Source organism: Rhopilema esculentum, chromosome 13, assembly GCF_057945365.1.
Source record: "Rhopilema esculentum isolate cy_ngs chromosome 13, ASM5794536v1, whole genome shotgun sequence".
Classification (NCBI taxonomy): Eukaryota; Metazoa; Cnidaria; class Scyphozoa; order Rhizostomeae; family Rhizostomatidae; genus Rhopilema; species Rhopilema esculentum.
The window spans coordinates 11,431,337-11,492,284 of record NC_142827.1 but is presented as its reverse complement, the minus strand read 5'-3'; the positions used below and the strand labels follow the sequence as shown (position 1 = coordinate 11,492,284).

The 60,948-nt window shown below is 35.6% G+C and overlaps 3 protein-coding genes across 3 annotated transcripts; 1 reads left to right on the top strand and 2 right to left on the bottom strand.

The window, feature by feature from the left end:
- Positions 1-888: 888 nt before the first annotated feature.
- On the top strand, positions 889-25,219 carry LOC135691967 (meiotic recombination protein DMC1 homolog). Its single transcript, XM_089112085.1, has 17 exons — positions 889-1,293; positions 1,575-1,616; positions 8,336-8,386; positions 8,839-8,934; positions 11,890-11,972; positions 12,259-12,272; positions 13,113-13,151; positions 13,535-13,576; positions 14,123-14,187; positions 14,688-14,695; positions 15,376-15,467; positions 16,198-16,271; positions 16,709-16,823; positions 18,180-18,211; positions 18,618-18,646; positions 19,892-20,008; positions 22,344-25,219. Exons 1-17 carry the CDS (start codon positions 1,228-1,230, stop codon positions 22,411-22,413), a joined length of 1,035 nt encoding a protein of 344 aa, XP_088968211.1. The 5' UTR covers positions 889-1,227; the 3' UTR covers positions 22,414-25,219.
- LOC135691801 (uncharacterized) lies at positions 24,473-29,633 on the bottom strand. Its single transcript, XM_089112084.1, has 3 exons — positions 29,307-29,633; positions 24,987-25,270; positions 24,473-24,702 (listed from the first exon to the last, which is right to left on the bottom strand). The coding sequence occupies exons 1-2, from the start codon at positions 29,401-29,403 to the stop codon at positions 25,002-25,004; spliced, it is 366 nt and encodes a 121-aa protein (XP_088968210.1). The 5' UTR covers positions 29,404-29,633; the 3' UTR covers positions 24,473-24,702; positions 24,987-25,001.
- Positions 29,634-44,662: 15,029 nt separating this feature from the next.
- LOC135691770 (ribosome biogenesis regulatory protein homolog) lies at positions 44,663-57,553 on the bottom strand. Its single transcript, XM_065209734.2, has 14 exons — positions 57,350-57,553; positions 55,215-55,287; positions 53,014-53,052; positions 52,068-52,106; positions 51,352-51,402; positions 50,677-50,727; positions 50,267-50,345; positions 50,035-50,136; positions 49,462-49,517; positions 48,505-48,570; positions 48,174-48,215; positions 47,117-47,212; positions 46,026-46,060; positions 44,663-45,458 (listed from the first exon to the last, which is right to left on the bottom strand). The coding sequence occupies exons 1-14, from the start codon at positions 57,529-57,531 to the stop codon at positions 45,329-45,331; spliced, it is 1,041 nt and encodes a 346-aa protein (XP_065065806.1). The 5' UTR covers positions 57,532-57,553; the 3' UTR covers positions 44,663-45,328.
- Positions 57,554-60,948: the final 3,395 nt, after the last annotated feature.

Here is a 60,948-nt window from a genome sequence, read left to right as displayed (position 1 = left end):
AAGGGATATTACCAAACGTTTTAAAAGGGTTTTAAGTTTTCTCTACTCTTCAGTGAGTTACACAGGAAAAATGTCTTCGTTTGTTAGGTTTGTCGATACTTCTAAGATCATCTTGATATTTTGACTCGCTGCTCTGGAAACACCCAAGCACAAGACGCAAGTCTCCTGTCTATCTATTGGCCTGGTAAAGTAAATACTCCAACAATCATCAATTCGTTAGCACAAAACGGTAGATTTTAATGTAGAAGCAATGTTCATACTGAAAGGACCTTTTCATTTGATATTCCTTAGAGTTTATTTACTAAGTGAAAATCTGTATATTATATTCGTGCAAACGTAAAATGCATCTATCCTTGTATCTAATTTCAGCTGAAAATGTATTCCTTGCAGTTTGATGAAAAGCTTCTATTTTTTATTGCGTTTGATTGATACCAGTCTTGCAATTTGCTTTCATCTCTGAAATATACATGCATAAAACTGAAATTTGACTCTCTCTTGCTTAATCTCTTGTTTAAATTTCTTGTTTAAATTTCAAAGTATCTCTTTGCACTCTCCCAGCATAGAAATTGTAAATCTCAAATGAAACTCAAAGGAATCGTAACTGGAAAAATCACTCTTTTTAACAATTTTCTCAACAAAATCACCTTCATTTAATTAGTTAAGATACTGAATTATCAAGCTAATAAGCAAATATTTGGCTATTATTATGTTGTGCTATCTTCACTTGTTAGAGTAAGCTAGTATATCGGATGACATTTTTCTACTTATTAAATTCTTATATTGTAGTTAACCTTGCATACTAAAAGATATAGGCTACTGCTCTACTGTGAGTTTGATTTTGATGTATCAGTGAGAATTGAATTTCGTCATTCATATGACTTCCGGGTAGAGACTGGGCTCTAGTGACCTAATTTCCCGCCAAACTGCAGCTGACGCCAGATTTACACTATTTCAAGCTACCTGCGAACAAAGAAAGACGTTCTAAATCCAGTAAAGTTACTCTTTCTTCAACGGGTATGTTTCTTAGTATTTGTTAGCATAGACAAAGCTAAAAAAATTTTATCAATGTCTCTTTGAAACTTATAATATTCCAGGAGATAAGATGTTAAGTCAAATAAGCAAATTTTATTTCGCTTTTTCATCCCCCAAATGTCAAAGTCTATTGGTGGATTTTCTTTCAGGGAACGTTTCTAATAAGTATTCTTCAAATTCCTTCAAAAACTTGAAATGGCTAGTTTGGATCAAGTTGTAAATGCCGACGCAGAGGAAGCATTTGAAGGAGAAGATGACGAAGTAAGTTTGATCAGCTTACGTTTTTTCAAAATGGCTTTGGGCCTGATCCTTGATTTTTCACTAAAACAAATTCATGCAAGGGTACCTTTGAAATTATTTTATTAAATCATGCCTAAAATTGATTTAGTTTTATATTATTCATGGCAGATCAATGAATAGGATTCGCAGGGAGTTTTCATCTGAAGCATTTATGTGTCTTTGCAAAAAGTTTACTTTAACTGTTTTTTATGTGCCTGTAAATGCGAAATTAACTCACAAAGCTTTCTACTTTCAAATTCAAGGATTTCTTTCAAGACATTGATGTACTTCAGAGCCATGGCATTGTAAGTAATTTACATACACTTTGACTTTCATTTCTGCTCATAATTATCCGCAATTATCCGAAAGTGGTCATGTAACATCGAAAATTCGGTGAAAAAATCCCGTTGCACTAATTGAAACATACAAAAAAAGGAAAACTATGAAAGAAATATCATGGGGTTATTTCAGGTTTCAACTAGGAGAAAGTTAGCGTGCAGTGATGACCAATTTAAGCAATGATAAAGGAAGTTTTTTAAGTGACGAAAGACACATTTTTTCCTTTCGAAACTGCAAACTATTTGAATGATCAGTATCGGAATAACCTTAATCCCAATTTCATTGGGTCCTTAAGCCAACCAGTTAATAACAACTGGCAGAATGGACTATAGCCCTAAATTCATTATTTTCTTTTTTAACAAATGAGCGCAACATGTCAAGAAACCTGGATAAATGACAGTGACAAAAATAAATGACTGAATTAAAAAACTAAATGACTGAATTCTCGAGAATATTTATCCTTATGATAATTACCTTTTGCCAACAGCAGTGAACAGCAACACAAAAAGACAGTCTGTAAATGTTTTCTATCGTGTAAGGCCAAAAGTGTACGACTACTTTAGGTGTAGGCCACATAATTAACAAACCAAACAGCAGTTTTTAATCTTATACGTTACTGATGTTTTTATAACCATTACAGTATAAGGTAGCTTTCAAGCTATGGATATTCATGTAAGAGTAAGGTTGCATTAGTAAACACTGCTTCAAAGAGTGAATTTCCCAGCGATTTGGGAGCATCAAGATTCGAAAAATTTCCCTTTTCTTCGGTCGCAACCATGGTGCCGCCTCTGGTAGTAACAACATCCTGTGCTTCTTCCGAGATGCCGCTCTAAATGGTTGTAAGGTCTGTTATTACATGCCACACAGTTAGATTGAAAAATTGATTTCGGAGGTTTGTGTCAGCAATTGAAGAATTTCAGATATATTATTTTTTGATTGGGTGAATTCGTAGTCCACCCCCCCCCCCCCAAGAAAGTCTACCCTGCGATGCCCTTGGAAAACGATTTTACTTGTATAATCAATTGATACCCAAGCCCAAAAAGACTCTTTTTAAACAAGATGAGGTCATTTTATACAAATATTTTATTCCTGAAAGCCTGGAAGTGAAACGATATTTGATGTCGAGCTCATTTTTGGCCCCAAAATTATCTTTTTACACTGATTTGTGCAGTGATAAAAATTCCTTAAAATAAACCCTGGGTTGCAGCTGGTAACCTTAATAACATCCTTATTGCATTAGTATATAAAAAATTTATGTTTTTGTATCTCTGCCAATTTGCACCATTTTTCCGTTATAGACCTCGCTCATTCTATTCGTAGGAGTCCATTGAGCAGCAAAACTACAACCCTTTCCCTGTCTTGTATAAAACCCAAAGTTCCCTTCGGTGGTTTTTCTGGCAATTACAAATCTTCGGAACATTTTCATTAGAGCATGATTCTTCTTGACTCGCAAAACATCCGAAAGAGATCAGTCTCGGCAGCCAAAAATCACAATTTTTGTGGTTTATATTTTGTCGAAAAATTTATCGATTGGTCGGTAAACGTACCCACTTTTTTCGCCTTACCACTGAACCTTTCTGGAAACCATTTCTAACTCATTTTTATGCAGTTTCTGTAGCTTATACAGGTCTATTCATTTACTTTTGCGTATTATATGTTTGCACACTACTGGACTTGGTGTTTCACTATGCATATCATAATCATAGGCAAACCAGCCGTTCGTACGTCAGTGGCCTTCAAGGTTCTTGCTTCTCCCAGCCATCCCTTGTGGAACTGACGTCTGAGCCCCATGCTATTTAAACCTTGATTATCTGCCTTTGTTGGCAACAAAACAAAAACTCTGACATAGCATTATATTGTCGAATTGTCAATTCTTCAGATTAAGCAGTTCAGGTTTCGTCATGCTTAGTAAAGAAAAAAGCGGACTAGAAATATACTAAGAAACAAAGCAGAAAATGTAAAGTGACCAAATCTTATATTAGCAAGGTCTTATACTAGCAAAAACTCTGGAAAAGCGCTATAAATCCCTTGACGAGTTGCTTCTATATCTCCAGAGGTTCTTAATTTGAGTCTCTCTTGAGCTTCTTGGAGATAGGACATGCTTATAAAGTAAGAAGAAACCATGCCTTTTAGGTATGATATATCTTTGCAACCTTGACCCAAAACATGTGGAATACCAATTTAAGTCTCCCTGGTTTTTATTCGCATTGGCATTCCTGCCTTTATCCATGCCAGCTAAGGTTGCAATATCGAAACTCATTTTCTACATAAAATATGTCTCATGACGGATACTTGCAAGTTCAAAAACACTGCTTACTTCGCACAGTGTGACGGGCTTGTTAAATGCCATAACTGGACCAGTCAATATATTCTGGCTGTTTTTATTTAGAGCACAAAAGTGTTTGGGACTCTTAAAAGTTGGTTGTTAACAGGGCGGACTGGCTCCAAGTTTAGGGCCCGGGCCAATTCGTCGGGAAAGGGCCCCAAAAATCAAAAATAAGTTCACGGGTATCTCCAAAGTTGTTTGTTGCATCACTTTTTTAAACTAGCTTAAAACGTTATTGGAATATTGCTATTAATTCTAATAAGTAACCACCAGGGATGTAGGCTTAGGTGTAAAAAAACTTACAAGGGGGATCAACAATTCTTAGTCCAGGTCAGCATCATTTTCACTGGAAATTTAATTCTGACGTAGGATAAGAGATGAGAGAAAATCTTGATATTGAGGGGGGAAAATTATTATTTTCTAGCTGAAGGACTCTTAAAGGGGGCCCTCAGTAATCAAAAACGGCGAATGGTATTTAGAGGGGTCACCTTTTTCGATCACTGAGGCTCTGATACCCAGGGTAAAACTTAATGAAAAATCTAATTTATTCAAGAAATATCTAAGTTATTCAAAAAAATCTTGATATGTAATTTTCCAGTCAAAACATAATAGGGGTTGATGTTTTTCCAATCATTGGTTGAGCAGCCAGGTTAATGGATTGTTTGCGCAGCAACCAAGATGGTAACATCAGTAACATAGGCAGAGCTTGCGAAACGTTAATGAAGTAGGGGAGGAGGTGAAATGTTTAGATTGTTCAGGGGTTAAATAAAGGCCACCACCATTCTGACCGAATTCAAGAACAATTTTCGAAATATGACATTATAGAGATGGCCAGAAATACATCTAGAATATTTGCCACATCAAGTTTGTCAAAAGGACGATCCTGGGCAATACATGTAAGCTTTCGTTTACAATAATTCCCCATCCCCTAATAGTTTCCTATTACCAAAGAGCCAAGATCTTGTTTTCAACTGTTAGCGACAAGCCCAGCAGTTCCGACACACATAACTTTGAACAAATTTCTAAATGCAATTATAAAAAACCCTGTCTTTAAAGTAAATAAATGTTCTCAGTAAGAGCATTTCAAAAGTAACGAGTCATTCCTTTCTATGTTTAGATATCGATTCATGTCTACATTTCTATGAGCATAACGCTTGTAATACATCTTCCAGTTGTGTCTCGTTTCTTTTCCTTGTTTAGTTTAGAATGGGAGACATTTAAAACTTATTCATTTTTATGCAGGGTCGTTGACTGCTAAACTGGATTGGGGGGTATGGATAAAAATATAGCTCTTCCTTTACCTGCCTTAAGAAATACTGCGCTTATAAGATCTTCAAGCAAAATTTTCACAAATTATTGGAGGCATTGCCCCCTGCCCCCAGTGTCTACGGGCCTGTTATTTTGCAAAGTTCGTCAGGACAAATCTCGCATGGTTTTCGCCACGTCAGCAAATTATCGTATTAAAAACTAGCACAGTCAGACCACGCCAATGGAATTATGCCAAAATTTTGCCGAAGAAATACACCAAAATTTGAAGTAAGTACCGATGTTTTATGCCTGAGATCTTTGGTGAATCATTCATGTTTTATACTGAAATAAAATATGGATGTGCTGGAGCAAAAATTTTGTCAGAGCTGAGGGTGTTGAGCCCTTCTGCTGTTTTGATCTATACTCTCAAATCTATTTGGTTTGCATTAAAATAATGTACCTTCCTAGAAAATTTAGTCACAAAAATTTTCATGTCCTTACCACCTTAACCTATGAATGAGTGAAAACATGTAAACTGAGAGCCCGAAGAGAAAATTTATCAGATTTTGGAACTTCCAGTTAAGTATCGTATTATTACATTAAGGACAGTGAGATCGTATTATTGACAGATTTTGTTATCTCAAACGCAAGGGTACAAAATAGCTTTTGAAGGTGTTACACTCATTAAGGCAATAAATTTTCTTGGAAAGTATCATTTTACAATATTTGCCAACTATTTTGATATGGTTGGAATCGCCATATTCTTGAGCATCGAATGATGTATCTGCCTAGAAGCAAAACTGTTAACGGAAAAAGATTAAACTATACATCATTATTGACAATATGTGAGTGAGCATGATGTAAGACTTTCAACAGCAAATGTACAGTGGAACCCCGCCTTACGGCCACTTCGTTAATACGGCTACCTCGTTATTACGACCACATTTGTTTGGTCCGGAAAAACGGCCATTCATAGTCTCATAAAAAACCCCTTAATGCGGCCTCCCGTTAGTACGACCAGAGCCACATTTTGTGATCCCAAACAGCAGGATTCTTTATAATTCCACACAGTTAATACGGTCATTTGTATTTAGCAAAACTGTAGTAAAATCACAATAATCTCATTCATTTTATAAAAGAACTTTTTATTATCAAAGTCGCTTGCTTTCAGGTGTGATTGCCCCACTTAAAGTGATTTGCTGGAACGCAGAACGAACCAGTCAAAAGTCACCAATTTTTTTGCAACATCATGATTTGGTGATTAAGGCCCAAGAACCCAGGACTTCCTATTCGTTTTGCTTGCTTGTGGACTAGTTATTTAACATATCTTTTTATAACTTTATCTACATTTCCAGATGTCTATTAAAAACAGTTCCTTAGGATGTTATTTTTAATTTCTACCCCTTAAACTCCAAAATGTGACCCTTCCTCGTTAATACGGCCACCCCGTTAATACGGCCAATTTTTGGTGGCCCGTTGGTGGCCGTATTAACGTTCCACTGTAATTCGAATGAGATCACCGCAGCCACATCAATGTCTAAAATCAAACGCAATTGTGCAATTTTACTTAGCGTCAGCTGAAAGAAATTCCAGAGAAAAGACAAAGATTCGGTTCTGGTCTCAATCGACCATCCGAGTAGCCAGATGTTCTGCACAGTGCAGAAGTACCGCCTTTGCCAAAATCGATCATAATTGAGATAATCCTCGCATAGTCCATTATTTTACTTTCAATTCCATGTTTAAAGGGTGCACAGTATATGGAATTTCACCTTTAAAAATGAATACTCTACCCTTGTAGGGCTGTCCTTTCTTAGACTCCTGCCCTGCCTTTTGCGTGAAAGTCAAGGTAAATCTAAATTGCGCAATTAATTGGCAAGTCCAAATTGATTTTAGCCTACTTTTGATTGATTTAGGCTAGAATGTTTGAAGTAAAATACAATATTTCTATAAATGCTGTTCACTTACAGAACATTTTCTTGAAACCTTTTATTATTCTCGGCTTGCAAATTTTCCATATCTTTCTAAACTGAAATGATTTCAATCAGGACAGTTGGTATCAATCATTTAGATTAGAACTACCAAAGTAATCACGTTAGTGCGTGTTATGAATGAAGAAAATAAAATCTTGCTTTGCATCCCTGTAGAAATTTTCATGGAGTTTTATAAAAATACCCAAAGCTGCACTTTCTTTATTTATTGTACTATTCCAAGATGAGAAGATGTTGTAACTTAAAGAGATCGTGGTCTCGTTGTAGCTCTTTGTTTTAGTTTCTAGCTATGATATGATAGAGTTTTGCGAATTGTATACAGAGACACTGAATCCTCTTTTGATGAACTTCTAGCAAAAGATAACTCCGTATCAGTTCACGAAAGAAACTTGCAGTTGCTTATCATGGAGATATATAAAACCAAAAACAGTTTAAATCCATCATTCATGGAAGATATTTTTGTCGAAAAAAAGAACATATCATACGATCTTAGAAAAAATGATGGTCTTCTGGTACCAATAGCAAATGCAACTGCTCATGGTACAGAAAACATACAATATGTTGGAAGCAGACTTTGGCAGACATTACCAAGTGAAACCAAGGAGTCTCGCACTCTAGAAATCTTTAAGGGTCGCATAAAAAATGGACTACAGACAAATGCAACTGCAAGCTTTGCAAAACGTTTATAACAAACCTTGGCTATATCTAGTTAGCATTGAATTTTTTGTATTTATAAAATATTTGAATTATTTATTTATAAAATATGATAAATATTCTTAGATTTTAGAATTTATGTTAATAGGTTGTTTTTGTGTATAGTTGGCTTTAATTAGTACTGCTGCTGTTATGGTCACCAACTTAAAATGAATTATATTATTATTATTATTATTATTATTATTATTATTATTATTATTATTGTTATTATGGACAAACCCTGAACTGCTCTCCTTCTAAAGATTCTTTGCACTCATATGATTTATTTAAGTGTTATAACTTTTGTAAAATTAGTAAACTTGTCACCAGGCTAGCCGATAGTAACTACCTGTAAAGTGAGGTTACTGTTGTAAGTAGAAGAATATAAAATAAAAAATGTTTTCATTATTATTACATCTTCATTCAACAGAATGTCGCAGATTTGAAAAAGCTCAAGTCAGCTGGAATATGCACTATAAAGGTAAATATAAATCATTTGCCATCATTTCAGCAGATCGAAAGGGAAATTTGATTTAGTGCAAGGCTTCTAATGTTTGTCTCTGCAGTTGGAGAGTCCCGGGGAGGGGGGGGGGTAATCCCATTATGGCTTAAGAGGGGGTCCAGTCAGACTCAAAGAGTACCAAAGCTAAAGTATTAAAAATTTACCCACAAATGACAGTCTATTTTGACAAAAACCCTCAACTGGTAGCATTAGAACCAAAATTATGCTCTTGCTAGCTTCCAAATATTTAACAACATCAAAGCTGATTGACTTTTGGTTGAAAAAGCTGGTTCTGAGTTTAGATTTTAGGCACAAGCTTAAAACAAGACGATAATTTTGATTTCCTGCAAGGCCCTTTTCTCGATGTATATTTCTATGTTCCTTAAACAACAATGACTTATAAAAATAATCTGATTTGAATTTTTCAATAGGGCCTGCAAATGACAACAAAAAGGAAACTATTAAACGTCAAAGGGATATCAGAGGCAAAAGTTGAAAAAATTAAAGAAGCGGTGGCCAAAGTCTCTGTAAGAATTTTCTTAGTCTTGTACTTCCTTTTCCCATAAGCAACAAATCAAGATGTTTTGTTATTGCATAGGTTAATGACAAGAAAGCCTTTTAAAGAAACCATAGACTGCAAGAAAGTTGGTATGCTATTGTATATATGGTTTAAGCTAGTTCCAGGGCGTTTGCGTCATATTTGAAAGTTTTCTAAAGGCAAAGGGGCTCTTTTCTGTGAGCTTAGTGACCTGTTAACTCGAGTCAGGACGATATTGTTGGAATAAAGTTCAATGCTTTTTTGACCTACTGATCGGGAGAGCAATTAACTGCCTTAACCACACTCCCAGCCCTCACGCCCCGACGAGGTTCTTTGGTAAAGAGAAAAATGTTGTCGTCTTTCTTTCAGAACAAAAGCTTCACAATCTAGCAAAAACTTTATACTTGGTCTTTTGCCAGATTCACACTGCAAAATTTCATCCTGGTTTGACCCTGGTCAACGTTAAGCCTACTTTCCCCTGAATGAAAAGTTGTCGCGCGAAAAGATTTTGTCGAGCAAATCTGCAGTGTGGCGCAACTAAGCCGGTTTTAATCCGGTTTAACCAATTTAACTCTATTCGGGTTACGCAAATGAGACGAGCCCGGTTTAGTTTGAACTCGACCATGTGCAATGCCATTCTAAAAAAAGGTTAACACGTCAAGCACAAGACAACGTCAAAATATGAACGATGAGTGGAAAAATTCAACGAGGAGCGGTCTGGGATGAAAGTTTTCCTCATAAGGGGTATAGGTGGATTGTCAAAAGGGGAAATTTGATGACATGTCGAAAAGAGATCGGTGTTTGAGAAAGTGACGAAATGTTTGATGGAGCAAAGCTACAAACGAAACCACAAGCAATAAAAAGATATGCAACCAGATCAGAGATGATAATAGTGTTCTAGAAGGAATCGTATGATGATATGCAGATTCTCCGCTACTTGCAAGGCTACTTGCTCTTTTAGAATAGGACTGAGCAAATCAGCAAGGCAAGGAAAGTGATAATGATGTCCCATATCGTGAAGTGTTCTTTTATGTCCCTTCAAGACGATGACCTTTCACAGCCAAGCTCCTGTCGGTAACTGTTATCCACAGTTATAGCTTTAAGCTCTCTCTTTTACACCACAAAGATTGTGAACTTGTAATATTTTGAGCAAAAACATTTCCCAGCTAAGGCCCGCAATTTTAAATTCACCTACATCGTGACACCAGTGCATGCATTCCCAAGTGCATGCAAGCTAACCTGGGTCGCCCCCCAATCTGGATTCAAGCTCTACTTGGAAACAGGAACGGTATGGCCGGGTGGTAAAGTGGCGATTGCCACCTGGGCCATCAGACATTCAAAAAACGAGCCCTTTCTGCAAAGGTTGAACAAGATAATTTTCATAAACTGAGATATTACAGTCACTGCCAAGGCCAAGGACGCTGGCTTCACTACAACGCGAAAAAAATTAAGTCTGCGCGCAGGCCACAGGATCCCACCATGACCAACATCCACTATACAGACAATCTATTTCAAATATCGCACAAAAACAAGTCTGTCTTACTTACTAGAGAAATACAAGTCTGTCATACTTTCTAGAGAAATAAACTGAAACTGCAGATGATAATAGTTTTCTGGAAGGAAGTAGAACTGCTGCTTTAAGTAGTTGTCTGGAGTCGCCATTGTTACATTTCTAGCTAATAATGACCTTTCATACGTAATCAGACGTGCCCAAGGGTCATATCATAAGGGAAGAAAGTTTCGCAGAAAGAAAGCCTCTCGACTCCAGAAAAGCACTAAATTTTTGGAATCAACTTTAGCGAAAGAAGCGAAATAGAACCTTTCGCAAGAACAAAATTTGGCGTTTTAGCAAAAACAATGATACCAACAAAACAACATCAAAATTTGTTCAAAACAATCATTCGCCATCAAGGTTCCTAATATGATCAGCAGCAAATTTTCTGGATATTTCAGACAAATAAACTTTCGCAAATTTGGTATTTCAGGAAATTTTGCATATTAAACATTCGCGATTTTAGGCCAAAAACGCTAAAAACGCAAAAGTTTCTTCCCACGAAAGTTTCTTCCTGTGAAAGCTAAAGTGCAAAGCTTTCCTTCAGGTTTTTCAAGTTTTATTGTCGAGGGTGCATGTTAAAAAGTTATATTGAAGTTTTTCTGTTTGCTGCTAATTGTTAAATGAACAACGTGTTTAAAAAGTATGGTACAGAGTGAAGAATCGGGTTTTAGTGTAAACAAGTTTGTAGTTTATTAAATTTCAAATTGTAGCCAAGATTTTCACATAGACAAATGAAAGAATGATACATGCAAGAACAGAACTAGCAGATTGAATTCTTTTTCTTGGCTCAGATTCACAATATTAGATATTAGGCTCACATGGCAATATTGCTAGAAGTGTTAAACTAGGATTATTATTTTGAACTGTTGTTAGACTTTCTTGAAGTTACAAATAGAACTATTATTTTGCTGTTATTGTGAAAAGGTTATCTGTATAGAATCCTTGAATAGAAAAGAGTACAGCACCCATCAACAATTGATTTGGACTGAGCGTATTTAAGGCTATGCTTTCATTAGTGGGTTGTGGTTTAAAAAAAGTTTATCTGCCACACCCTGAACCGGGCCCTTTTGGTTTGCTAGCCACCCTACCATTAAAACGACTTTGTTTGGACAAAAAGTACTGGTTTCGACCCGGTTACTTTAACCTAGATTAATTTTCGTAGTGTAAACTGGGCTTATGTTTGAGTGAGGAGGGAGGATGGTGGCTGTCTGAAGAGAGGAAAGAAGCTGTTTCTGCTATCTTAATATCTTTTATAGATGAGATAATAGTACCTTTTTCTCAAATTAAAGGGTACTAAACCCTAATATCATTATTTTACTGCAAAGTTATAGCGTAAATTTTGATGTGTTCTTGCAGAAAATGTAAAAACAAATTAAATCTTCCTAACAGGCTATAGGCTTTTTGACTGCATTTGAGTACAGTGAGAAAAGAAGAACCGTTTTCAGGATATCGTCCGGAAGCACAGAATTTGAGTATGTTTTCTACAGCAACATTTCAGTTATTTTTATGTAAAACCTTGATTTTATTGATTTTGGGCTAATTGACATTTATGTCTGATATTTTGTCTTGAAGAATGTGGTAAAAAAGGTTGTCTAGAATTGTTTCCAGTCCTTCAAAGATAGCTTGTAAAAGATATCGAGCAAAAGAATTGACCGAATAAATAAACTCATGTTGACTTTTTCTAATGGTTTTGTAACAATAATTAATTAGTATATCGAAGTTATAACCTTTCACTAACAATCGTCTGTTTATTTTTAGCAAACTTTTGGGAGGTAAGAACTCTTAATCTGGTTTTATTTTTATATTTTGCATTGCACTTAAAAGACACTACCCTACGACTTAGAATTTTATTATTCAATATCAAGAGAGAGGGTATATCGTAATCAAGTCTATGGTTGCGATATAAAATGAAAATATCACAAAGTATTATAGGTTTTTCAGCAGTAATATGTTTTTATTTACTTGATTGAGTTGCTAGATTTTTGCAGATTTTAAGTACATTTAAGGGTATGCATTTCATATTGTATCCAAATTTTGGAGTAGGGTTTTGGGGAGTTTATAAATTTTAGGTCATGTAATAATTTTTTCAAAACCGCACTCCCCGGATCAACAGCCCAATCTAGCTAAGTTTCTCAAAGAAATTTCAATTTTAGCTTTCCCGATTTCTTTCAGCTTGAAACTTAGAAGCTCTTTAAATGTGTGATTCTAGTCAATTACAGAGAACTTATCATTTACCTTCTTCCGGCGTTTATTTGTAAACATTTTGAAAGTCGCCAAATCAACTCATTCTCATGCCCATGGTAATAGGAGATTTGTCCAAGGGGCCCCTACCTTCCTTAGGGATAATTTCTCTACCTTGATTGTCGATAGAAGTTTATAAATAATCAAATGAGGTTGTATCTGTTAGGAAAAAACTCAATAGTAAAGTTTTTTGTTAATTTTCAGCTGAATTTATTCATAAAACTCTTGTGCCATGATGTTGTAAATACATAAATAAAGGTTTTACTAAGTACGTAATTTGTAGTATAAATTCGATTTTCATTTTCTGTCAATTATTTGCCATGAAACAGCTTCATAAAAACATCTTTTACCATCTTTTAATTTGGTTGCAGGAGGAATTGAGAGTATGTCTATCACAGAAGCTTTTGGAGGTAGAAACAGTAATTGTTATTGATTTTTGATTAAGCATTATTTTTTATCACTTAATGAAGAGGAAATATCTCACAAGTTAGATTACAAACCAAATTGAATGTTTATTTTGAAGGTCCATTGCTAGACTGGCTCTGAAATGTTCCTAAAAAGTTTTACTACGTATTTAAAGAAGAAAACACGGAAAGTATATAGAGGGTTCTGGCTAGTTTAGCTAGACAATGTTCTTTCATGAACCAGGGCTAATAGTACTCTTGGGCTGAAATTAAGGCCGTCGTTATTCCTCGTGGTTTAGACTTAAAGAAAAAAGTTAAGTATTCGGTGTTGGTAGCAACTTTCCTTCTTTAAGAGTTCGAGAAACCATAACAACTCGTTTTCTTAACAGAATTCCGAACTGGGAAAACGCAGCTGTCACATACCCTTTGTGGTAAGTCTATGCAATGTTTCACTAAATGAAATGCTGTCTTTTAAATTAAATTCCGGACAAGACAAGGAATGTGTTTCGCCTACAGCTGCTTCATAGTCTGCTATCACTGTTATTTGCAAAGTCATTCTGTACCAAAGAGAGAAGATTTTATGGCAAGAGAACAGTTCAGTCGTAAAAACGATCCTACAAAGAACTCCGCTTTATATTAAATTTGTAATTGAATTTTCTCTTTGCATCCAGCCATTCTTCCAAAGAATATTGCCTTGCTTTAATTCTACTTTATGCTTTAAATCAGGACTTTAATTTTGCCCAAACTCAGAAAATTCTATCCCGTCATAAAACTTGTGGCATTAGCCGGGAAAACTAGGGACTCAAGGCAGTTTGATACTCCTTGTAGTAAACGACGACAGGTCTGACAATGGAAGGCACATAAGTAGGCTTTGTTCAAACCGTAAATTGTTCGAGTTTTTTTCAGATTGTTTCAGCCTTTTTTATAAATTGGAGCAATACTTAAAGATGCAAGTTATTTATCTGCCTTTGTTGCAGTGACTGCACAGTTGCCAGGCCCAAACGGCTATGGTGGAGGAAAAGTAATATTCATTGACACAGAGGTAAGAATATCAACCTATTGTCTTCTGATAGAAATGGCGCACTTCTAACAAATCAAGTATCAAAGATTTTATTCTTTGAGAGGTCATATAGTTTTTTGGCTTTTTTATTAACTGAATTTTGCGAAAAAAACACTCTGAGAAATACATTAAGAAAAAGAGTCGGAAACTTTCGGTAACTGTTGGAAAACTTAAAGGGCAAACCAATTTTTTATGTCAATTCACTTGTTAACTTTTTATCTTTGAACGTATTACAGACCTTATTTCTTCAAAAAAATTAATAATTTTGAAATTGATTTTGAAACTGTTTAAAAGTTTGAGCCCTTTAATTGAAGCATGATCGAGAAACTCAGCTTGTAGCATAGTGTAAAACTATTTAAGGAAGTTTTCTTTATTACATTTCATTGTAATCATCTGTTTCACTCAGGGAACTTAATAGAAGACTGCAATTGTTTTATCAAATGGCTTTTTTGAACTATAACACAACTTACCTTTTCTTCTAGAACACCTTGTATCTTTTTCAATTAAGATTTGTCAATACTTTACAGATACACGTGAGCCAAAAAAGTTTCATGTTGAAGAGCCTAAATGTTGCAACGAACCCCTTTCATTACTGCTTGTGAGCTTATTGGCCGAACAGTGTTTTGAAGCTCGTGAGCTAAACAGTCATGAGCCAAACAGTGTTTTGAAGTGTTTTGAAGCTCGTGAGCCAAACAGTCATGAGCAAAACAGTGTTTTGAAGCTCGTGAGCTAAACAGTCATGAGCAAAACAATGTTTTGAAGCTCGTGAACCAAATAGTCATGAGCAAAACAGTGTTTTGAAGCTCATGAGCCAAACAGTCACGAGCAAAACAGTGTTTTGAATCTTGTGAGCCAAACTGTCACTAGCAAAACAATGTTTTGAAGCCCGTGAGCCAAACACTCATGAGCGTCCCGTGTTTTGAAGCTTGATAAATATTTGTCCAAAAGACACCAGATACTTTTCGTTTATCTTTCAAATCCTATTGACGTAGTTTTTATGCGCATGGACCAAACTTTGGTTTGATGCCAAACTTTCAAGCAGTATTCTGTTAATGCTTCACGATGTCAGGAATCATTAAAAAATTTCATTATTGAAACACAATACATTCCTGATTTTGCATCAGCTTTTAGGAAAAACTTTCGAAGTTTACTGTTCTTAATGTGATTTAGCCGTCCTGATCGATTGAGAGCAATCGCTGATAGATTTAATCTTGATCAAGATGCAATGCTGGAAAATGTTCTCTATGTACGGGCATATACAAGTAAGTAAAGCATCAATAGATAAACAATAAAGGTAAAAATTTATTTTTACCTTTTTCTCTTCTTATATGAGCGTGTGGACACTATTGATATGAATGAATTATAGTAGAACCTTCTTGGTTATTTGATTCATTCATTTGCTGGTCGCTGATTACAAGACCATGACATTTTATTGAAAAAAGCGAACATTTTGAATAAAGACATGTAAACTGTTAAGATTTTTGTTAGATTTTCGAATAAAAAAGGTTGATCACGTCTGCTGCAAAGACATGATTCATCTGTCATAAAAACGAGAAGCAAATTAACCATTGTTTAAGCAGCTGATATTCTTCTTAATAAACTGACACTTTTCGCCGACTATTAACAGCTTATGCATCAGGTTGCGTTTAATATCAAGCCTTATCTTCCCTGTAAACAAGAATATTTGTTTCAAAATTGTCAAGTAGCTGATACTTACAAGGCGCCAAACTATCGCATACATCGTATGAAATGTGAAGGAGCAAACGTGATCTATGAAAAATTCGATTTCTGCCCAAGAAAAACTAATTACCATATTGTTGTTGTTACATAATGCGTTACTGAATTTCTAGGGCTATGAGTATTCATTAATGTGGTTTCAACATAAGCTATCTCTAAAAATTGTCTTGTACATCTAATGTTCATCCCAGACGAGCCCTGCGCAGGTCACTGCACTGTCCTTTAAGATTACAAAAATCTTTGTATCTTCAATAGGCGAGCATCAATACGAGATCCTTGATTGTGTGGCTGCTAAGTTTCATGAAGAGCCAGGAATATTCAAGTTATTGGTGCGTTCAAGCTATTACGCTATGAATTTTTAATTTTCAAGTTTATCGACAATAACTGATTTGCTTGATAAGAAAACTTGAACTGGCAGCGATTCTAATGGAAAAATTTGGCGCTCTTAGAAAGCTGCTATTAAATACTCATTTCAAAGTTGATCTTATCACTTTGGGAGTCTGGTACAATATGAGCGGGCAATATGACATGGCAGAACTGCTAAGGATAGAGAATATAACAATATCTGAATACAAGAATATCAGAGCGTTAGAATGCCAAAATATAAGAATATAAATTTCAAAATTTCAGAATATAAAAATTCACCAGAATATAAGAACACCAGAAAATGAAAATTTCAGAAAATAAGAATATCATACAAATTGCAAGTTATCATTATATTGGATAAGATAATGAAAGTTAACTTGGATTTTTTTTGGCTGTCTAGATTATTGATTCAATTATGGCTCTGTTTAGAGTGGATTTTTGTGGACGAGGAGAGCTAGCTGATCGACAGCAAAAGTTAGCCCAGATGCTTTCAAGGCTGCAGAAGATTTCAGAAGGCAAGTTGTTCTATACCGAGGACCCAAACTTTACACTTCATTTGCTGGATGATTATACCTACATTGATTAAGGATGCATGATTAAGAGTGCCAGGTTGGCACTAGCTACGTAGTAGTTAATTGGTCAAAAGAAAATTAAGTTGCAAGCGTGCCATTCTCTGCATTACCAGAATCTGAATGATGAAGTGCATTTTGAGTAGCGGTAACCAGGAACAAGGCAGGACAATCAAGAAAAATAAATTAAAACCAGAGGACTGATGAACAAAATTTGGCTGGTAATTCATCTGGCATATGCAAAGGTTTTTCGATTGGATTAGTTCAGTGCTTAGATGACAAGCTTTTAGAGCTCAAAGTATTTATTTATTTATTCTTTATTTCTACACAAACTGATGCTGTACTGTTCTGCAATTTAGTTTAAGTCAATCAATCATGGATACTTCAAATATTTGGCAGCAAATTCTAATGAAAAAGCTGAGTTTTTATAAAGCTGAAATTTTAATTTAGTCTTTTATTAAAATCTTCACCACTGCTGCTGTACTTCAGACTGTAAACTATCCTTGTACCCTAATTTTGACCTAAATTAAAACATTCATAATCGATTTCCCGACCCGTGAGATCTATTTATATACCTACCTCTGAATATGTGATTGTCTATATTTTTGCTGTTATTCAGTTTTTAGCATATTATTTATCTTCGTTTCTCGTGTATTGCTTTGGTTTGAATTCAAGCAAAAGTTTGCATCTATGTAAGCACAGAGCAATAACAATAGGAACAGAGAAATAACATTGTTTCACTAAATTCAAATGACGCAATTATCCTGCAGCTGCTCTGAAAGTATTCTGAAATGCCGAAAGCTGTGGAATTTACGGCACATGGCGCTGTTAAGAAATGCCTGTTAAGGGAAAGCGTTTTGCATCAGAATTCATTAAGCATTATGCTTAAGGTATTCGCAGTATTTGTAGATTCCCTTGCATCACCTAACTAGCCTGAGTTAAATTCACATAAAAATTTGGGACAGGTCTAGCTTTAAACTTTGACATTTTGACATAACAGTGATTTTGACATATCTGCAAGCAAATGATCCTTTTTTTCTGAAACCAACTCAAATTCATTTTTCTTCACTTTTAAAAAAAGCTCTTGATGATTTACATTCTCTTGGGCTTTGGCACCAAGCAATGGTTTTCAAGAATCAGTTGGCGAAACAGTTTGCAGTCATGTCGAACGAATGTTTATTTAATCATTTTAGTAAAGCATGATCTCAAAGGCCTCTGTATCATCGTATCAACAAGTAACGACATTTGCTAAGGTATCTTCAATCCAGCATAAAAATTATGACCGTTTTTAATTTCTTTTAGAGTACAACGTTGCTGTGTTTATAACTAACCAGGTCAGTACCGGCTTCATCTTTGTTGTTACGACACAGTACACAGTTAGCTATAATAGAATGCTCTTTTGAGGTTTTGAGGTTTTGCGATTTTATATGACCTATTTTTACTTAAAGCAATGAAAATAACTAAGAAAATCGCAGTTTCAGAGGCTAAGGCACTGTCCGGCATGGTTCTCCTGCATGGCATTCTTGCATGGTCTTGAACAGCTAGGCTCCAATCACAGAGGTCATTAAAAACTCCATATTCCACTTTGGTCTTAAATAATACAAATGGTTCTGCATTTAAAATTTGTTAGATACAATTGACCCTGGCTTAGAAAGCGTGGAAAATTTAAAACATCAATAGATGTTTATAAAAACTAATTTGTCTAGCAAATATCTAACAAACTTGTTTATTTTATTTCAGATGACTGCTGACCCTGGAGGTATTATGCAGTTTACCTGTTGATTTCTTTTTCGGCACGTTGCACGACGCTCTTGATACTGTTCAACATGGTTTTCAAACAAAGGCAATATTTGACATTGACTTTGCTTATCTAATACCACAGAGTTGTTATAGGCAAAATCCTCTTCAAAAGTATTCTCAAGTCACAAGATCTAAAAAAGAATCCCTATGCAATAGGCTATTTGATACAAAGAGAGGTTCAAGAGAACAGAATCAGGCAATTTTGAAAAACTGAAAATACATTTTTCTTTTAGAATCGACAAAAACACAATCCACCCCAACACTTATTTGAGTCTTGCAATGATTGGGTGAATTTCGCTGAAACAAATATTCATTTCAACAAGTTGGTAACAATTTTTCGCGCATCATGCCAAAATGACTTGCAGCAGTTTAAAAAGTCATCTATTCAATTATATATGAATGAAGAAAAGGCCACTGTAGCAGGCTGCTCGACGGGCTCCAAGGAGTTCTAGTGGCGAAAAGTCGATAAAAATGTAGCAAATATGAAACACCGCAATACGCCGAGAATAAACAACAATAAATACACGTAAATCAGTAAAGACTAAAAACAAGATTAGTATCACAAGAAAAAACAAAATTAGTATCACAAGAAACTGTTTTTCGTTTATATTCAATTAAAGTCTGTGCAGTAAAAACATAACCAAATTTGAAAATTGTTAAATCTCGTATCAAATTATTGCTTAAAGTTTTGAGATAGATAAAAGATTTAAAACTTTCTCAAAGTCATACATCCTTCCTAATGTCACATGCATGTGCATGCCACAAAAATACTCTTAATCACGTTGTTACTAAAATTTTAATAATTTTGTTTTTATCCGATTTATCATAATTGTAAAGTAATCAACTTTTTTTTCTTTGCAGCTACAATGAGGTACGAGTTTTTTTGTATAAAATATTCACACTGCAGGAAACAGAAATTGTTATAAAAAGTAAATTGGTTTGTCTTTGGTCAATGTGCGAGGATAAGTGATAAAACTATTCATCAGCATGTAAAATTATCATTAAATGCAGAATGTGAAATTGTTTGGAGAAAGTTTGGTGCTTTTTCTGGGCCATTCACTGAATTTTATTACAATTATATGGTAAACGGTGCATAATTTTTTTCAAGTAAGTGAATAAAAATTTGATTAAATAAAAAAGCCAACAAATATAAGAACTTATCTTTAAAAAAGCCAGAAATTTGTATTAAATAATTATTCGATATTTCCCATTAGTTTTCAAGCTGACCCTAAAAAACCGGTTGGGGGCCATATATTGGCCCATGCATCAACAACAAGAATTAGCTTGAGAAAAGGAAGAGGGGAGTTGAGAATTGCCAAGATCTTTGATAGGTATGCAAATTTCACTATGAGTTTCTATGCTTGTTTTCTATTATGCAGTGCTTCTTTTTAAATTTAACGATAATATAGTTAGCAGATAAATTGAGTACACGAATGAAATAAATTATTTTGGTAATTAAAAACACACAAAACATAGGTGTTTTTAACTATCAAACTTATTTTTTTTTTATTCTGGTCCTCAACTTGTTTTTTTCTTCTTAATTTAAGTCAATTGAGCCACGTATCCTTTCTATGCAAAGTGCATTTTTGTTAAGGAACTAGCAAAACTGTTTTCCTCTAAACTGATGCTTTTCATACCTTATGTAGTATGTGCTGTAGACCAGTCTTAATACAATGTTCAAAAACTGAGCATCTTGCTAAGTTGATCAGCTTTTTCTTACTAGATTTGCAATTAACATTTTTTGTATGAAATGGGCTTTCCCTTCTATAGCATTAACATGGCTTTGTAAAAAATGGCAAAAGTGCTGATTTCCCTTACCAACTCAACAATCAGCTCTTATCTTTTGCATATCTAACTATGCTGCAATTAACAAGAGCGTGATTTAAAGCACTTCTGATTATCTAAATGAAAATTTCAAAATGAGTATCAAAGTTTTGATATAAAGTTTATCTGATTTGCTTATCTATTTTGAGCCTTAAACCGTTGTGAATACTCCATGGAAGTGCACAATTGAAAATTAAAAATGAATAGATTAATTTTGTCACGAATTACTACTGGTCATGCATTTCTTTAGGTCAACCTCTCTGTCTGCCAAAAGGAGTTTGAAAATAACCAGATATCACAATAATGAACTTGATAAAAGCAACGTGATGTTTGAAACTTGAGTTAGACGTTTCAGAAAGTAAAGCATTTATTTTTTTCTTTGATATATTTATCGAGGTCAATTTTAGCATAATGTATATTTGATGACACTGAACATATTTGAAACTGAACGAGGAAAGAGTATCTTAACAAATTACTAAGATGTCGTTTTTGAAGGATATTTAGTTAGAGTCGCCCTACAGAGTCAAATTGACCAATAATGTGAGACTATGCTTCAAAAAATTACGTTAGTCTATAAAAAAATGAAACTTTTCTTATACGTTTACTCAAAATCTATTAATTGCGGCCGGTGAAAATCTGCTGCCACACACGAAGTCTGGAGGCATTGCTATGTAATCACAGTGTCAGCGGGACGTCTTCCATAGAATCCTGCCGACTCTGCTCTGTGGCAAAATATAACTAAAGTAATAAAAAACTCAAGTTTTCTTGATAAGAGAATTATGAATTTCCCACATAAATAAGGAATAAAACAGCCTATCTTTGGTTAAATCCACGAACATCTAGCAATTGCAGCATCTAGCAAGATCTTAATCTTTGCAGTTTAATATGTCCCCAACAAAATAAGTGATGGATTTTGCACTGATAAGTAGTGCTTTCGTTGCATGCATTCTTTCTTGAGTACTATGGTAATACATTGCTGCCGAATTTAGCGGATTGCAGATGCCTTTATACAGCAGGACATCGCTAGATCTGTTTTCGAGACATTGTTTTGTAATGTTCACAAAATGTCTGACACGCAACGGTTTAAAAGAGGATTCACTTATACGGAAAGAAGACTTAATGTGTCCGGGAAATCGCACAATCATATATGAAATAATGACCGTGCTGACAATAGAGCTCAAGTAAAACTGAAATTCCAGTAGTAACTCAGAGTTTCATCTTTAAAACACGCTCTTTACGAAAAAGTCATTAAAACATGCAAGTTATTGGCAGGAAAGGAACAGCACTAAGGCAAACATATACATTTCTATTTGGCAAATAAAATGTTCAATGAAAATGTTTGAGGAAATTTTTCCCAAACAAACAAAAGTTCTAATTACTTAGATGAAGGATGGGATACAGTGATGCACGAAAAACTATTTGTATGTGACTTAGTCCAATCGTATCAAAAATAAATAATGGTTACCTATGAACGGCATTTTGTAACTCAGATATTGATAAAAAGCTGGTTTAGTCAAATATCAAAGCCTCCTTCAAGGCAAAATGGACCGACACAAATTTTCAGATGTAAACGCAAAAAATAGTAGAGTCTGGAGTGGCGATACACAACAACAAATAGAAAATACAAAGCTTAGTTTTTAGAAAATTTTGGAATTATTAAATGACAGTAGATGTAATTTCCAAAATACTGAATGACAAAGATATTTGCATACCATCAGGGTGTATTCAAGAGCAGTTTAGAGAGAGAATGTGTAGATTTCTAAGTGATATGATATAGGCGAAATACGTGTACAGCCTCTATTCTAACATTACAAAAAGACTATGTATATTTTGTATTTTCAGTCCTGATTTACCCGAAAACGAGGCGACATTTGCTGTAACTAACGGTGGAATAAGTGATGCCAAAGAGTGATATAAGAACTGCACATGTCATTGGCCGACGCTCCAAATCGAAAAAACACAGAAGCAAAGGGTATTTTAAGGCAAGAAAACGATGGATTGTTTTTCACGGCATTTAAGCGAAGACTTTTAAGATGAAATTAGAAATGTTATGTTGAGGGAAGCTACAGTTCTAGCTGTCTGCAAGTGGTCTCTGATAATGCTTTCTTTGTGCTTGCAGCAATTCTGATAATGCTTGCAGCATTTCTCAACAGTTCGCTCTGTTATAAAATATTGCATAATAGAAATTTGTCAAAATGCTATGAAATGCTTGTAAATTTCCCGAAATCTTACAGGTTACCTAATTGTAGATAGAAGCTGTGTGTGAAGTTAGTTCTAGTTTTGAAGCTAGTGTCAATCTATGTTGCGCATATCTTATTTATCTTTGACATTGTGCATAATTTAGGCGTTGCTTTTATCTAAATAATCGATTATTCTTTTGATAAATTTGACACTGCAACAATTTGCACCTGTAGCCGAACTAGGCCTAGAATTGATTCCGTTCTTAGTCTGACTCCTGAAATTTTTATTCAATACACCAATTCGACTTACGGCCTCATTTTGAAAAATTCTTTTGTACAAAATTTTTGACCTCAGATTCGGATTGACAGCAATGATTTTAGTCTACTTGTAAGTTTTCATTATGATATTGCTCACGATATTGATTTTATGACGACATAAAGATAAAAACTATATAAGAGATTTGACCGTAATTGGCGACTAGGGGGGTAAAGTTTCCCCCCGAAACGATTTTTGCGGTCAAATCCCTTACAAGTTTTCAAATTTCATTTCTCGGTAAAATCTAAAATACAAGCTCAAACAATATGAAAAATGGTATCCCGCCTAAAATTATGACGATAAAACCAAATCTGAACTTAAAAAAGTCGTATAATTAAGTTTGGAGAAATTTCCAAAACGAGGTCGTAAGTCGAATTGGTGTATTTATATGAATTTATATCTTGTATTCTGAATAAACATTTTTGAAATTGTGAAGAGATAAGTTTTTCAATCTTTCTAGTTTTTCAAAGCAAAATTTTCTCTTTCTCAAACAGACCTATTTGCACCTATTCCTCTTACTTTTACTTCGATAAAACCTAAGAATTTCTAGTAGTTTTTAAATTCATGGCAGGGTATCTTTTTTTTAAATTAAACAGATTTCATTTTGTCTCATTACGTTTTATGGAAAATTGTAGTTCTTTAAGTCATCTTTGAAACTCCTGACAAAGCGTTGAATCTTTTCAATATCATCTGTATAGCTAGTCGATAATACCTGCATGAAAAACATATCCAATGTTGATTTAACTTGTTATTTCATACTTTTGCATGAAATTTGCTGTCATTACGAAAGTTCCTGCACATGTAAGAACCTTTTAGTTTGAAAACTTTGTTTGCTTCAAATATTGCTAGATTTTGATGTTTTTTAGCATTTAATGTACATTCAAATCAGGTTTTGTTGCAAAAACTATCAGTAAATTGGCTGCGTAGTGTTTTGAAATTTATGATTTTAAAATAGGAGATAACATTCAATTATATTTTATTTCATATCTGCAAGATTTTTTGGTACCAAAATGCCATTTTAATTTATTCAAGGACACCTTGCATAGTCCATACTTGTTCATGGTGTTCTCACAAAATACACTTGATTATCAAATGAGATATGACGTTTGGTATTCGGCCAATAACAATCTTGACCATTTTGTGTTACTTATTCAATATGAAATAAAGTAGCAGCATCCGACAACAGCAACAAGTCAATGTAATTACCCTTCAAAGGTTCATTCAACTGAACAGTCTCCGATTGATGCGCTGACGTGCCATTTATTATTCTGAACTGCCCTCGACATGACTTCATGGATGGAATCGCGAAGTGATAAAATCTTGCTACATTAAGGCGATTATTTGACATATAGGGACCAGTTGGCCTGAAATTTGATGACATCTGAAAGCACATTTTTGCTTCGTGCACGCTTTGTGTGTGTGTTATTTTAACGGCAACGGCATCTTCAAGAATCGAGACCAAATAAAACACAACATTTGCTTTAGATGAAACAATTGATAAATGTCTTGACTTCCAACAATCGTGTTCGTGTCTTAGGTACAATCTCATTTAACAGATAAAATTAACAATTTGTTTGGATAATTGCAACTGAATATGGTTAATATGTACAATAAAATTACATAAACGATGCCTTTGCCCTTTTAGTTACAATCTCTACATAAGTTTACTTCGATACGGTTAAAATGTTCTTTAATTTGGAGAATCCTGAAAGAAAGAGGAAAAACATTTATATTTTGTTGTGATCGAGTTTCAGAATTTTCCAAAGCCCGAATTCTACATAAATTCTACATAAATTTTGCAAAGAAAATCTTGCATTTCCCCAAAAGCAATGCATTGCATTTCGATAAGGCTTGGTGTGTCTAAACACAAAGAAAGTATATTAAGTAAGCAATGTAACGGTAAATTATATCATTTCGTGCCATTTTGAATACGATCTATACAGACAGGATGAAAGCCAATTGAACTACGTTAACATGAAAGATGCTTACTAAATGCAAGCTGATTCAAAATCCATCATTAAAGAAGCAAATTGGCCACTTGATCGAATAGCCCTCGACAGCCTTGCTAAATGGTATTGATGTCCACAAGCCGTCACCATGACATACATAAACAAATGGAATCTTTGTGAACGACTTGTAACCAGTTTTGCATTGTACCAAGCATAGTCTTCCACCGCAAAGCATTTTCGTATTAGCCTCATCAAGTGAATATCTTGAAGGACCCTTGCACGGAAAAACATCAGGAATGCCTTTATTAAGAGCAGAAGTGTCAACTGCAAGGTAAAAAGCAACATTTAAGCCAATGAATGTAAATGAATTGATGGCAATGGAACAGTAAACGAAGAGTTAAGAGCCAATTTCCATAATGTGTTGAGCCAATGCTTAAACAAGGCAAAACGTCATCAAAATTTCAGGCAGTTCTTGCTCCGAGGCCTTGTAGAGGATTGTCAATTCATTCAGTGGTACATATTTTTTAGGCTAGACATTATTATATTTTAAGCTAGTGCAAAGCTTTATTCTTTATATCATCAATTCAGCTAAACCGGTTTCAGTGTTTTACCGCTCATTTCATTTTGTCTTAGCTTTACCATTTGCTTTAAACACATTGCGGCTAGAAATTAGCGGTATTATGCAAGGCAACCATAACTTGCCACAATCTTGTTGTTGTTTATACGAATTTCCTATACGAGGTTGTAGGAGGCTTATCAAAAAAGGATTGTGCACTATTTCAGAATTCTGCTTGAAAATGCAGCTTGTGTTGGCATATTGCCATCGCATAGAAAACTGCAGCGCTTGAGGTCGAGCAGCTTTTGAAAAGAGGGCAAAATTAGAGAAGCAAATGGAAAGCAAAACAAGAGATTATCCCAAGCATCCAGACTTGTGCAATCTGTTACTGCAAAACGCAATTTCTAAGACTGTGAATTTGCCAAGGATTAGGGTAAACCTGAAGAAAATATTTTCAATTGCATGCCCGTAAAATTATTTAACGGTCATCTTCCACAGATATATTTACTTTTTCTCTTAAACTAAAGTTTTGCAAGACCTGCTTTTCGACCAGTGGATAGGTTTTGCCAGCTTTCCATAAGCAAAATTGTACCGCTGCTTTTATTACGACAAATTCGCATCTAGCTAGACCTTGCAGGCTTCCTGCCATTTATCATCAGGAAAGAAAAAAGCTCATTGCCCTAAACATTCATTATCAATGTTTTTCACATCAACAATTTCCGACAACAACCAAATGCTCGGACAGCTAACGTTGCTATATTCAAAATCACTATCAACGCTAAATTAAGAACTTTTTAGATTGTTTTAAAAGCTAAAGCATAGTTTTCTAGAGGCTCAGGTTGTAAAGTATCTTAATCTTAAAATAACAGAGATTGGTTCCTAGCCCACGTGATGGTGCCTCAATCTAGAGACGGAATAATCATCTTATCTGGGGCATTTTCCAGCCTATCATTGATGCAGAAACAAACGGCAGCCTTAGGTATCAGCCAAAATGGTTTCTTCCCTTTCTGGTTCCAATATAGAGAGCAAACACGCCTAATACCTAATTTTTCTTTGGAAGACATCTCATAACAGTAATGAACCACGGTGTAGGATTTCGTGGAGGTATTTCCCAAAAAAACTTTCTCTCAAGGACTGAGATCAGGTAACTATGCCCTCGCGGGTCTTTCGACTTTCTACCTGTAGTGTAACCAAAAACATCTCAAGCAAACCCAAGCGGCACCTTCTTATAGACTTATTTGATCTTCTAAAGATCCAAACACAGAACTGCGAAAAACATTTGGATTCACATGTAAATGTTTGATAACCTTGAGATAAACAGTGCTCTCTTAAGAGTTTAAACATCGCCAAGTTTGACGTCACTGGCCACCTTTGCATAGAAATAGATAACAGTCACGATGTTCTGGAAAATGGCAAAAGTTCCTCTTCCATGAACTTAGATTATGACAAGTGGGGAAAATTCATTTTTATAGGTGGTGAGGGAGGCAATGCCCACAAAAACAACAAATTTGCCGACAAGTAACATTATTTACCGACAAAACCGACAATTTAGCGAACCCCCGCAATTTCTGCCACTGATTATGTCAGTGATCTTGCTACAGAGGGACAGATGACACATTGGTTTTTCTGTGGTCTTCTCATGAGGACTTCTCATGAGGACTTCTCATGAGGCCTTTGGCTGACCTGCTCGTGCAAGCGTAGATTATAGAAGGGAGAACCATTATCTTTTTTTTATTATCTACGCTGCAAGGCATCAAACAGGGCAACAATTAAGCGCTCAATCGGCAGCTGAATTCCAAGAGGGATAGATCGTAATTAAGCAAAACTGTAGATATATTCCAGTTAAAAACGAGAGAGTTCCGTCAAAGGTTATTTTCGATTTTCGATGCAGCAGATAAGATATTTTTTTGTTTGAGGCTATATAGACAGACAACCAAAAATCATTCTTTTTTTGGTTATGTTGAAATCTCGCCAGCTACAACAGCGACAAGACTGGGCCACGTGAAATCATTTCCGCATATTTCAATAAAATAATTAACGAGGTGCTAATATGAATCACCTGCAACAAGCATTTCATGTATTATTAAATCATTTGGATGCAAGAACGTCATTTGGCAATTTCATTTCGACTAACCTACAAATTTGATTGGACACTTTTTTCCTTCTGTTATCACTTCCAAGAGCAGAAGTGAAATCTCTATCGTAGAGTATTGTTCGTTATTAACATAAAGTAAGGCTGTATTCAGTTGTTTCATTCATCACTTAATATTGTTTCACAAGCTGCTGAAGACATTTCCTGTTTCCTAAGTTTTTTCAATTTGGCGAAAATGGAAGTATTCTGATCCTAACTCGAAGTGTTAAGCAGCATGTTACGATAGATTTTCTTATTCTTTGACCTTTGCGTAATGAGACATCTCTGAGACTTGTTTGCGTTCTTTTATTTGTTTTGTTCAAACTAAAACAGCCCTCGTCATATAATGAAACACGAACGTCCAATACTCAAGTAGATAACGCTGAAGATTTTCTCATATCCATTGGATTAAAACGAATAAGGTATACAGATATACATTTCAGCTGTTAAACATAGTTCACACCAGTACCATCTAAATCGGTATTGCTAACATTTATATCCAGCGAGTTATGTAAATACTTTTTGCATACTACCAGAACAACTGGAAATATTTCGGTTAAATATAATACGATAACATAGGACATGATCCTTTGGACCAACCGGCGCCTTCGTGGATTACCTCGAAACGCGGAAGAGATCTATGTTATGCAACATATAGATGAACTGTTTGCGTTTTCATATTATAGGTTTAAGAATGTGAAGAAAATTCTGTTTTCATTGTGTAGAGCTTAAATTCTAAGAACAGCACACGGTCGACAGCACATTAATGTATAGTTTTCAACCTGTAGTTTTAACGAGTGTTTGGAATGAATACATGACGAAACCAGCGAAAAATCAATTCCGTTAGAACAAGATTGGAAAATAGATCTGCTTTTTAGAACCTTTCTAAAACTTTCCAAGATTCAGTTTGCTTGACAAACTGTACGATGAATTCTTTCTTATATGTCTTTGAAAAACATTTATTCCGTTTTAGCACCGAGTGGCAGCTACTCCGAGTGGCTGTCGAAATGAGATGAAATAGAAAACAATCGGAACACAACTCATTTTATTTGCTTCGCCACGATTCGGATCAAAAAGCCGTGAAATATCTGAGAAAATAAATGGTGTTACAACCAAAACGTTTCCAATGACTTGAAGGGCTAGACATCCTATTGGACTAGGAATTAAGATGATCCTCCTATTCGCAGTAGCAGAAAATTTTCCACTGAAAATTCAAATTTTAATGTTTTTTCTCTCTTCAATGTTTTCTGTCTACAAACCTGGCTGAAAAAATAACTCCACTTTGAGCAATGAAGTAGAATTGAAATTGAGGTTTCTGAGGCAAAATTCTCCTTCTCTATGGAGTCAATGATTTACACAGGTTCAATTCCTTAAAGATCGATATAAAATGTTACACCAAACTAAACGGTTTTATTTCATCTTTATCTCAGGAATTACATGACTGAGAAAAATAATGCTCTTGAAAATTTGGTAGCAATCAGAAGGAGAGTCGAGGCAAAATGCCAGAGAGATCAGGCAAGCTTCACACAACGTGTCGAATTGAATCAAATATATTAAAGCAAAATTGTGCTTCTGTATCTAGATATTTTGCTGTCTTGTAACTGGCTTGAAGAATTCCGCTAATAAAAAAAATTTCAAAACAACGATACAGAATAATGATGAACTTGACTAACCTTTTTTCATTGCATGCTCCATTAAATCGAAGGCATCTATTACTGCAAATGATCCCATTGCAAGACAGAAGACTACTGTTGAGCTTAGAATGGCCATTTCTGCGTTCAAGTTTGTATTAAGAAAAGTAGGTTTGCTGTTTAACGAAGGAATCCTCAGTCAGTGCAGGCGTGTGTGAGTGGTCGTGTCCAGATGTTCTGCAGAAAACTTGCTTGCGATTCACTTATATGCAAAACCTAATGCCTGAGTCAGCTGTCGCTACCGGTGTGGGCGTGACATGAAGAGATAGATGTACGACTGCGTTGACTGTGCAGCACGAATGACCTGTTACAAATGTAAAGTTCTGCTTTAATCTTCAAGAAATTCTTGTGGCTAAAGAGAGAGTACTCATTCGCGTATAAGACTGGACAAATTCAAGTTCATATTTCACCGGTGAAATGGTATCCTGTTTCAGAATTGATATTTAATCAAGCTTCTTTTAGATTCAAAGGCTAAGGTCGCCCTACATGAAAAACATTGAAGCCAGTCATTTTCTACAAAAACTTCAAATGTAAAATTTTGATAATGTTGCTATAATCTCTCGCAGCTAACTGAAGTCGAGAGATCACTGATGATCTCATCTAAGAGATATCGATAGGCACAAAAGTTCGAGCGCAGAAATAAAAGAAAAGGGGAGAAATGGAGGAGGGTCTTATCCAATAAAAGGGAAGTAGCTCTGGGCAAGCCAATACCCAGTTTTATTCTGACTTTTAATCCCATTGTCCGGAAATTGATTGGAGGAAAATGCCAATAGTTAGCCATATCACATATTTATGGTCAAAGGAAGTCGCTTGCAATTTTTGATAGGACTTTTGGTCACAGTCGATAGGTTTATGAAATTAAAGTCATCAAATATTTTCGAAATAAAGTGGTAATAGAATCTCACGACGCAATCAAAATTGTAACTAGTATTAATGAGTGAATAAAAGTTATTCGACTTGAAAAGAACAGCAACAAAAATAGTAATTATATGATGATGACTTTCCAATTTTTCTTTTGTTTTGGGCTTTCATAGGAGTCACAGAACGTACCAGTAATGAAGAAAGTTCTTTTATTTAGGTGTAAACAGAAGTTACAGTGATTGTCGTTAAAGTTAGTTTAAATCTCCGAGTGTCCGCTGTTGAAAACACTTATGGTCGTTTAAACTGACATAAAAACTCCTACTGTTCGCACCTTTGGAAAAGTAGACTTCAAATCAATTGAAGCTAACATGTCATTCGACGCATGTCTAGCAGCTGCAAATAGGAAGGAAAAAAGTACCCTTACAACATGATAGGCATGATGATTGGAAACGGAAAGCTGATACTTGTCCTGACAAGAGGGTTAAGGAGTTGAGCAAAAACTAAGGTTATTTGAAAGAATAACTGGCTATATATATCGAGCTGGTCACGTAAAAAATTACGGTCTATTGGCAGTAGTATCGCTGACACGTTTGTCTTGAAAACGACCAGTAGTTACAGGGGGAGGGCTTCAGGGGCGAAGCTAAAAATTTTGTTGGTGGGGTGAGGAAGTGGTTTTTGCCGAAAAAAGGGCGTGTCTCACTTGTTAAAAGTGTGGTCAAAAGATAAATACTCCTATATGCTGCTTTTATGCTTTCCTGTTTCGAAGTTCATATGCAAGTGCCATACTTTGAAAGTTCAACTACTACAGAAATGCAAATACGTTACAATTGTTGCTAAAAGCTGACATGAAGAGTACAAATATTGCTTCTTTTGCCCGGCTAAAATCCTTAATGTGCCGATGGACAAAGTTTTTCTTTAGGGGGGGGGGGGGGGGTACCGCATCTCCTTTTGACGACGCCCCTGGAGGTAAAGGATAACTCCCGTTTTCTGAAGGAATATCAAGATGCGACCACACCCTCTGCTGCAAAGAAGAGTGTCTAGGCTGTAATCAGGCCCTTCTTTTTCCATTAATTAGTCAATTCATTCAACCTGCATTCACTAGTTATGTAACTTCTGCGACTTCTAGAAATTCACTCGCTGAGAAATGAAGAAAGCTTTCTCTCCCATACAGGCTTTGATAGATTGATATTATTCGTAGAAGGCCTAGTGTGAATTATTTCGTATAAGAAGAAATATTTGGAACTTGAAATACAGTCGTTGCGCCCAAATAAGGTTGTCTGTTCCTCAATTAGCTAAAAAATAGTTTTCTCTTCCTTTTTGTGAGCAAACATTGTTAGAAAAATGTTATTGCTTTTAAAAAATTCAAAATCTTGAGCGAAGTACTAAAAGACATCGCTCAAAAATCAAGAAATTTTCATTTGGTATTTTTCCATTCTCCAGAGATCCGACTCATCTACAATTATGAACTGCAGTATCTTCCTTTTTCTTCTTTTATTTTGCTTATGTAGAAAAATTGTTTTTGTAATTTTGTTCTGTTACGGCTGATAAAAATTTTTAAAATCGTGCAGACAAGAGCACTACTTACTTAATAAATAAATCTTTAGGCCATACAGGTGTTCTAAGCAAGTATTCTTGTACATTTTTCTACAAGTTCTTAATGTTTAAAATAAAAGTCTTGTTTAATCATAGACGCATTTTGTAATTACCATAAAACTTGCTGCTAAATGAAGTGAATTGGTAATTGGCCTGCTCACTCCCACTGCACGACGAGGAATACCAAAACACCAGGTTCAAGAAAATGCCAAGACGGAATAATTTCAAAACGAAGACACACGAAAACAAAGTTATGGAAACAGGGCCTAAGAATCTCGAGTTAGACCCAGTTTACACTTTGGCGCATAAAGTCTATTCGCATCAAAATTAGTTCAGATAGGCGTCTCGTTTACACTAGACCCACGCTATCCGCACGAATTTAAGAGCGGCTATCCGAACAAAATTAGTTCACCTAGGAAAGTGGATTAAATTAGTTCGGATAGCTATGTGGTACAGTGTAAATACTTTTATCCGCATAAATTTTATCCACATCGTATCTTGCTCGAAAGCAATTGGCTATTTCATCCAATTTAGTTTTCACTGTCTCCCAATCAAAGCCTTTCGCCATCTTCGCGGCCTTGTTGACGATAAATACTCGTGTTAAAAGTTCAGTATCTTGCCAGTCCACGTAAAATTGGCATCCTTGTCAGCTCTCCCTACTTTCGTTGCTAGTTCAGTGTCATTTTGTTTCAAGAACAAACTATTAAAACAAACTAGGCCTAATTTGTATTGACAATATTTTTGGATCTGGTCTAAAAGAGAAGCAGATGATTCTGAAGAGAGAATGAAGTCTTTTTACGTTGGCGGGAATTTTGTTATTATTTTGTTGCCCAGAGAAGAATTTTTTTCATGTGTTCTGTGCAGTTATCCGGCACAGTGTAAACGGGAGGGCAAAGTGGACAAAATTTGTGCGGCACAGTGTAAACGCAAATCAATCCGAACAAGTTTTATGCGGATAAATTTTATCCGGCACAGTGTAAACGGGGTCTTATCAGAACTCAGAAGGCTTCAGCAGGACCCGAGCTTGACGTTCAGACCGAGGTGTTATTAAGCTTGTATTGACCATTGCCAAACCGTAAAATGTCTTCTATTGTATAACTGCCATTAACACTTTCCATTGTCTTCGTATCCACGTAACGCAATAAACAACATTTCGTAGCGCCCCCTCGTTTTATGTGTATACGCCCTAAATTGTAGTCAGTCAGTAAATTTGTCAAGACAGAATGGTCACGCAACTTCGTCTATTGCTGGCTCCGTGTTTTCTGCATGTTAAACAGATATAAGAACGACAGCACATCCATAGGAACATCGTCAGACAGCGTTTCTATAAGCTTCTCAAAGACTTTTAAATAGTTACGTTAGGCCGTTGTTGCGATCCCATAGCTAATTTATCTATGAAATAAGAAAAGGGGACCATGAAACAAACAGGGACTTTCTGTAGGGACGGATATGGTACCCTTCTTGATCCCTTCAGAAATGTATTCGAACAACTATGATTCGATGAAGATTGTGCTTATTGATTCTCATTTTCAAAAGATAAGAAACATGGAAAACTTTAGCTGATTGTTCTTTATAGAATTTCCTGCTACACCAGGGTACAATCGATAAGCAATTACTACAGTTACTCCAATTACTACAGCCGTCTCTAGCATCTTGCAAGAGCAATGATAGTCATGGCTGGCGATGACCACCAAAGAAAACAGCCACCTCGGTCTTGCAGATTCTGCTATCGGGCAGCATTTACTGGAAAACCCAGATTGTGCAAAAAACTATAATGGCGACATGTTTTGGATTATTGGTAAAGCCCGATCGTCGTTCCACCTAGCAGTTTTGGAATCTATCTACATTAGCACGAAAAAACCGCTACTGTGTAGACAAAAGGAGTTCGTTTTCACCTTAGGACTCTATTGGTAACATTCTCAATAGGCAAGCGGCACTGATTGGTCAACCTCAACAGTCATGTGCTCGTGTTTCTGATTGGCTTATTTCGATCCACAACTGGGTATATATATTTCCTAGGGTGGAGTTTTCGGTCTATGTTCTGACGTTTTAAACTCTGAAGAGTGTCAGACAAAAAGCTTTAGTTTATTAAATATTTGCTTTTTTCAAAGCCATTTTCAAGTTTTGTACCATCAAAAGATTGTTTGCAAAAAGGTTTTTATGTCTCATGATGGGCAACATGTGTGTCAGGAGCTCTAGTGAACTGCCCAATACACTTTTAAAATAATAACTCAAACCTGTCCTTTGCTTGACATTGTGACTCAACATAGCAATTCTTATAAAAAATTTTGATAGAGTGTTGAAACTCATAGAGAGAAGATTGAATATACCACATAGCAAGCGGCGAACAATTTCGTTTATGCCCACTTTGGCCAATGTTGATTTTATATTTGTATGAGTAGTTGTGTCTGACTAGTTAGTGTTGAAAGAATGTGCTGCTGACCAGGATCATTTTGCTTAGCCAAGGCAGAGGTGAGTTTTTGTTATACTTCTCATAGCTCATCAGATGAATTTTAGTTAGACCCTGGGCAGAAGACACAAACAAACTTAGAAAAAGTGCATTTGACTTGCTTCATGGACAAACACGCAGGCATTTATCCGGCGGCGGTCTGGTATCCAAATTGCAGGGTGGCTCTGAAGCCGTAAGGCCCCTGTTAAGAGAGAGGTTGAGGGAGAGCACCCACTGATGTGACAGCATTAGTACACTTTCATTTGAAAGCAAGTTATCAGTTAATTGATTTTCTGGTCTTATCTGTGATGCAGTTTTTGCACATTTTGTACTTTGTGTGCATCAGTTAAACGTCCTAATTGTGTCTTTTGTACTGCTTACTACTACGTGCCGTGTTTACAAGAATTTTTAACAGCGTTTCTGATTCATTTTACTTGCCCTAACTGTGCAAAAGTCATGTCATCGTTTGCAAGGTGTGCAGAATAGTTAAATGGAATAACAGAGAAACACAGTTTTTGGCAAATATATGCAAAGTATTGGGAGGCGTTATGAATAATTGGCTGGTATGATTAAGTGACAAAAATACTGTGGAGAAATTTTAGGTGAATTTCGTTAAAAAAAGATCTGAAAAAACGAAAGAAACTTGCAGACAACAGTCTTCCTGCATTACCAGCGTCAGAGTGTATTTAAATAATAATGTGACCATCGAACGCTGTAAGCCATGTGGATTTTCAGAAGACATTTGTTGTCTGAGGATGCGCGAAAAGCTGAGGAGCAAAAAATTAAACTATTCATATGCATTACAAAAGAAGAACAGGAAGTAACTAAGATGTTTAGATGCAAGACAGGGGTAGAACAGGGATGTATGTTAGGACCACGATTGTTGAATCGTCTAACAAACGCGATTGAACAGCCACGATTGTACAGATATTCATATAATTTTGTTATGGTATTGTAAGTTCGGTGGCTCGATGTGCGCTTTGCGGTGACACTCAATTTCACTAAATTTATGATTATTCTTTGTTACCAATATACCATTGATATTTGTTATTATTTTAGTGACTTTTACTATTTGTTGTGGAACTTAAGTAGATATTTTAAGTGAAAGAGAGAATAAAATTTATTAGAAGTGATCAATGTTCATATTCTCAAGCCTTTCATGAACAAGGGCCCGTCATCATATTATCCTTTTTAAAGCAAAATGCCCGGGTGGCGATCGCCACTTTTCCACCCGCGCCAGGCTGTCCCTGCATCTATCGCCAGCAACTGATTACGCTGGGAAGATTCATTTTCTATGTCAAGCAACATGTTGCTGATGATTGTAGTCGAGTTATCTTCCTTACTGGGCTTAAAGCCACCAGATGTTTGAAACATGCCCAATATGCAAGCATGTCAAATCAACACTTCCAAAGCACGCGAATTATCTGACGACTGAAATTATATAAAAACGCTGATTAAGTGGGTTGATGACTTAATGACATAAATGTTGATAGCATCAAACCCAACATCATCTTTGAGCCAAAAATTCACTTAACCGCAACCAAAATAATTTTAATGAAAAGAAGCACGCAACCTTTGACAGGCAAGGTAATAAAAAATTGATAACTCTTGTGACACGAAAAGCGATTAATTATTTGGCTAACAAGAAAAGCGATTAATTATTTGGCTAACAAGAAAAGCGATCAGTTATTTGGCTAAGACAAAACTTTTCCTGATTCTCTACAGCCTTTAAAATGCTAATTCTAACTTGTACTTATTTATAACGACCTTTTTCAAGCCTCCAAAATATTTACAAAAGACCTTTGCTATTTAGTGGAAGAAAATGAAATTAGTAATTATGCTGATGACACAAAAATCCACATGTGCGATTTTAAACTAGAAAATCTTGTATCTAGCTTTGAACCGGATGCTCAAAAGGATTGTAAGAGGTTTCTTGATCATGATATTAAACAAAATACTAACAAATGTCATCCTTTGATATTTAGGGAGAAAGATACTGAAGTATGAGTGCATGTTGGTGCTACTACGATAACAGAATCTGCATGATAGGAGTACCACTAGAATCATTCATTGGGCTGATTCTTTTTATCGTGTTTATCATCTCTTCGGGGCTTTCTTTGAATCACTGATGTCAATGTATTTGGATACAAAATACCTGTGCCATGTATCTTTCAATCTCACTTTGTTGAAGAGCTCTTCCTAATGGAATAGAAATTTTAAAAATTTTCATGTTCGAAGAACAGCCTGAGCTTTCGATTTATGATAGCTTAAGAATAATATGCGGAAGAATTGATCGTTTCCTCTGCAGTCACATTCCGACTTCGCATCACGGACTCCCTTCGTTGCACATTTATTTCCCAAATATCATGAAAACAAACTTTGGGAAAGTCTAGTGCTCAACCTGCCCTTGAGAATCTAATGACCATAGTGTAAGGACGTTTGTTGGCGACGCTTTGTCTCTGGCAAATATAAAAAACACGCAAAAACTAAATGTATAAATTTAAAAAGATCTACAAGCAGATCTTCTTAAGAAGAAAAACAGAGCCAGTCGAAACAAATGATAGAAAAAATTTTGCCTTCCGTTTTCACACCCATTTTCATAGTACGATACATTTTTTAAGATTAACAAACTGATTCTTTGTGGAATAAAAAAAAGCCTTGCAACTAGAGAAAAATATAAAATATGATGATTGATTCCAATTTTCAGTTTTTGAGTGGTCAAAACAGATACAATACATGAGACCACAGTCATGTTCGAAGTGTTGCCTGTCTTTCAGAAAAGGACGAGCGTGGCAGTTATGTATAGCATAAAGGGTTATGTGTAAGCAATTGGTGAGATATTTCAGACGGCTGAATTGTCTATTCTTCTTATGTAAAAAGGTTTTAAACTGTAAAATCTTGCACTGACTTTTTGCTCTAATTGTTATTCTTGTGTAAAAGTGATTCTTGTGCCATCCCAGAAATATTGGTCAAGAAATATCTACTCTATTTATTGGTCCCACTACTCTCTTATACGCTCAACAAATGTTCATAATTTTATGACCAAAAACAGTTGTTTTCAGAGACTCGAATTTAATACATCTGCTTTAATGAGATGGCCTTGTTTTCTTTTTCAAAAGTTTGCAGGCATATCTATTATCGTATTTGTTTTTGCAACGAGTTCTTTTATATTGACCAACTTTTCCACATGCCGTTTTCTTGCCTAGCAGACATACAATTGCATTCTTCAAAGAACAGAAAATATGTGTCTGATAATGACACGTGGACTTCTTTATGGGAGATAAATTTTGAGATGACAAAAACATTTGAAGAGAGATAAAGCTATCTAGCTGGGGAAATCAGATAAATTTTTCGCTAATGTGAAAACGTGCATCGTGTTGCTGATACAAAGAGCCCAATGATGTTTATTGTCAATCTATTTTCATTTGATGCATCAAAATTAACTAAACCCGCTGGTTTCTCGCAAAAAGAGATGTTTGGTGACGTCATGCAATTAATACAAAACAAGTGCTATTCCCCTATTAGCGAGGGCTACATACAAAGAGAACGCGACTGCTTCAGCTGGAGATTATTCAACGAGGGTGTAGCGAAATAAAAACGCAACAAAGGAGAGTACAAAAATCGAAGATATGGAATGTTTGTGCAAGTGCTTTTTCAATGGGATTTTTGAAAAGCAAATGACCTACAAGTGGAAGGAGGCTTTTTCAACCATGCCGGAATGACGATAGAGAAAACAGCCTGGATTTAGAATGTAGAAAACATGTTCCTAAAAATCCAAAGTTTCAAAGAAGGGGCGATGGAATTAGATTTTAGGCTCAGATTAAAAGTTTCAAGCAGCATCTGGCTGCAAAGTTCATGTCTTCCAAGTCTATATAGAAAAGGTTTTTTGACATACTATGTTTATATCACCATTCAAGAACTAGATTCGCAAAGCACATACAACATTAGGTAGATTATTTTTCTTAAAACCCGAGAGTGAAGAAAGAAACCTTTCAGTAGCAGCAGAATTGGTCGTTATCTTGCGCATTAGGGAGTTAAGCCTTGTAATAGTGGGGATTTGACGTCAAGGAACAGCCAATAAAAGCCACTGTTATACGGAATCCTTTTAAATTCTATGAATTATAGATCACACTGAAAACTTTGAACTAAAAGAAGCAAATCAAAGTTGAGTAAGGACAAAATTGTTGTTTTAAAAGTACGTCGAAATGAAGCCAAAGCACGTTTTTTTAGAAAACGTGTTTTATAACTGCAGTTTTCCTTTTCGTGTACGAAGAATTGAGTCCACTATGTAGTGGGTCGCGGGGAACGCATAGATATAAATATTCCTATTTATATTCTCAATCTACTACTCAATCTGCAGTGGGCTCATCAGTGCAGCAAAGATATTGTCTGAGACACAACCCGAGCTATGCTGTCACAGCAACAAGGCAGTTTAACGGATTGGTTGTAGGACCCTGCCAGAGTGCTCAACCAAAGTGCTCAGAGTGCATGCGCAGTGAGCTTCGCATAATGCTAAAAGCAGGTCCCCACAGAATAGAGTGCTCAACCAAACTATCGTAAGAGAGCGAATTAAATATATATACATGAAATCAAAGAAAACACTTTCGTAAGACGTTTCGCTTTCGCTTCATCAGTAATAACTTTACAAAATCAGAGGAGCCCACTTATCAACCTAAATAACAATAGAACAATACAAAACGATAAAGACGTAATACAACGCCTAATACGGGCACCTGCCTAATACAATAGATATTGTTAAATGTGTAAGAACGCAAATTGTTATGGGGAACTGGGAGAGAAGTGAAAAGAAAGGTAGAAGAAAGAATGTGATGGAGATGCTGGTGTTTGCTGTCTCACAAGAGATAAATGATAGCCATAAAATTATAAATATAAGAATGAGAAGATAAGCTTAAAACAAAAGAGCCGACATTAAAAAATAAAAAAAAATAAAAAAATTAAAAACCGTAGAAAAATATATAGATGTCCTATGTATCTACCTGCCTAGTATTAAGACCCATTGGAGAGCAAGTATTTAAGCGATATTGCCAAAAACTTTCCCTCCTCCTATCATTACTTGTTAACTTATCGATGACCTTAACACTTATGTCATTCAGGAACCCCCGATGTCCTTCCTCAAAAAAAAGTCTGAAAAATTCCATCTAGGGCACTGAAGACCCTAAATTGAACTTACGACTACACGTCTTGTAATTATTAAAACTAAGCCTAAAAGGCGTGCATGTGCTACCTACATGCTGGACATCACAGACATTGCACTCAATTAAGTACACAACATTGGACGAGTCACAGTTTAACGAATAGTTGATCTTATATTCTTTACCTGTAGTGCTAGACTTAAAATTATCGCTGTTAGACATGACTTTACACACTTGACATCTGGACTTCTTACAACACGAACTTCCCCTGTTATTGCATCCCTTCTCCCTCCCACTTGTAAGCCTAGCCCTCACCAAGATATCCTGAAGATTTACACCTCCTAAAAGCAACTACTGGTGGCACAGGAAACACCTCCTTGTGCTCTTTTGAACCAGTGAGCAAGGCATGGTGTATCCTGGCAATGTTCCCAATCCATTAAATGCCAGATGGAACCCTCTCAGCCCTCCCTTCGTTGGTTTTTCTATTTCCAGCATTTTCCAGAAGAGTCTCCCTGTCTAGCCTACGTACCCTATCTATTTGTTTATTAACTAAGGACTCTTCATACCCCCTCCCCCCACTTTCCAACCTGTGTCGAAGTCCATGTATAGCAAGATCTTCTCGGCAATTTGTGCCTTGTAAGAAACTTTATGCGCAAATATTGCCTATTGTTGAATATTTCTTCCTATCTAATATTTCTTCCTATATTTCTTCCTATCACATATAAAAAGGAAAAACATAAACTTTAGAAAGTTTAATTTGAATAGTTAGTTAATTGATGGTTCTCTCTAAACCATTTATTTGTCGCAAGCTAGGCGGTGAACAATACTATTGAAAAATACTTGATGAAAAAGGACAAGAAGTGCTTTTTAAAAAATTTATTACGCAAAATGTGCTCATGATCGAAATGTTTTCATAGGCAATAATGATGTCTTGAAACGGAAAGAGAATCCCTTAAGAAGAAAATTCATTAAAAACTTTATTTATGACAGCATGATTTTACTTTATGATGGCTATAATGTAATGTAACCTTTGATTTCTGTGTAGTCAAACAGGAATAGTGAGAATACTATTTTGCACGTGTCTTTTCCCCTGTTTTCCTTTTGGATTTTTCGCTATAGATTTTCTGCTAGCTTGTTCACTCTGTGAATAACTAGCACACATGCATGTTCTGATGTGATGCATGTGCTTGGTATTGCAGCATAGATGCCAAGCATATCCGCTAAAGTCGGACATCTGTCGGATAGCGTAAAAATTGTCGCGACCCCGCGGTGGTGTTTAGCGCAAAAAAGAAAAACAGCCTTTTATGAGCCAACAAGGATTTTCAAAAACAAAAACAAGGATTTTCAGCCATGTGTGGGTGCTTTTTCGGTGAATATTAAAACATGGCGGCAAATTAAGGCTGTCTCTACGCACTTTGTTGGCAAAAGAGGCTTGAACACCTCCCCAGAACGAAAAGCTAGAAATCGCACTGCTTATACCCTATAAATTTAAGAACAAATTAAGAACAATCCAGCCTCAGATTTTCGGAAAAATTAAGAACAATCAGCCTGAACTCAAATTTACTGGTTCTTTTAAAAAAAGAGTGTAACTATTTACAACAAAGTTTAAAATAGAAGTACAATTTTAATATTAAGTAGTTTTAATTATATCGATCTTGTAAGATAAAAAAACATGATGGCCCCCATGTTGTCTAGCACACTGAGATAAAACATTGTAGTTTTCGAGCCCAGTGCCCTAAAGTTTAGAGTAGATAACCAAAACAGGTAATGTCAATTTAGGCCAAGCCATTTTAAAGCTCTTCTTCATTCCTGAAGTTGATTTGGTACTCATGTTTCAGGCGTCAGCGCGCGCAAAAAGACAACCAATATCCTCCGACAACTTATCAGAATAGAGCAACTAATACACTCTCTTTATGAGAACCAGTAAATTTAAATTCAGGCTGGTTGTTCTTAACTTTTCCAAAACTTTTAGGCTGGATGAGCGATCCTTTATTTGCCGACAGGTTTGAAAATTCCCCGACAAAGCAGCTCTAGATTTCATTTCATTTTCATTTTAAAAATCTTTATACAGAGATGGAAAAGAGCTCCTTATTTTTGAGATTGAATTTTTTAAGGGGGTTTCATGACTATGCTCAAAATTGCATTTTATAGTACATCTCGGGCCCCACTTGTTCTTAATTTGAACCTTGGTATTGTGGGTCATGCGAGGGAGCACCATGAAACAATGTCACAGCTTTCACGGAAGCAACAGGATATAATGCCATTATGATGGTAAAATTGACGAAGAAAAGCCATTGATAAAACCATAAAACAGCCAGTGCAGTTTTCTCGTCGATTATTTATGTCATTCAAACAACATGTAAACGGGTTGACATGCATCAAGTGCCCACGGTATTGAGAAAGCAAAAATTGATTGGCTGCCGAAGGGGGGCTAACTAAAATCTTGGGGGGGGGGGAGTAAGCCACTCCTGATCATCGCATCAATATTGAAAACTTGATAGCGGTTTCCATTCCAAGAAGCAACTCAAATTTCAAGTAGAACTACCCGTGGGCGTAGCGGAACTACCTACAAAGCATCAAAAGAGAACTGGCATTCTTCGTACACAGCGACATGATACCTATGTTTGATTTCTGCCTCAAGTAAAAATTAACTGGATGCTGTGAAGCAATACGCAGAGTATTGCAGTTATCGAAGATATCTTGTCCCGATTCGTAACCTTTTTACGAACCGTGTGGTGTGTAGATTAGACGCCACATCACTTGCTGCTTCTTCTCTTTCTATCTTCTTTTTCCACACCTGAAGCTCTTATCCTTTATCAGAAGTTCGGTTAGCCAACTTTCTATCAATGCATCCACTTTAAAACTTATCTTCTCATTCTCTCAAGACATGGCAGAGAGCCTGATGTAAATATGAAGGAGCTTACTTACATCCGCATTAATTTTTCAACAAAATAGCAAGTATTCAAGTTTAAGGTCTACTTCAAGATTGAAAAGTTTCAAATTAACAATTACCAAAAGATAACAGTGAAATCAACTTTAGACCACGTAGAAATCTTTTAGGCCAACATCTCAACACCAAGTGCCAGACTAATCCTGCGCTCGAAAAACGGCGCGAGCTGTGATTTGTTTTTGAAACATATCTGATGTATCACTTTTGATACCTTACAGTAATGAATCGAGGGACCTTGTCAAAGAAAATCAAGAATTTAAATGGCAACAAACATGGCGGTTACTCGGTTAACGACCAGAGGAACAATGGACGATTGTCTTCAAACGTAGTTTCAAAATTCCGATTGAATAGTCCATTCTGTTTGCCGTCTAGTGAACGGCAATGAACTGACTTTGACAGGTATCGGCGCCTAAGAGCTGGTAAATGTTGCATTTTATCAAAGTTTTAGAATATGAGTGTTGCAAGGACGTTCCCTATTGAATAAAACTGAATTTGTTATCCATGACCCAGTTAGAGCCCAGTAGAAACACCGATGTTATTTCTACAAAAGAATAGCCTTACGCTGAAGCTGCATAAAAAGCCTTTCTTATCACTTTGAGCATCTCCGAAAAAGAATTTGTTTCACCAACTGTAGCAAAAAGGATAGAGAGGAACTTCAAGCTATTGTTTATTGATGGTGTTATCACAGCGTGAAGAGGAAATTTTTTACAAAATCTGTTCGAGAATAAATAAAACGTTTGATTAAATGAAAACCAGTTTAATTTATAAAGCAAGAGCCTTTTAGTGTCAATTTGACACGGAAAAACTAGAATTCTATCTATTCTCTTAGATATTTTGTACAAGGCATGCTCGTTTGAAAGATTCACAGCCTGTATTAGCATGACATCCGTTGACAACGAGCTTATCCTACAGTTTCTTTCGGTTAAGATTAGAAGCAATCTAAAACTGCAATGAGGTTTCAGGAAAAACTAGAACAGTAAAAAGCCATTTGAATATTGCAGTTAGATTCCTTTCAAATCTCTAAGGATATCTACTATATATCTCCATTATACTTTCAAAAATCTCGAAAGATTAAATAAATGAATTGTACAAAGCGAAATATGAGATCATCTACGTATACTTTCATCGTGTTTTGAGGTAGCTAGTCCTTGATCAGAAAAGTATCTAACTACGCAAATCCGGCTTAAACTTACCAAAGGAAAACTTGAAAAGATGGCCTTACGTTTTGCTTCATTAGAGAGATTTTGAAATTACAGGAAATTGTCGGTAATTATAAGATGGTTTCGTGGCTATGTACAAAAATGGTATGATCTAAGAAAGGAAATCCCTACCAGGCCTGTCACGTCTGATAAAATCCTTAACGTACATGGCTTGAAACTTGTGCTTTGGTTTAGAGAACAGAGCCGTTTTAAGTGGCAACATAAGGCGGTCAGAATTGTAACATGAAGCAGCATGTCCCGTCTGCTACTGTGAGCTTTCTTTGACAGACCGGTAAACAGTTACTCCTTTTAGCTTAAAACGTAAACCAGGCAACGGGATTGTTCCTGCTAATTAGAGTGGCTGAAGTTGAAAACAGAAAATACAACGAAAAAGATACCAAGTGGGTATTAGAATTAGCTGAAGCAGGCTGTAAGCAGAGTGTGAAGAAAGATCTTCCCAAAAGGTTTAGGCCATTGTGGCTAGTCATATATGAGAAGAAGGTGTTAACTGTAAAGCTTGTGTAAAACTGTTGGAAAGAAAGCTTGATTGCTGGATAAACATTGCTTCTTCCATAGTTAGGGTGCTCGAATCATAGGTTTACTTTGTCACTTTTATGGCACACTGTTGGGCTTACAAACTTTTGTTTATATTTATCAATGGACGTCCGTGAGAGTGAACAATTATGCACTTGGTCAACACCAGCCAATTAATATACTGTTCTGCAAGAATTCCATCATTCAACCCGAGGTCTCTATTCCAAAAAAACACCGTTGGTTTTCGCGAAGTTTTAATAACGGGAAACCTTTTCCGTTTGAAACACCACAAAACACCAAGAAAGATCCTAGGAAAAATATTATTTATGAATATGCAACGGCTAGATCCAATGGTTATGGGCCTTTTTGCGGGAGGATCACAGCAGGACAGTTAATCTCTCCTTTTCTTATTAATTTATCTTTGTCCAAATCTGGGTGAAACGTTTGTCAATCGTGCTTTCTATCAAACGTTGATATTCTGAAAAGGTCTAGAGCAAAAAACAGCCAGAAACTGAACTGTTTCAGCTATTCTAGCAGATAATCTTAGCATTTTGTTTTTGTTCCCTATCATAACAGGCGTGACGCAAGTAAAAATAAAATTTGAAATAACGATGAGCTTACTTATAAATGCCAAAGTATTAGGCTACACTTTTTATTTAGCAAAATATCTATAGCACTGCTGAAAAGCTTAGAAAATTCAAAAACTTGCTGATAAATTTCAAAGATACTACATGAAATGCTTTTGGGGCTTTGGAAAGCCTTAAGAAGAAGAACCGCTCTAGAAGAGGCAAGTTCAAAGCGTTTCGTTTTGTGCTAGAAAAATGTTAAAAACTGGCGCTCGAGCAAAAAACCAGCGCTCGAGCAAAATTTCACACAAGCTGTTATCTTCTCATTTATCCTCTAATCTGCGCATGCCTATTTTGGAGAACAAATTGCTCGTAAATCTAGCATCGCTCTTTCCGCTAAAGTCAGGTCAAAAGTTGGATGGGGGGGGGGGGGGATTAAAAGTTGGGGGAGGCGGTTAAAGTAAATGCTTGGAACACAAAATGTAAATGCAAAGTGTTTAAAGGGTTGAGGACCGAACCTCTGTGAGATAAATCACTAGAAAATGAACAAAAACGAAGAGAATGAGCAAAAACGAAGAAAATGAGCAATCTTTCTATCGAAAAGTTTTGCCCTTCAAGTACAGTTAAATCTCGTCTTCGTTTCCACATCGTTAATTTTTAAAAAAGGAAGTAACACATTCTATTGCCAGGAATTACATTTCACTTCTTGGCTCCCTTTCCACCACGTTTCTTATTTGCATTTCCAGCTTTTGCACCACTTCGTTTAAAAACTCGATTCTTCACTTTACTGCCTGGGCCTCGTTTCCCCTTGGTTTTAGAGGCAGAATACCTGAAATGCAAAAGAAAAATAGAAATAATTAGAAATAATTAGAAATAATTAGAGCTGAAGGTGTAGGTAGATGTTTGAAAAAACCTGGTAGCCTGTTCGGTTGTTTCAACAATGAACGTCTACTTTTATGCCAAGTTCACAATTCACATTTCACATGATAATAATCGTTTGTGATTGTGTAAGCTTTCTCTTAAACTTGACAGATGAAGAGCTCAGGGACAGTAAATTTTCAAATATGCAAATTACAGCAGCGAGCTGGAATAGTCCTTGAATTCTTGAGAAATCGCTTAAAAGACTAAGAAAACTAAGAAAATGTTGACACAAAAAACTGAACTGATCAAATCCTAAGAAATTTATGAGATCGGATGTTGATGAGATCCAAACGATAGCATTTTGTAAATTTGCAGGCAGCAGATGTTGTTGAATGAATACCAGTTGTCAACAAGGGATCCCATCCAGATCGGATCGATAAGCGATGAATCCCGATGACCATTTCACACTTTAATTTATGAAATGAGGCGCAAAGAACCATAAAAAATACAAAAGTTAAATGTAAGCAAAACTTACCCCATTTCCTGTTGCGCAATCATTCGGTTGGCTGCCTAATCAACGGAAAAATGCAGGCGTTATTGCATTACAGATCACATACTCAATAACATAAACACTTACGTCAAAAAGAATTGGGACACACTTCGAAATTTAGAAGACATTTTATGCAACAAAATTTGAAAAAAAATTTTAAAATCTTTCTCATTAAAAAAGTACGGCAGCTATTTCCATGAAATTTTCACAAGACATTGTTGATATTTTAAAGCCTTTTATATATGCCAAACAATTAAAAAACATCGACCATAAAATTTCTATAGGCCTCGAAACGAAAACATGGAAGTTTTCAAAATTCAAGAACTGAGTCAAGAGAGGCGTTTACAATTTTTTTCCTGATAAAATAAAGCAAATGGGTTTCGTGAAATTGCGTCAATTGCTGCTCAATGAATACAGCTTTTTTGGCGTGTAAAAAGGTTTTCGTACAAGAACAGTAAAAAAATTTACAAAGGGTTGGCAGACCGAAGAGGTTTACGACGCCGAGGGACGAAAGTTCTGTGGGAACTGCGAAGTAATAGGTTATAATCCTTACCAGAAACTATGCTGTCATGTAAAATGAAGCTAAATCTTGGATCATAAGCAAAAACATGGCTATGAAAATTATAAGAAATACAAATTTTCCAGCTTTATAAAAAGAGAATGCATATCTTGATTTGGCGAACTGAGTACCAATTCGGGCGCAAAAATTGCAACGGAGTTATATCAGGCTGAAAGAATTGTAAACAAGGGGTGGAGCATTCGAAGTTGTTAGTGACAGCTTGGTACAATACACTCGTTACAACGAAGGAAGTTTAAAAAGGAATAAAAATTGTGTTAAGATTGAAAAATGAACAAGCAACAGTAGTAAGTGTAGTGACATTTTTCTAGCTTGCAAAATAATAGACTAAAGTTTCTATTGAGTGGGTTTGGATCTGAGGTTTCTAACTCCAGGAATGACAAAGCAACCAGGTATTCTTCTGTTTTCTGCTTTAGATGCAATGAATGCAGAATAAAATTCATTTTCATGTTAAATATCTTTAGTGTTTTGGTTCACATTGAAAAATGACAGTAATCACCTTGTTTGAGTCCATGATATCTGGCTTATGCAATTTGCTCCAAATATCAAGTGCTTTTTGCCTTTCTGTAGATGTATTGCCAGAAACCCCTTCGAACTACAAGGAACAATTATCGACCATCATTGTATGAAACAAATAATTGTTATTCAAGTTGTCAATAAAGTGAATATATCAATTATTGATTACGATTGATTGACGCGAGAATGAAAATAAGCTACAATTAAAAATAACTTTAGTGTATCATCAATATCAAAGCTAACGGTTTATACGTACATAAAAAGAACTTTTCTATTGATAATTTTTATTGCTAAACAGAACTTTTAATAATAGCTGCTTGTAAGAGAAGCAAATGATGCTTCCCGGCCTTCGTTTCTACATGGGCAAAAGCATGTAATCAAACACTCCCTTGCAGTCATTTCCAAGTTTTCTGCTTAACTTAAGGTAATTTTGATTCTGCGCCGAAAACAAACAATTACAAGGAAATTTGTAAATTTTAATGAAATGGGCAGTGACATAAATCAGAACTCAATTTCTGAATCCCTAGTTGAGACCAAACATGTCAACATAAACAAAAAATATATAGATATATTGCTATCTGACTGCTTTGCTTCACTACCTCTTTCTTCCCCGTGTCAAAACTCCATTATGTTTTTGAGTTTGGTCTTTTCTTTAAAAGATTGATCGCGACGCCATGTTGGGCAAAAACCACAATAAACACAATGCCGGCCTATATCATCGAGATTTGTAAATTCCTCTGTAGCTCAAACAAGGTCCACTGTCAATCTAACAAAATTCATATTTTCATTCTCAAAGTATTTTTCTCTATTCTAAAGAAGTTTCATGGCCAAAAAAATCAAAGAGCGGTCTCTATCCAGCATGAATTTTTCGCTGGTTTATCCCACATGAGGGACTGGAACTAGCTATAGAAAAATATAATTCCATCATGGCGTCCCGAACTCGGAGATGGTCTATATATCCACATACCCTGAATGATGTATCAATGCAACAAAATATTTGCTGAAACGTAGACTGATTTCAAAATAAGCAAATTAATCACCTTTCTTTTTACACCTTTACCTTCCTTGATTTTTTCTTTGGGCTGGAATTCAATTAGATTGCATTGTAATAATTCTTCGATGTATATAGAAAGAAGGAATAATTTTATTTAAGTACTGTACTTGTAAACAAAGTAAAACCAATAAATTTCAGCATCAATATGGGCAACCTAAAATAGACTGGACACTAAAACAGTCACCATTAACTAGATTAAACGCACCCAATGGCCACATCTACTTTCAATGTGTTCCTTATGATTCCAAGTGAGTAGTCATGCCCTTAAATGAATCGATCCTGCAACCCGAAGCATCGATGTTCAACGGCATACTTACTAATCTACGTTGGAATTTCCCAATGGAGGCCGTGGAAGTTCTTGTTACATCCATTTCTTTTGAAATCTGAGACACAAAAGAAAACTTATGGAAACTTCATTTCGGTCAAAGTGACACTACAATTCATTTTTCATCATGCATTGTCATTAAGGATACTAATAATCTTCTGAATACTATAAGCCGGCCTAAATACAATTTCAAAGCAAGTTCGAGAATTTAATGAAAAAGTCTCTAGAGTATGAAGAATCCTCAGATTGCGAAACTTCAGATAACAGCAAAAACGTGAATAGAGATTAACTTCCCAATGCAGATCAAAATTGAATAGAGAGGAAGAACAACCAACATATGAACATCAGACCTGACAAGCAATTTCTAACCCCTCGTGTAACTCTCGAGAGAGAAGACGAATTCCTCCTCACTACAAAAATCTGATTAGCTTAGTCAATCACTGTTCCAGGGGTCCTTTCTTTTGGCATTTTCAATAATTGAGAATGCCCTATCCTGTAGACGCTGAAGCGCTTGTAGCTTCGTGTTTGGCAGGCTACTCCAGGCAACATTCCTGTATCGGAGGTGACTTTCAACCAGCACATGATAAACCTCACATGATGAACCTCACATGATAAACCTCACATATATATAAAACGTCTGATTGTAAGGTAAGAGGCGAAAGAAACGGCGACAGAGAGATAGATAATCAGTACCGAGGTGTGCGGAGTACAATGAAGAATGATTGGGTACAACTGTTGTGTTCCTTTAGTGTTTTCTTGGCACTTTGATGTTAAATTTCTGAACCAGCAGATAATTCTGGTGTTGGTACATTAGATAGTTACTAAAATTGCAAACTTGCAGAACTGCAATTCGAAAACATTGCTTTGAAACAAGTGCTGAAATGTGGTTGAAAATATGGCCCAATCACAGGTTCAATGCAAAAAGAAAGAAAAACAAAATATATCATACTCTCTCTTCATCTTTTCTACTGGTTGGCTTCAGTTCCGTACTGAGAATTTTTCCACCTAAAATATATTCGCGAAAAACAGGGAGATTAATCATAGATTACAAAAGATCAGTTCATTAATTTGGTAATAGATTTTATACAAGGTTTCTAGTCGAAAAAATTCAAATGATGCGAGCTCATAGGAGCTAGTGGAAAAAGTCTTACTTGGAATGAAAAAGAATTAACAAAGAGGGTCATACTGTAAATCAGAAGGCTTATACCCAAGAGCTGTAGGAAGTCGGATTTTTGTTTGTGAACAACTGAGATAAGTTTAGTTTTGGTGCAACCATCACATCATTTGGGAGGTACTGACTGCATAAGCAATTGCCTTCTAATTAGGCACCAAGAGTTAATTTCACCGTAGCTAATTGCATTTCACCGTACCGCTTAGCCTCCGCAATAATTTACCTCAATGTTACCAAGAATTGCTAAAAAATCGGAAGAATCACCTACACATATAATTCTGTACATTTCACAGCTTAACACGAAAGTTAAACAGCTAGAGAGATATATGAAAAATTGGAAGACAAAGGCACCTTTTTTATTTCTAGCAATGTTACGTAGTCTTTGTAGTTCATTTTTGGCCACTTTTTCCTTTTTCTCTTTAGTCAGTTTTTCGAATTGGTCTTCGTATGGGTCTGCAACGAAAAGGTTGTTCGTGATTATTTGAAAGTCGGCTTCAGCAAGCGAAATCTGACCAGGTAGACAAAAATAAAGAATTTGAAATTGCCCTAAAACTGGCTAATGTAACTGCGAGAATGGCGTTACCCGCTTGGTCTGGAATTTCGACTAGCCATTTATCCGACACATCGTTGACGCGTTTGTGACCAAAGCGAGGCTTCCATTCCTGCAATAGACAAAATCAAATACTATCACAAAGAAACAAAAGGTTAAATCGACAAACGCATACCGCTTTAAAGTGAAAAAAAACAGAATAGTTGAGATCTTATCTGAGAAATAGAAACGCCGTAAATAATGAGGTTGAAAAGACTTGATCCGATAAAATATGGAACCTGTGTCTGCTGAGGCTTGCTTAGTTTTACAAACAAAGAATCCTTCAAAATGAACACCTTTTAGGGTATATTTAATATTCAATATCAAATAATTAAATAATTTGACAGTTTAAGAGACAGAACTAAATACACGTCTGCGGTACTGCTGTACAATGACACACATACCTTGGCGACCTCATCCCACACCATTCGCTCTCGTTTTTTGTTCTGAATTCCCTAAAAAGCCAAAAAAAATGGTTCTGGCTACTTTGATTATAATTTTTGCAACATAAAACTCTTGTGGCTCATTAAACTGAATTCAACAAATTCCTTTAAAAAACATCGATTCTGGGTGTCATCTACAAACAAAGTTGGGTTGCAAATCGCAAATTCCAATCTTTGTTACATTTAAGTGACAAAAAACATTCAAACAAATATAGTTGAAATGCAGGTCTTGAGGAACATTCCGTCGGCTTTTGCCTTTCACAAATCATTTCGATCATATTCTCCCGCTATAAATTAAAGTGGGACACACTACTCCAGGGTTTCCTTTCTCTGTGTGCCATTGAAACCAATGCCAAGTTTTAAAAAGCAATTCATTGCTCACAATTAGGATAAGATTTATTATGATTGTATGCGAATTTCCTATGAAGATCAGTTTATAAATTTCTGCGAGATTTGTTAGTTAACCTACCAAGATTAACAACATATTCTGCAACAAATTCTGTTTTTGAGCAAACATTTCACTGCCAGCACAGAATGTGATATCAAAATTTTGACAATAATGCTTGATAGTTTATCGTTCCAGTAATCTGCTGCTAGAGAAAATTCCTGCTGAAAATTTTCACAAATTTTTTTTACCTTTTTCTTTGCAAATATTTCCCATTTTGTTGGTGGTTTAGCCTTTGGTATCTACAATAAAGCAAAAGTGACAAACTAAGATACATTTTATTGATATTATATAGGATTACTGTATCTTAAACTTGATATTATATATCTTAAACTTGATATATCAAGTTTAAAACAATAGCAAAAAGAGCAGCTGATTAAAGGGGCAAGAAAACTAACCATCTGGGACAATCCTGCGCTGGTCAAGAAAAAGGGGATTCAGGGTCTATCAGAAGGGGAAAGTGAAGCAATAAACGATGCATCTGAAAAGAAAAGTGGAATTGAAGGTCCGGCTATAACAACACATATAATCAAACACAGTTGAAATCAAATGCAGTTCCCATGGACCCTCACTTAGAGCCCCTAGGCCCTATGACTTTTTCAAGAGACCTGATTTTCTGGTTTCACTACCATCCTTTAAAAAGAAAATTAGGCATTTTTTCAACACATAAAAAAATTTTCAATTTTGATTGGTGTAACCTTGAGTTCTTATCACATCAGAATAAAGCCTGTCACATCTTAAAAAGATGAAGACAAGTTACATTCTGAAACACCAACTATTCATGATATGTGCTGAAACTCATGATAATTTAAGAATAAATTCATTTCAATACCTCAGTCACTTTGCAATGCAGATACCCATTATTGATAAAAATTTTTGAGACTCTAACAGAGAATACATAACTCACAGGTTTCTCCCTAGGTAAGACTGTTATTGGCTTTGGTATCTAAAATACAAAAATACCCACATTTAATCAAGTTTTAAAATCAAACAAAAATTCACTATCATTCTTGAGAACCAAACATTAAAGTGAACATTGAAGTATATTTCATAATCTTGAAGTATTGAAGAGACCACTAATTAGGTTAACAACAATACCTAGTTTGATCTTGCCTGCAAAAAAATACATGCAAAATGATTGCCAGTTAGTGTTTTCAATAGTTATGAGATCAGTTGATTAATAAGCAGGTTTTTAATTCAAAACATGCTTTTTAGTTCAAATTCTCAAACAATTATTAAACATTTTGCAGGATGCCATGTCCCAAACCATTTGATACTTTCTACACAGCTTGTGTGTGTGAAATTATCAGATTTCTTTTAAAAGCTAATGTGAGCACAAAATTTTTTTATTGTCACTGTTGAAACCCCATTTTGGAAATAAAGTGCAGATGAAGGACGGTTCCATTCAACACAGAGCATACATAACAATTTAGGCAATATTACTTATAAATCCAATATTGTACATAAACAAAAATTGGATTGGGTCAGTGAATCTGATATGCGATGAATCTAGTTCCTGCAAACAGGGCCTTAAGAATAGAAGCTGCTAATCTGCTAAACAAAAATCCCAGCTGTGCATTTTTTGCTGGTCTATTTGATTCATGATTAAGGTTTATTGAAACTGCATCATGAAAAAAGATTTAATGTTTCAAGGAAACCCAACCTTTCTACTTCAATAAACAGCAATAATTGGGAAGGTAGCTCATTTCATGTCAGAATTATCCCTCATAATGTAACTGAAAACAAACAGTCCCTAACAACCATCAAGCTACATAAAAATTACTCTATCTTGAGTTTGTACCATTCTTGGTCACCAAAATGAGATAAATACAGAAAAAAAATTATACGCATACCTTTGCCACAATAGCATCTTCATATCTCTCCACTGGAAGCTGGCAGATAACTCATAATATTATGATTACGATCAATTAAACATTCATTTATTAAACATGATTGCTTTTTTGATACCAAAGATTTATTAATCAAAAATTTAACATGTATGGAAATATCAAAAGTTTACATGGCATGGAATAGTGAGATCTTTGAATAGCAAAGCTAGTGCCTCTAGCAATATAAGCTTATAGCTTAAACTGATTCTCATATTACATAAACTCTAGCGTGATTACGTCTCTAGCGTACGCTTATATCATGACATAAGTTTCATAGCAGAATAAATTTTTGATGGTGAAAAGTTTTTCAATTCATCAAAAAGCATTGTAAAATAGATAAAATGACTTTTGAAAAAAGCAAACATTTTGAAACACATTAAAACTTTCTCATCCGACACTCTTTAGAAAATAAACTTCAGAACATTGAACAAAAACCCTAAGCTAGGAAATATATCAGTTGGGATCAAAATAGGCCACTCAGAAAGGTAAGCACATGACTGTAAAAAGTGCAGAGTCAGTCATTTGCCCATTAAAAAACCAAAGGAGTCCAATGCATTACCAATGAAATAAACTCCTATCTGTATAAAAGAATCTTTTTACATTTTTTTATAGTTTACATACTGGGTATCTAAATTTCCTAGCTTTAAGTTTTTTCCTCTATATTCTACTGCTCTCCGTGGCCGCTTGCAAATGAAATAATACATAGAATTTTTGAATTGCACATGAAGTAACATTGTTAGTTTGTTGAAATTGAGAAATTCAATTTTCTTGTCTGAATGCATTATTATTAAATGAGGCGCTAACAAAAGAAAAATTATGTAGCATTCGAATACAGTACGACTGTCAACTGGTAGTGATTAATGCATGTACGGACCCTGTGAAACTGCCAAACAGCCCCAATGTATATATTAGATCTCATTTTTTAAAACAAATACTCAAAATCTCTTTGTGTTGGAGAGCTTTGTGTGATGTCTTGTCTTTTGTGCTACCTTTCCACAAGCATCTGCCTGCACAGCGAATGTATTAAATCTTGTTTTTGAATACACTCAAACTACAGCTCTGAGAAAGTGGTACTGCATTTCAACAAGAAGCAAGTTGCTGAATCTGTTCTCTATTTGGTTTTAAGACGTTGTCCAAAATTCACTCTGAAATAAAGAACTTCTGAATCTGCCTATGAAACCTTTTCATCCATGGTCATGAAAAAAGCAAGTGGCTGCGCTCTTCTAAAGTCATCTTTGATTTCAGAAATGATGCATTTTATTGCATCAACATAAATTTTTGTTTTCAAATGATATTTATAAAAACAAAGCTGTTCCTCTTAAGTTTACACTAATCCTCCTCCTTGTTTTGACTTTTAATGTGCAGTGGTTGATTTAATGCAAATGGCCAAAATGGATCATGTATGAACAATGAAAGCAACTGCTTCTTTCAATGTATTAAGATGAGCTTTCTTATACAACAGGGTTTACGAACAAACAGAGGCTGATAGGCCATTTTACGTCAGTTTATCATGGCACCAGTGCAACCCTACCAACAAGTAACTAGCCAACAGGCCATTAGCGTAAGGATGGTGCATTAAGGAATCCATTTTGCGTGCGATCTGGATGAAACTTGAAAAAGAGAAGTGGAGAGGCACAACCACATTTTTAGTAAAATGAAAGGAACCATCTCACCTGCAGGATTTAAGATGTTGCAAAAAAATACAAAAAATTCTCGCGTTTTTACAGGTTGAGCAAAAAAATGTGGAGATAGCTCTTTGCACAGAAACAATGTAATTAATACGCAGTGGTGATTTAGTGGATATAGTCCGATTATTTTGATTTTTTGTATCCTCAGATAGATGAGCAAAGTGTGATTTGCTTTCAAAAAGTGTACTCAAAAAGTGTGATTTGTTTTTCTGTATTGTTTTACTTGTCATTACATTCTAATACAACATTTATTTGGGTGCCAGCCACCACTGACTGTTCTATATTCTGAACAGTGTCAGATAAAAAGATTTAGTAATATGCTTCAAAATGCTGCTGTTTTCAAAGGAGTTTTTAAATTTTTTTGTCCCGCCAAAATTGTATTAAAATGGATGAGTAAGCAAATTTTTTAGTATCAACATGGTGCTCAGAGGTGCCAATGATTAAAAGGTCAATAATTAGATTATTTCTTGAACATACCTTCCAAATTTCATTAAAAAGTAGCTGTGCATTGTCACGTGCCAAATCTTCCAGGTATCCTCTTTGGTTTGATCTAAAGAATAAGTTGACTATGGGTGAGTTGACTATGGAGACTCACCTTCAAAGCCAGGTTTCCACTGGGTGATTATCACCATAAAAGCAACAACTTCAACTGACTTTTCGCTTTTATCATAATAATTGTGATAATCGGCCAGTGGAAACATGAAATCTTGTAAATCAATAGCGCTAATCGTGCCATGATTAATGTGACAGAATATCAAAAATATTTGATATTCTACCATGTCAATCATGCTTATCGTCAAAATCAACGTCACTGGGTTTGATTTAGAAACATTGGTTACCATGACAAAGTTCAAGTCAAGGACAGAGTCTTGGCATGACTGGGAAGTTTCAAGGGGTGAATCATTTTCTTGCAATAAATTATTTGAAACATTCTTCTTATTAAAACTTATAAACCAAGTAGCATAGCTTGCCAAAATGGATCCCGATAGTATTATACGAGACGAACAGCTAGCAGAAGCAGTTAGACCATACTCAGGCTTTTACGACACAAGAAAAATAGACTGCAAATGTAATAGTGTCATTGGTAATGCCTAGAGAAAAGTGGCAGAATATAGGCAGACGTTTTCTCGCAATGAGCTGCTTTCTTGTAAGGGGCACCATGTTGATTGAACATGCACATTTTTTTCGCGCTAATCGTTTCATTCGTGTAGTGGATTTAATCGCGATTTTCGCGTTTGTCGCCCTAATCGTGATAATCGTAGCGCGATAGTTACTGTTTCCACTGGATGATTGCGACGATAAAAACGAAAAGTCAATTGAATTTGTCGTCTTTATCGCGATAATCGCACAGTGGAAACCTGGCTTGGCCACAAATGCCATCTGAAATTTCAATTGTTGAGTAAAGTGGCTAGATTTCACACTTCTGGTGTAGATGCAGTACATACATATTTACATGAACATTATCAAACCCACTAACTTTTGGTTTACATGTCTAATTATATACATAAAATATACATGTACATGTCTCACAGCTGTTACGCCGCGGAAGTCAGGACAGCATAGGCCCGTTTTCTGACCGCATCGGAGAAAATCGAAGATATCTCAAAATTTGAAAAAGCTATAGAGAAGCTGTTTTTTGTTTTGAACTTAGCATTAAATTCTTTACTAGAAAGTTGAAATAGAATTCTAATTGCCTTTTAGGGTTTTTTACAAAAAAATTTGGTTTCCCTGAATGGGCTTCCCGCGAAATTCTTTAACAGAATTTGTCTACGGTACCACTGCCAAAGCCAACCAAACAAGGCTAATTGGAAATATTTTTGTACTGAAGTCTCTGAAGAGGTAGAAAATAAATGAAAATAGCACTTAATTATTTTTTTTTTAATTTTTTTACCTTCAAGTTGATATTTTCATCGCTCCTGACGGAGAAGCCGAAGAGATATACACTGCGAGGCGGCCTCGCAGCTTTGAGAATCGATAGGAAAACATTAAGTTTTAGGCCGACCGGGTCGTCGAAAATCAGCTCGCGCTTCCACAGACAGGCTTATTTTGCTAGAAAAACATACTAAGATGACTCTTCATTCGTAGGAGAATAAAATTTTTGGGGTGCCCTCTCAGACAGAAAAACCGTTGACATTCAAATTTCACGCGGGCGCACAGAAAGTTGATTTCTAACTGGTTTCCACCAAGTGCTGACCAGGGCACCCCACCAGGTTTTTAGCCTCGTTTTTAATCTTATTCATGCAAAAGAAATGAAGTATTTATCGTCTATCGTTTGGAAGCGCCCGAGAAAACATTGAGGAGCACTTTGGCCTAAAATCGCGATCGTGTCGGAAATTTACGAAAGTGGTGATTCTTTAAAATCTTCCCCTAAAACCTGATAAAATTTAGCAAGCAACAAATAAACGAAATAAAATAAACAGAGGATGGTCTTTGTTTTAAAGTTATTTGCAATTTTCTGCAATAAATCTACGATTTTATACTTAATTTTGAAAATCATTCAATTTTCAAAAGTTGCGTGTTGCGGTCTGTTAAATGGCAAAATATTGGCTGTCCTCATTTCCCCGAGAACAATAGGCGTAACAGCCGTGGTCTAATTATTATAAAAACCTTACTTTAACTGAATGGCAGAAACTGGCTGCTGATCCGATAAAAGTAGATTTCCTGTATCAATTATCGGTTCTACTTCTTTAAACACATCGATTGATTTATAACTTGATTGTTCCTTTTCAACATTTGTCAATACGGTGTTCACCGTTGCTTGCGATTCACGTTGTTCACGTTGACTGTCCGCCATCTTTCCTTGCTTGACTGGGCCTCTTTTTAATACGGTCTCGTTTTGATTCTTTGAAGACGAGAGCAATAGCATAGGGGAAAAATGCATGACGCTGGTCATGGCGGCACGGAATCGCGGGCGCAAATACTCCACATGGCTTCAATATATGCAGTAAAAACTTCAAAGTCAAAGTATAAAAGTTAATTGTTTTCGGAAATCTAGTAGACATACTACTGGAAGAAACTTATAAAACAGAAATGCTTAATCAAGGTATATCAAGAAAGAACTTTTAATCATTATTTCAAAACAACAAACAAAATTGCAGGTAAATGTCGAAATATCTACATTTATATAAAATTACAATATTGAGATGAAACATTGTCGCGATAAAAAGGGTAACTTACAGAAAAATCTAGATTTTGCTACAAAACGAAACTATTGACAAAGTAATTGCCAAACATCAAGGTTTTTGCTGGTTCTTATCATTTGTTGTGAATGTATTGCCTTTTCATGTAAAATGGAAGAAACTGACCGCTACTTTTGATTATTATGAATGTGACTTCCTGATCGATAAGGAATATTAAAGAGTTAAATTGTCGCGAGAAAAAGGGTTACCTACAGAAAAATCTAGATTTTGCTACAAAAAGAAACTATTGCCAAAGTAATTGCCAAGCATCAAGGTTTTTGCTGGTTATTATAATTTCTTTTGATTGTATTGCCTTTTCATGTAGAAAGGAGGAAAGTTGCCATTAATTTTGAACATGAACGAACACGAAGTCACATTTATGAACAAAAGTAACGGCAACTTCCCTCCTTTTTCTATGAATAGGCAATACATTCAAAAGAAACGATAATAACCAGCAAAAACCTTGTTGTTTGGCAATTACTTTGGCAATAGTTTCGTTTTGTAGCAAAATCTAGATTTTTCTGTAGGTTACAGTTTTTCTCGCGACAATTTAGCCTTTTCATATTCCTTATCGATCACGAATTCACATTTACGACCAAAAGTAACGGCAACTTCCTTCATTTTTCCACGAAAAAGGCAATACAATCAAAAGAAATGATAATAACCAGGGAAAACCTTGTTGCTTGGCATTTACTTTGGCAATAGTTTCGTTTTGTAGCAAAAGCTAGATTTTTCTGTAGGTTACAGTTTTTCTCGCGACAATTTCTTTAAAATCATTTCTTATCGATTACAAAGTTACTTGGCTAATCTAAATTTTTAGACTGATTTAATGGTTTGCATCTAAAACTGTGGGCTTTTATTTCTCAATCACTAATTTTTAACTTTATAATAGCATTGCATTGAGTGGCTTCCTCTTTTGGGAAAGTCAATTTAAAGCCAAGTGTAAAATTTTGAAGATTTTTTTCAGTGGTTGTTGGAATGGTTTCTGAAGACATGTTGTGTAGTGCACGTGTTTAGCACAAGTCGCATTTTTATTTATCTTCGGTCAAGGGAGATGTCTTTTTCGGAACCTCTTCTCTGACAATTTTTGTTCAAGGATTGTACCACTCTAGTGCTTGACAATTTTCAACTGATTTTCATTGCCTAACAAAACAGCTTTTGGATGTATCATTTCCTATCATTAATGGGGAAAACGTGTAAATTTTCCTGGATTCTTCAAACTCTGGTTGCAAAATGTCCTCAACTTTCTAAAGGTTGGTGTCTTTTCGCCCTTTTCTGCTTGTTGCATCTAAATTATGTATTTTATTTTATTCTTCTGTGGTGTGTGAAAATATATACTTGTATGCAAATGCATTTCCAGATTGAAATTTGCATCAGTTTTAATGGAAATTTTAATCGAGACACACTTAATGCCTATTTTTTAAAGTGTCATCTATGTTATGGCAATAGAACTAGTTACATTTGTTGCTAGAACAATCATGCAAGTTTTGTGCTGCCTTTGTTTTGAATATGTCGATCTATCGACGAATCTTTAATCATTCAAAACAATGTGGTGTATTCGTCCTGAAATGTTGCGGGAGCAGGGTTGACATTTGCTGTAACCCCTGTGATTCATCGCGCGCATGGCAAGTACATTTTTCCCCTATGCTGAGAGCAATGATATATAAGCGACGAATCGCTAGATGTCTAACTCTATTGTTATCGTATGGGGTGCCAAATGGGCCAAAATTTCAAGACGGGATAGAGTCTTTTGAAGACTTTAAAATATCATCAAGAGTTGGATATATCTCTCTTTACAACAAAAATTCTTCACGAGGTAGCATATATCCATTTCTTTATGACATTCCTAGTATCTTTACCAGAATATTTGCACAACAATACTGATGAGATTTTCAAACTGAATTTTGTTCCAATCGGCATGTTCACAGAATGGTCCGCAAATTGTTAGCCTGCAACATGCAAACGAGGCCTTTACACAAACGAAACCCAAAGATGGCGTTGGTGTTGCCAGAGATCGTGGGTGCGATGCAATCTGGTGCGTTTTTGTTTGAAGACCTGAAAAGGTTTCGTTTCTGTAACGACGATTTAACGTATGATTTACTGCAAGCTAAAGTCGAAGAGTTCATCGTGATCCTCTGTGGCATTTATATAGCTATGAACCATGTGGAAACGGTGAAGAACTTGGTGCCAGACCAGTCTGCAGAGTGTGGCATATGCACACACGAGATTTTTTCAGAGGCTTATCTAATGCACACAAAAACATAGGGCTGCACATACATCTTACTGGCTACTGGAAAATTTTTAAGGATCACCCTTTATGAAATGTTGCTTTCCTATCTTGATCTAAACAACATTTTCTTTGAAAGTTTAAAATGCTGATGAATTGGGATTTTAGTATTCATAAAACAACTCGAACTTGTGTTTGTCAGTATTAGAACCATCTGCTTGTCACAAGTTGAAAGAGTTGCTGTCTGTAACTAAATTAGAGAACATGTACTACTTTTGCTATGTGCATTTCAGCTTGCAGTAAATCATACGTTAAATCGTCGTTACAGACAGGGGTGGATCCAGAGCAAATTTGAAGGAGGGGCAGTTGGTAGTGGAGGCGCTGAAAAATTTTCAAAAATTGGTTACGAGAGTACGCTGTATACAACAATTTCAGATACCTTTTCTGTCTTCATAAGATTCTATCCCGTCTTAAAATTTTGGCCCATTTGGCACCCCATAGTTATCGAGTGAGTCAAAATCACTCATGCGGTAAAAGAGCAAAAAGTATGGGAAATTCCGAAGCTGGCAGACGAAACCAAAATTTTTAGAAAATCTATTTAATTTAGGAAGGTAACTTATATTTTGTCAGCTTACCGTATGCATTTAGAAGGTTTTAAGCTATAATTTTTGTTTGTACACGGGTTTTGAGGTTTTTAAAATATTTTTTTCCGTGGCGTTGATAAGGGCACTCTGGTTTAGAGAATATTTATATTTTTAGGAAGATTGTTTTGGGGCTTATTTGCAAAAATGTCGCGCTTATACAC

Coding starts and splice junctions, on each gene's coding strand:
- LOC135691967 (XM_089112085.1), top strand. CDS start 1,228: ATGGCTAGTTTGGATCAAGTTGTAAATGCCGACGCAGAGGAAGCATTT. Junction 13,152..13,534: donor TATCACAGAAGCTTTTGGAG/GTAGAAACAGTA, acceptor TTTTCTTAACAG/AATTCCGAACTGGGAAAACG. Junction 13,577..14,122: donor GCTGTCACATACCCTTTGTG/GTAAGTCTATGC, acceptor CCTTTGTTGCAG/TGACTGCACAGTTGCCAGGC.
- LOC135691801 (XM_089112084.1), bottom strand. CDS start 29,403: ATGGCCATTCTAAGCTCAACAGTAGTCTTCTGTCTTGCAATGGGATCA. Junction 25,271..29,306: donor GGAGCATGCAATGAAAAAAG/GTTAGTCAAGTT, acceptor TTTACCTTGCAG/TTGACACTTCTGCTCTTAAT.
- LOC135691770 (XM_065209734.2), bottom strand. CDS start 57,531: ATGGCGGACAGTCAACGTGAACAACGTGAATCGCAAGCAACGGTGAAC. Junction 53,053..55,214: donor TTTTTAATGAAATTTGGAAG/GTATGTTCAAGA, acceptor GTTATCTGCCAG/CTTCCAGTGGAGAGATATGA. Junction 48,216..48,504: donor GGAAATTCCAACGTAGATTA/GTAAGTATGCCG, acceptor ATTGAATTCCAG/CCCAAAGAAAAAATCAAGGA.